At 41.3% G+C, this 72089-nt stretch overlaps 1 pseudogene and 1 gene segment (V, D, J or C); both read right to left on the bottom strand.

The window, feature by feature from the left end:
- Nucleotides 1-3946: 3946 nt before the first annotated feature.
- LOC115508094 lies at nt 3947-17520 on the bottom strand. The segment is given in 2 exon segments: nt 3947-4242; nt 17474-17520. Coding segments are annotated over 2 exon segments (342 nt in total).
- A 19605-nt stretch (nt 17521-37125) lies between these two features.
- On the bottom strand, nt 37126-53891 carry LOC115508096 (annotated as a pseudogene).
- Between the last annotated feature and the right edge of the window lie 18198 nt (nt 53892-72089).

Genomic DNA, 72089 nt, shown 5'->3' on the forward strand with positions numbered 1-72089 from the left:
CTAATGTATTGGCGGTGTTGCCCAAATTTTTCTTGTGGTCGACTTCAAGTTTCATAGTGTTGTGGTTTGAAAATACACATGGAATGATCTCAGTCTTTTTGTACTTGTAGAGGGCTGATTTGTGACATAGTATGTGATCTGTTCTGGAGAATGTTCCATACACACTCAAAAAGAATGTGTATTCTGGTGCTTTAGGATGGAATATTCTGAATATCTGTTAAGTCCATTCAGTCCATGTGTCTTTCAAAGCCATTGATTTTCAGCTCAGATTGTCTTTCCATTGTTGTAAGTGGAGTCTTAACGTTCTCTATTATTACTATTGTCTATTATCAATGAGTTTCTTTATGTTTCTTATTAATTGAGTTATATATTTCAGTGCTTACATTTTTGGGGTATAAATATTTAAAGATTTAGATCTTCTTGTTGAATAGACCCCCTTTATGATGATACACTGCCTTCCTGATCTCTTGTAACAAACTTTGGTTTGAAAACTAGTTAGTGTGATATGAGTATGGTACTACGACTTTCTTTTGACATCCATTAACATGATAAATTGTTCTCCCTCCCCTCACTTTCAATCTTCAGTTGTTTTAGGTTGAAAATGAGCCAATTGTGTGCAGTGTATATAAGGCTCTTATATTTATTTTTATCCATTCTGATATACTATGTCATTTGGAGCATTTTGTCCATTTACATTCACAGTAATTATTGATAGATATAAACTTAGTGCCATAGTGGTACCTCCTAAATCAGTGTTTCTGGAGATTTTCTCTGTTTATTTCTAGTCTTTGTTACTTTTAGTCTTCCTTTCCCACTCAAATGGTCCCGTTTAATTTCTCACGGGGCTGATTTAGAGTCCATGAACTCCTTTGGTTTTTGTTTTTCTGGGAAATTCTATCACTCCTTGTATCTGAATGACTGCCTTACTGGAGAAAGTATTCGTGGCTGCATAATTTTCAATTGAGCATGTTGAGGATATGATGCCACTCCCTACTTGCATGAAGGTTTCTGTAGAGACATCTGCCATAGTTTTTTTTTTTAATCTTCCCTTGTTAGTTAGCAACTTCTTTTGTGTTGCTGCTTTTAGCTTTTTTCTTTATCTGAATATTTTGCCATTCTTCCTATGATATGTCTCAGAGTTGGCCTGATTTTTATTTTATTTTATTTTATTTTATTTTATTTTATTTTATTTTATTTTATTTTATTTTATTTATTTTATTTTATTTTAATGGGTGTTCTCTCTGTGTCCTAAATGTGGACGTCTGTTTCCTTCCCCAGCTTGTAGAAATTTTCACTATAATTCACTCAGCTAAAACGTATCCCCCTTTTTCTTCTTCTTCTTTTGGGACTCCTTTCAAAAGAATGTTATTACAGTTTATGGAGTTGCTGATTTCTCTAAGTGTACGTTTGTGATGTCATATTTTAATTTTCCTCTTCTTTCCAGCTTCATTCCCCCCATAATTTTATCTTCTATGTCCCTTCCTCATTCATCTGCTTCTTTCAGCCTTGAGGTCATTATATCCAATCAGTTTCACATCTCGGTTACAGAATTTTAAATTTCATCCTGACTAGGTTTTAGGTCTTTTCTATTTGCAGAAAGGGTATCCCTCATGTCTTGTATACTTTCCTCAAGGAAAGCTAGTATCCTTATGATACTTTTAAAAACTCTGTTTCATTATGAGAGTTTTTTAGAATTTCTGTTTGAGGCATATTAGTTATGTGTGTTTTAATTATATCCCTTACAATGGTCGTTTATCATTTTTTCTTTTAGGATTAATTCCTCCATCATTTTGTTGTCTATGTCTCTGCCTTCTTAAATGTTTTAGAAAATCCTGTTATCTTTTCTGCTTCTAGGGTAGTATCTTTATTGAGGAGTGTTCACATACTGTCCAGGGCCTGACACTTCATGAAGAATTTGTTTTATGTCCCTGGCACTGTGCTGTCGTGTTTTGGCTGCTCTGTCCCTCAGGACAGTCCTCTGCAGAGTTTCTCCTTGACTTCAGTGGGGAGTGTTGGACCTTGTCCCCAGTGTTGTGAGTTTTAATTAGGTGAGTTTGGTCTGTTTGTTAAAAGAGGGTAATTCTTATCTCCCCTAGAGGTGATGCTATGCCTCACTATATGATTAGCTGACTTGGTGTGTGGGGGGGTATTAGGTGGCCTTTGTAGGGAGGGGCACAGTGGTGGTCTGGCGCCAGGCACTCTTTCCTGGTAAGCAAGCACTTGATGGGGGCAGGAGTAGGTGGGGCTTGGTGTTAGTGGCTCAGCTTCCACTAGGGATGCTGTGCTGCTGAGTGAAATCTGTCCATGCTGACTGGTGGGAGGAAATATTGGCATCAGCTCCCTCTCTACTCCTAGAATTGGAGTTCCCAGCCTCCCCTGTTCAGGAAGCCCTCAAACAGTGGGTCCCAGGCTTCCATCAGAGTTTCTTTCACCCTGTCTGCATCCAAGCCATTGTCCCATCTGGTGGCACAGGGCTCTTACGTTTTATCTCAGGAGCTCTAGCTGGGTTTTAATACACCAAATCATATGAACTCAATGTGACAGGGACCCCACTGATCTTCTAGGAGAGGGTCTCACTGTGCTGTGCCTGGAGCTGTTTTACCCCAGAAGAGCAGTTGCATGAACACTAGGGGCTTGGAGTTCATGGTGAAGAACAACAAGAAGACAGCGTCCAGTTAGCTGCTCTCAGAAGAGGTTCCTATGCTAATGATCAGGGAAGTTTAATGGTGCCTGTCAGCTCTCCTGTCCTATGAGGGGCAATGCCCCATCTCCCAAATGCACTCCAAGAAGGGAATTGTTTCTCCCCATGCGACCCAGGGCATACTCAGACCACAGTTCCTCTTATGAGCCTCTGCCCTCCCCCACAGGAACACTGCTACGCCCACCAGGCTCCACCCCAATGATGGCATTGACTTTTAAATCTTCAGACTTTGAGCTTCATGTTTACAGGCGGTTGACTTGTCATGATTAACTTTATGGGTTATCTTGACTGTGCCATGGGTGCCTAGATTCACAGCTGTTTCTATGGATGTCTGTGATGTGTTCCAGAAGAGATTGGGATTTCCATCCATGGTTTCTGTCTGCCTGGGCACCACCCATTTCATTATAGTTCTGAGTAGAATCCGATACAGAGGGAGGAAGAATTCCCTCATTTTTACTTCCTATGTGCTTGCTTGAACTGGAAATTGGTTTCCTCCAGCCCTTTTTCTGAGAGTTACATCACCAGTTCTCCACGTTCTGAGACTAGACAGTAGTTCAGAATCAGACAAGAATTACATCACTGGTTTTCCTGGGTCTTCAGCTTGTGATAGTAGATCATGGACTTCTCAACATATTTAGTCATGGAAACCAATGTGCTTTGGGTTCTGTTCCTCAGGAGAATCTTGACTAATACATGGAGATGGTTTGTCTCTCGTTTAGAAGAATTAAATTAAGCTGTAGCTCATTTAAACTCCTGAGTAGCAAAGTGCTATGAAAGATGTGTCGCGTTGTTTGACTGTGACAAGAGCTGGGTGAGGATAATGAGGAGCTGTGGGATCCTGTGATCCTGGCTGCACAGGGAGTGCATCTGGGAATCCTGTAATGGTTCAGCTGTTGTGCCTCAGGAAATCTGTAATTCACTCATGTTGAGGGACCGGAGTAAGCATTGCAAACACCTGTGTCTTTGTGCATGTTAGACTAGTTTCCCTATGACAACACAGTTGCTAATTCAGATAATTAATAGTTAAACAGAGAATCATATATCCAGGGAGGATCCCTGGGGAAACTGCTGTGTGGAGAGGAAGCCCAAGATGCTGAAAGGAAACCTGCCTGTAACCTCCATGTGCACCTGCTCCTGGGAACACAAATCAGAATTGTGCATAGTGTGCGGCCCCTGTTGGTGCTGATCCCCTCCTGCAGGGAGATTTGTGTCTGGGCTCCCAGTGGGGTCCCCTCTCTGTGTCCTCTAACAGTAATATGTGGCCATGTCCTCGACCCTCATGTTCATCTGCAGATACAGCGTGTTCTTGGCGTTGTGTCTGGAGATGGTGAATCGGCTCTTCACAGAGTCTGCGTAGTATGTGCTACCTCCATAAGTAATATATGCGACCCACTGCAGCCCCTTCCCTAGAGCCTGGCAGACCCAGATCATTCCATAGCTACTGAAGGTGAATCCAGAGGCTACACAGGTGAGTCTCAGGGACCCCCCAGGCTTCACCAGGTCTCCCCCAGACTCCACCAGCTGCATGTCACACTGGACACCTGCAGACACAAGACATCTTGGTCAGGAAACTGTCACACATCCACTGTTTCTCACTCATATCCACTCACATACTCAGTGTCTCTAGTTCACTTTGAATTGCCTTTTTTTTAAGTGCTAGTTCAAATTTTATTGGAAATTATTTATATTTTATATGATCTAATTCCCTTAAGGTTTTAGAATATAACTACATAACAGTAAGATATTAGTAAAGTTTTATAAAGATAACTTTAATTACTAAAAACTTTACAATGGCAAATCTCTTACAGACTTTCACCTTTCTCTTATTCATAATTTCCAAAAAAAGATGAGTTATATCACTTTATTTTTTTTTATATATATATGAAATTTATTGACAAATTGGTTTCCATTCAACACCCAGTGCTCATCCCAAAAGGTGCCCTCCTCAATACCCATCACCCACCCTCCCCTCCCTCCCACCCCCCATCAACCCTCAGTTGGTTCTCAGTTTTTAACAGTCTCTTATGCTTTGGCTCTCTCCCACTCTAACCTCTTTTTTTTTTTTTTCCTTCCCCTCCCCCATGGGTTCCTGTTAAGTTTCTCAGGATCCACATAAGAGTGAAAACATATGGTATCTGTCTTTCTCTGTATGGCTTATTTCACTTAGCATCACACTCTCCAGTTCCATCCACGTTGCTACAAAAGGCCATATTTCATTTTTTCTCATTGCCACGTAGTATTCCATTGTGTATATAAACCACAATTTCTTTATCCATTCATCAGTTGATGGACATTTAGGCTCTTTCCATAATTTGGCTATTGTTGAGAGTGCTGCTATGAACATTGAGGTACAAGTGCCCCTATGCATCAGTACTCCTGTATCCCTTGGATAAATTCCTAGCAGTGCTATTGCTGGGTCATAGGGTAGGTCTATTTTTAATTTTCTGAGGAACCTCCACACTGCTTTCCAGAGTGGCTGCACCAATTTGCATTCCCACCAACAGTGCAAGAGGGTTCCCGTTTCTCCACATCCTCTCCAGCATCTATAGTCTCCTGATTTGTTCATTTTGGCCACTCTGACTGGCGTGAGGTGATACCTGAGTGTGGTTTTGATTTGTATTTCCCTGATAAGGAGCGACGCTGAACATCTTTTCATGTGCCTGTTGGCCATCCGGATGTCTTCTTTAGAGAAGTGTCTATTCATGTTTTCTGCCCATTTCTTCACTGGGTTATTTGTTTTTCGGGTGTGGAGTTTGGTGAGCTCTTTATTCTCACACCATTTACAAAAATAAACTCAAAATGGATAAAGGACCTAAATGTGAGACAGGAAACCATCAGAACCTTAGAGGAGAAAGCAGGAAAAGACCTCTCTGACCTCAGCCATAGAAATCTCTTACTCGACACATCCCCAAAGGCAAGGGAACTAAAAGCAAAAGTGAATTACTGGGACCTTATGAAGATAAAAAGCTTCTGCACAGCAAAGGAAACAACCAACAAAACTAAAAGGCAACCAACGGAATGGGAAAAGATATTTGCAAATGACATATCGGACAAAGGGCTAGTATCTAAAATCTATAAAGAGCTCACCAAACTCCACACTTGAATTGCCTTTTAAAAGAGCAAGCAGGGGGGCGCCTTGGTGGCGCAGTCGGTTAAGCATCCGACTTCAGCCAGGTCACGATCTCGCGGTCCGTGAGTTCGAGCCCCGCGTCGGGCTCTGGGCTGATGGCTCAGAGCCTGGAGCCTGTTTCCGATTCTGTGTCTCCCTCTCTCTCTGCTCCTCCCCCGTTCATGCTCTGTCTCTCTCTGTCCCAAAAATAAATAAACGTTGAAAAAAAAAATTTAAAAGAGCAAGCAGGAACACCCAGCCAAGCACAGACTCCATGGTGAGGTGTCTGTGTCTGTCCTGATCACAGAATGGGAACACCTGGGACTCCTGGGGCTGGGGCTCCTCTCCCAGCTGCAAGGACGGGCTGGGCTGGTATTATCAGCACAGAGAGGGCCCTATTTGCATGTGCTCTGACATATATATCAAAGTCCACACTTAGATTTGATTCTTCAAATGTGAACGACAGGGTCAGGGAGGCACTTCTACATTAGTTTGTGTGGATGGTGGTGTGACAATATGAAGTCTTTTTTTTTTTCAGTTATGGAGTTTTACCTTTATTAATGGCGTTTTGGCATAATCTTTAAGAAATTTTTACCTCAACATCAAGATTCCCATTATTTTCTTTTTTAAAATATTTCATTTATTTATTTGTTTATTTATTTATTTTTATTTTTTAAAATTTACATCCAAATTAGTGTATAGAGTAACAATGATTTCAGGAGTAGATTCCTTAGTGCCACTTTTCAGTTTAGCTCATTCCACCTCCCACAACCCCTCCAGTAACCTTCTGTTTGTTCTCCATATTTATGTGTCTCTTATGCTCTGTCCCCTCCATGTTTTTATATTATTTTTGTTTCCCTTCCCTTATGTTCATCTGTTTTGTCTGTTAAAGTCCTCATATGAGTGAAGTCATATGAGTTTGTCTTTCTCTAATTTCACTTAGCATCATACCCTCCAGTTCCATCCTCGTAGTTGCAAATGGCAATATTTCACTCTTTTTGATTGCCATTGTGTATATATACCACATCTTCTTTATCCATTCATCCATCGGTGGACATTTGGCTCTTTCCATACTTTCACTATGGTTGATAGTGATGCTATAAACATGGGCGTGCATGTGTCCCTTTGAAACAGAACACATGTGTCCCGTGGATAAATGCCTAGTAGTGCCATTTCTACGTCGTAGGGTAGTTCTATTTTTAGTTTTTTGAGGAATCTCCATACAGTTTTGAGAGTGGCTGCACCAGCTTGCATTGTCCCCAAGAATGCAAAAGAGATCCTTTCTCTGCATCCTTGCCAGCATCTGTTGTTGCCTGATTTGTTAATGTTAGCCATCTGACAGGTGTCAGGTGATATCTCATTAGGGTTTTGTTTGCATTTCTGTGATGATGAGTGATGTAGAGCATTTTTTCCTGTGTCGGTTGGCAATCTGGATGTCTTTTTTGGACAAGTATCTATTCATGTGTTTTGCCCGTTTCTTCACTGGATTATTTGTATTTTGGGTGTTGAATTTGATAAATTCATAGATTTTGGTTACTAACCCTTTATCTGAGATGTCATTTGCAAATATCTTCTCACATTCTGTCAGTTACCTTTTAGTTTTGCTGATTGTTGCCTTCACTATGCAGAAGATTTTTATCTTGATGAGGTCCCAGTAGTTCATTTTTGCTTTTGTTTCCCTTGCCTCCAGGAACTTGTTGAGTAGGAAGCTGGTGCGGCCAAGATCAAAGATGTTTTTGCCTGCTTTCTCCTCGAGGATTTGATGGCTTCCTGACTTACATTGAGGTCTTTCACCCATTTTGTTTATTTTTGTGAATGGTGTAAGAAAGTGGTCCAGGTTCATCTTCTGCATGTCGCTGTCCAGTTTTCCCAGCACCACTTGCTGAAGACACTGTCTTTATTCCTTTGGATAGTCTTTCCTGCTTTGTCAAAGTTTCGTTAGCCATACATTTGTGGGTCCATTTCTGGGTTTTGTACTCTGTTCCATTGATATGAGTGTCTGTTCTTGTTTTTGTTTTTAATTTTTTTGACATTTATTTATTATTTTCAGAGACAGAGACAGAGCATGAGTGGGGGAGGTTCTGAGAGAGAGGGAGACACAGAATTCCAAGCAGGATCCAGGCTCTGAGATGTCAGCACACAGCCTGATGTGGGATTCTAACTCACGAACTGCCAGATCGTGACCTGAGTCAAAGTTGGACACATAACTGACTGATCCACTCAGACGCCCCTGAGTGTCTGTTATTGTGCCAGTACCATACTGTCTTGATGATTATAACTTTTAGTATAACTTGAAGTCTGGGATTGTGATGCCTCCTGCTTTGGTTTTGTTTTCAAGATCGCTTTGGCTATTCGGGGTCTTCTCTGTTCCATACAAATTTTAGGATTATATGTCTAGCTCTGTGAGGAATGCTGGTGTCACTTTGATTGGGATTGCATTGAATATGTTGATTGCTTTGGGTACTATCGGCATTTTAACAATATTTGTTCTTCCTATCCAGGAGCATGGAATCTTTTCCATATTTTGTCTTCTTCAATTTCTTTCATAAGCTTTCTGTAGTTTTCAGTGTATAGAGTTTTCATCTCTTGGCTAGATTTATTCCTAGTGTTTTATGGTTTTTGGTGCTACTATAAATGGGATTGATTCCTTGATTTCTCTTTCTGTCACTTCATTGTTGGTGTATAGGAATGCAACCGATTTCTCTGTGTTGATTTTATATCCTGCCACTTAGCTGAATTCATGAATCAATTCTAGCAGTTTTCTGGTGGAGTCTTTTGGGCTTTCCATAAAGAGTAACATGTCATCTGTGAAGAGTGAAAGTTTGACCCCTTCCTGGCAGATTTGGATGCCTTTTATCTTTGGGTTGTCTGATTGCAGAGGCTAAGACTTTCAATACTATTTTGAATAACAATGGCGAGCGTGGACATCCCTGTCTTCTTCCTGACCTTAGGGGGAAAGCTCTCAGTTTTTCCCATTGAGTATGATATTAGCATTGGGTCGTTCATATATAGCTTTTATGATCTTGAGGTATGTTCGAGGTATCCCTACTTTCTTGATGTTTTTTATCAAGAAAGGATGTTGTATTTTGTCAAGTGAATTTTCTGCATCTATTGACAGGATCATATGGTTCCTGTCCCTTCTTTTATCAATGTGATGAATTATATTAGTTGTTTTGCAGATATTGAGCCAGCCCTGCATCCCAGGTATAAATCCCACTAGGTCGTGGTGAATAATTTTTTTAATGTATTATTTTTTCTGGTTGGATAATATCTTGTTGAGGATTTTTTGTATACATGTTCATCGTGAAATTGGTCTGTAGTTCTCCTTTTTAGTGTGCTCTCTGTCTGCTTTTGGAATCAAGGTAATGCTGGATTCATAGAAAGAGTTTGGTTGGGGCGCCTCGGTGGTGCAGTCGGTTAAGCGTCCGACTTCAGCCAGGTCACGATCTCGCGGTCCGTGAGTTCGAGCCCCGCGTCAGGCTCTGGGCTGATGGCTCAGAGCCTGGAGGCTGTTTCTGATTCTGTGTCTCCCTCTCTCTCTGCCCCTCCCCCGTTCATGCTCTGTCTCTCTCTGTCCCCCAAAAAAATAAATAAACGTTGAAAAAAAAAAAGAAAGAGTTTGGAAGTTTACTTTCCATTTCTATTTTTTGGAACAGTTTCAAGAAAATAGGTGTTAACTCTTCCTTAAATGTTTGGTAGAATTCCCATGGAAAGCCATCTGGTCCTAGACTGTTGTCTTTTGGACGATTTTTGATTACTAATTCGATTTCCTTACTGGTTATGGGTCTGTTCAAATTTTCTATTTCTTCCTGTTTCAGTTTTGGTAGTGTATATGTTTCTAGGAATTTGTCCATTTCTTCCAGAATGCCAATTGTATTGGTATATAATTGCTCATAATATTCTCTTTTTCTTGTTTTTATTTCTGTTGTGTTGGTTGTGATGTCCCCTTTGTCATTCTTGATTTTATTTATCGCAGTCCTTTCCTTTCTCTTTTTGATCAAACGGGATAGTGGTTTATCAGTTTTGTTCATTCTTTCAAAGAACCAGCTTTTAGTTTCATTGATCTGTTCTACTGTGTGTTTTTTTTGTTTTGTTTTGTTTCAATAGCATTAATTTCTGCTCTAATTTTTATTATTTCCTGTCTTCTTCTGGTTTTGGGTTTTATTTGCTGTTCTTTTTCCAGCTCCTTAAGGCGTAAGGTTAGGTTGTGTGTCTGAGAACTTTCTTCCTTCTTAAGGAAGGGTTGCATTGCTATATACTTTCCTCTTATGACCGCCTTTGCTGCATCCTAGAGGTTTGCGTTGTGGTGTTATCATTTTCATTGACTTCCGTATACTTTTTAATTTCCTCTTTAACTGCTTGGTTAGTCCATTCATTCTTTAGTAGGATGTTCTTCAGTCTATAATTATTTGTTACCTTTCCAAAATTTTTCTTGTGGTTAATTTTGAGTTTCATAGCATTGTGGTCTAAAAATATACATGATATGATGTCGATCTTTTTGACTTACTTAGGGATGATTTGTGTCCCACTATATGGTCTTCTCTGGAGAATGTTCCATGTGCACTGGAGAAGAATGCATATTCTGTTGCTTTAGGATGAAATGTTCTGAATATATCTGTTAAGTCTATCTGGTCCACTGTGTCATTCAAAGCCATTGTTTTCTTGTTGATTTTTTCATTAGATGATCTGTCCATTGCTGTGAGAGGGGTGTTGAAGTCTCCTACTGTAATGGCATTCTTAGCAATGAGTTTCTTTATATTTGTGATTAATTGATTTATATATTTGGGTGCTCTCACATTTGGCACATAAATATTTACAATTGTTAGGACTTCTTGGTGAATAGACCCTTTGACTATGAATGATATAATGCCCTTCTGCATCTCTTGATACAGTCTTTATTTTAAAGTCTAGATTGTCTGATATAAGTATGGCTACTCCAGCTTTCATTTTTTTACCATTAGCATGATAGATGGTTCTCCATCCCCTTATTTTCAATCTGGAGGTGTCTTTAGGCCTAAAGTGAGTTTCTTGTGAAAAGCATATAGGTGGATCTTGTTTACTTCTCCATTCTGTTACCCTGTGTCTTTTGATTGGGGCATTGAGTCCATTGATGTTTAGAGTGAGTACTGAAAGATATGAATTTATTGTCATTATGATGCTTGTAGAGTTGGAGTTTCTGGTGGTATTCTTTGATCTTTCTAATCTTGGTTGCTTTTGGTATGTATTTATTTATATAGATATATTTTCATCTTTTCTCGCCTCAGAGAGTCACCCTTAAAATTTCTTTCAGGGCTAGTTTAGTGGTCACAAACTCATTTAATTTTTGTTTGTATGGAAATCTTTTTATGTCTCCTTCTATTTTGAATGACAGCCTTGCTGGATACAGAATTCTTGGCTGCATGTTTTTCTGATTTAGCACACTGAATATATCCCGCCACTCCTTTCTGGCCTGCCAAGTTTCTGTGGATAGGTCTGCTGCAAACTTGATCAGTCTTCCCTTGTAATTTAGGGACTTTGTTTCCCTGTTGGTTTTGTGATTCTCTCCTTTCCGGGGTACTTTGTCAATGTGACTGTGATATGCCTTATTGATTGTTGGTTTTTGTTCAAACTAATGGGGGCCCCCTGTGCTTCCTGGATTTAGATGTCTGTGTCTTTGCTCCGGTTAGGAAAGTTTTACGCTATGATTTGCTCACATAACCCTTCTACCCCTATTTTTCTTTTACACTTCTGGGACCTCTATGATTCTCATGTTGTTCCTTTTTAATGAGTCACTGATTTCTCGAATTCTTAAATCGTGCTCTTTTGCTTAATCTCACTCTTTTTTTCTGCTTCATTATTCTCCATAAGTTTGTGCTGTGTATCAATGATTCTCTGTTCTGCCTCATCCATCCGTGCCACAGCTGCATCCATCCGTGATTGCAGTTCAGTTGTAGCATTTTTAATTTCATTCTGGCTATTTTTTTTACTTCTTGTATCTATGCAAAAAGGGATTCTAATCTATTTTTGACTGCAGCTAGTATTCTTCTTATTGTGATTCTAAATTCTGGTTCAGACATCTTACTTGTACCTGTGTTGGTTAAATCCCTGGCTGTCGTTTCTTCGTGGTCTTTCTTTTGCGGTGAATTCCTTCGTTTTGTCATTTTGAAGGGAGAAAAGGAATTAATGAGTTCACAAAATTGAAATAAAAAGATAAAATTACAAAAAAAATTAAAATTTAAACACAAACACACACACACACAAATCAAATGGATGATGCTAGATCCTAGGTGTGTTTGGTCTGGGTGTTGAAAGTGGTTTGACAGATTAGAGAAAAGAAAGGGGGGGAGAAAAAAAGGAAATAATCTGATAATTTGAAAAAATGAATACACTGAAGTAGACTAAATTGAAATGATGGGAGTAAAATATAGTTTGAAAAAATATACACAAAATTAAATAATATAGTATAAAAGAGTAAAGAAAAATATTTTAATAAAAATTAAAAATAAATGTGATTTTTTCTTTTTCTGTATTCAAGAAAAAAGAAAGGGAATGAAAAACAGAAAAAAGATAAAAGGAAAAAAAAGGAAACCGTTTGAAAATTCAAATAGTGAATACACTGTAGTAGACTAAAAGAAAATGATGGAAGTAAAATAGCATTTGAAGAAATTTACGTTAAAGCAAACAATATAGTAAAAAAATTAAATAAAAATATTTTTAATATAAATTGAACGTAAAATGAAGTTTTTCTCTTTCTGCATTCATGAAAAACAACAGAAACGAAGAAGAGAAAAAAGAAAAAGAAAAAATAAAAAAGAAACTGTTTGGAAATTTGAAAAGGGGAATACACTGAAGTAGACTAAAATAAAATGCTGGAAGTAAAATAGAATTTGAAAAAAATGACACAAATGCAAAAAATATAGTAATAAAAATTAAAGAAAAATATGTTTAATAAAAATTGATAATAAAAATGATTTTTTTCTCTTTCTGCATTCAAGAAAAAGAAAAGAAGTGTAAAAGAGAAAAAGAGGAAGAAAATTGAGTAGATGAACCTGCTAACAGATTGAAGTAGGACTCAAATTACTTTGTTATCCACTAGATGTCAGTCTATGTAGCTCTTTATAGTCCATAAACTAATCTGGCAATGAGACTTGTGTTCCTGAAGACCCAAGTTGGCCCAGTTGGGCGGGGCTCAGTGTAATGGCTCTGCTCACCACTAGGAGGCTTCTAGCCTCCTGGGGTGGATTGTTGTGGTGCTTATAGGTGCATATGCGCATGCACGGGAGAGGTGAAAATGGCGCCACCCAGCTACCCAGTCTGTTTTCCTGGATCAGCAATCACGCACCTGTCCTCAGTCTTCATCTCTCATCCACTCCCCACTCCTTCACTCTCTGTGACCAGGCCCCAGGCCACACCTCTCTCCCAAGTTTTGTCTCAGATGTGGCTTTTTTCCCTGGCCCCTTATGTCCAAAGGACTGCGGCTTTGACCTGTTCTGCCCCTCTGTGGGTGGGTCTCACCGAGCAATGGCCAAATGAGCAATAGCCAAATGTCGGCTGCACCCAGGAACACTTGCTGGACCCTGTTTTGCCGCTGCCCTGAGACTGTGGCCAGGTGCCAGCCCACCCCAGAAAAAACTCACGAGAGAGTGTAGCAGCAGCATTCCAGGGATTACAGAAAATCACAACACACATCTGACACCAGGCTTCACCCTAAACGACCTTGTTCCAGCACCAGTAAATGCTGTTTTCTGGGGTCTTCTGGGACCATGTGGCTTCAACAGTCTCCACCAAATGTCCTTCTGGCAGTGTAACCGCCTCTCCCCATGTGGACTGAGAACATCTCGGACCCTACTCTGTTCCTGGGATTCTGCCTTCCCACCAGAGCACCTCCAGGTATCAAGCTACAGAGTTGCAGCCTTTGTGCTCCCTTGTTCATAGTCTTAATGGAATTTACACACTCTCCTTTCTCCTTTCTCCCTTTTTAGTTTAGTTCTGACACTGTTTCCAATTTTCCACTTTCTCTCCAGCTGCTTTTGGGGAGGGGTGCTTTTCCTGTATTCTCCCCCAGTCTCCGTCCTGTCTCCACCCTCAAAAGCACCTCCCTTCCCGCAGCTTCTCGCTCCCCAAGGTCACCTCTCTGCACCATGTACTTGTTGAATTCTGTGGTTCAGGTTGTGCAGATTGTTGTGTTAATCCTCAATCAGTTTTCTAGGTGTGTAGGATGGTTTAGTGTTGGTCTAGCTGTATTTCAGGGATGCGAGACACACCTAAATCTTCCATGTTGTTCCGCCATCTTGTCTCCTCCCCCATTGACTGCCTAATTTTCAATTGAGCATTTGAGGATATCATGCCACTCCATTCTTGTCTGCAGGTTTCTGTGGACACTTCTGCCATGATCTTTTTATCTTCCCATATTCGTTAGCAAACTCTTCGTTCTTCATTCTTATAGTTTTTTTTTTATCTGTGTATTTTGGAAAATTTACTATGTTATATCTCAGAGTTGGCCTGCTTTTTTTTTAATTTTAATGGGAGTTTTCTGTAACTCATAGATATGGACGTCTGTTTCCTTCACCATTTAGTGGAAATTTTCCACAATTATGCACTCAGATAAAACTTCTCCCCTTTTTTCTCCCTCTCTTCTTCTGGGACTCCTTTGAAAAGATTTTTATTACACTTTATGGAGTTTCTGAATTCCCTAAGTATACAATTGTGATACAATATTTATTTTTCCTCTTCTTTCCTGCTTAATTTCTCACATAATGTTATCTTTCATGTCACTTACTCATTCATTTGCTTCTTTCTGCCTTGAGTTCATTATATCCAATCAGTTTCACATCTCGATTACAACATTTTAAAAATTTCTGCCTGACTGTGTTTTAGGTCTTTTCCATCTGCAGTCAGGGTATCCTCATGTCTTCTAGGCTTTCCTCAAGCACATCTAGTATCCTTATGATAGTTTTTAAAAGTTCTGTTTCCTTATGATCAGTTTTAAATTCTATTTGAGGCATATTATTTATATGTGTTTTAATTATATCCCTGGCAATGTCCTTTTATCATTTTTCTTATGGAATGAATTCCTTCATCATGGTGTATGTCTATGTCTCCACTTTCTTAAGTGTTTTAGGAAAATCCTGTCATGTTTTCTGCTTCTAGAGCAGTGTCTTTATTGAGAAATGTTTACATACTGTGGAGGATCTGACATTCTGGAAGCATTTCTTTCATGTGCTGTGTGCACTGTGCTGTCATGGATTGGATGCTCTGTCCCCAGGTCAGTACTCTGCAGAGTTTTCCTTGCCTCCAGTGAAGAGTTTTTCAACTTTGTCCATAGCGTTGTGAGTTTTAAGTAGGTGAATTTGGTCTCCTTATTAAAAGAGGCTAATTCCTATCTCTCCTATAGATGAAGCTATGCCTCACTATATGGGCAGTAGACTTGGTGCCTGTAGGGGTATATGGTGGTCTTTGGAGGGAGGGGTGCAATTGTGGTCTGGGTTTCAGGCACTCTTTCCCTAGTAAGGAAGCACCTGAGGAAGGCAAAGTGGGTATACCTTGGTGTCAGTGGCTCTGTTTCTACTGGGGGGTGGGGTGGGTGGGTGCTGTGCTGCTCACTAAATTCTGGCCATGCGATTGGTGGGAGGAAATATTGGCGTCAGCTCCCCATCTAGTCCCTGGAATTGGAGTTCCCTGCCTCCCCTGTTCAAGAAGCCCTCACACAGAGAGGACAATCTGTACTCATGAGTCCCAGGCTTCCTTCAGAACCCTGCCTTCACCCTATCTGTGTCCAAGCCATTGGCCCACCTGGCAACTCAGGGCTTTTATGTTTTATCTCAGGACCTCCAGCTGGGTTTTAATACAACAAATCGTATGAACTTAATGTGACACGGACACCACTGATCCTCTGGGAGAGGGTCGCACTGCGCTGTGCCTGGAGCTGGTTATTTCAGAAGGGCAGTTGCATGAACACTAGAGGCTTGGAGTTCATGGTGAGGAAGAACAAGAAGACAGTGTTCAGTTAGCTGCTCTCAGCAGAGGCTCCTATGCTAATGACCAGGGCAGTGCAATGGTGCCTGTCAGCTCTCCTGCCCCACGAGGGGCAATGACCTGTCTCCCAAATGCACCCCAAGAAAGTAACTGTCTCACCCAATGTGATCCAGGGGATCCTCAAGCCGCAGCACTCCCTATGGGCCTCGGGGCTCCTTCTCCACAGGAGCACTGTTATTCCCAACAGGCTCCTGCCCAATGATGGCATCCACTTTTAAATATTCAGTCATTGAGCTCCATGTTTACAGAAGGTTGGCTTGTCATGATTAACTTTATGGGTTATCTTGACTGTGCCATGGGTGCCCAGATTCACCACTGTTTCTGTGGATGTCTGTGATGCGTTCCAGAAGAGAATGGGATTTCCATCCATGGTTTCTGTCTGCCCGGGCACCACCCATTTCATTATAGTTCTGAGTAGAATCTGATGCAGAGGGAGGAGGAATTCCCTTATTTTTATTTCCCATGTGCTTGCTTGAATTGGAACATTGGTCTCCTCTGGCCCTTTTTCTGAGAGTTACATCATCAGTTCTCCACGTTCTGAGACTAGACAGTAGTTCAGAATCAGACAAGAATTACATCACTGGTTTTCCTGGGTCTTCAGCTTGTGACAGTAGACCATGGGACTTCTCAACATATTTAGTCATGGAAACCAATGTGCTTTGGGTTCTGTTCCTCAGGAGAATCTTGACTAATACGTGGAGATGGTTTGTCTCTCATTTAGAGGAATTAAATAAGGCTGTAGCTCATTTAAACTCCTGAGTAGCAAAGTGCTATGAAAGATGTGTCACGTTGTTTGTGACAAGGGCTGGGTGAGGATAATGAGGAGCTATGGGATCCTGTGGTCCTGGCTGCACAGGGAGTGCATCTGGGAATCCTGTAATGGTTCAGCTGTTGTGCCTCTGGAAATCTGTAATTCACTCATATTGAGGGACTGGAGTAGAGCAGATGCAAACAACTGTGTCTTTGTGGATGTTAGTCTAGTGTCCCTGTGACAACACAGTTGCTAATTCAGATAATTAATAGTTAAACAGAGAATCATATATCCAGGGAGGATCCCTGGGGAAACTGCTGTGTGGAGAGGGAGAGCCAGACCCTGACAGAAAACCTTCCTGTAACCTCCATGTGTACCTGCTCCTGGGAACACAAACCAGAATTGTGTATAGTGTGCACCCCCTGGTGGTACTGATCCCCTCCTGCAGAGAGGGTTTTGTCTGGGCTCCCAGTAAGGTCCCCTCACCATGTCTCTTGCATAGTAATACGTGGCCGTGTCCTCGGCCCTCAGATTGTTCATCTGCAGATACAGCATGTTCTTGGCGTTGTCTCTGGAGATGGTGAATAGGCCCTTCACGGAGTCTGCGTAGCTTGTGCTACCTCCACTATTACTAATATATGTGACCCACTGAAGCCCCTTTCCTGGAGCCTGGCGGACCCAGTTCATGTCGTAGCCACTGAAGGTGAATCCAGAGGCTACGCAGGTGAGTCTGGGGGACCCCCCAGGTTTCACCAGGTCTCCCCCAGACTCCACCACCAACACGTCACAGTGGACACCTGCAGACACAAGACATCTTGGTCAGGAAACTGTCACACATCCACTGGTTTTCACTCATATCCACTCACATACTCAGTGTCTCCCATTCACCATGAATTACCTTTTAAAAGAGGAACCGGGAACACCCAGCCCAGCCCAAACTCCATGGTGAGGTTTCTGTGTTCTGTCCTGATGACAGAATGGGAACACCAGTTACCTCCGGGTCTGGGGCTCCTCTCCCAGCAGCAGGGTCTGGGATGGGCTGGTTTTATCAGCACAAAGAGGGCCCTATTTGCATGTCCTCTGACATATATATCAAGCTCCAGACTTAGATTTGATTCTTTAAAAGTGAACGACAGGGTTAGGGATTCACTTCTACATTAGTTTGTGTGGATGGTGCTGTGACAGTATGAATAATTCTAATCGGTGAGCACAGTTATATTTGCAAGCGTGTGTGCATTTTTCCAGGTCTTTCATCAACAAACGTAATTTTCACTCTACAAGTTTTTTACATATTTTTGAAGTTTACTCCAAAATACCTTATTCTGTATCATTTTCACTTGTATAAGTTTGTGGTTTGTTTTGTATATATTTACATGCGGGTGCGTACAATCACAGGTGCTTTTTTGTTGTTGGTGTTCATTTTGTATCCTGCAATTTCCCTCATTGTTAAATGTAGTTCTAATAATTTTTGTGGTATCTCTAGGGTTTTTTTATGTTTAAGATCATGTCATCTGCAAACAGGTAATTTTTCTTCCTTCCTACTGATTTAAATGTCTTTTATTATTTTTATTCCCTATTTTTTTCTGGTTACATCTTCCAGTTGTAGGAGAAGAAAGCTTTTCCCTTCTTTTATTCTGGGATTTACCTGGTGTAAGGATTCAATTGACATAAGTCATATCTACAGGAGAGAATAAATTTCATTTTGTAAGTGCATGGCCTTCCTAATGATATGACATCGAGAGGTAGGACAAAGCAGGTGGCACTTGTGACTTTCAGACAACAAAACATTGGGTTTGGCAAGAGTTAAGTTTGGGGCATTATGTTAGTCACTAAGTAACTAGGTTTGTTTGCACAGCCTTCTTGTCCCTGTGTCCTTATACTGGTGCTAACGGTGGTTCTTCCCTCCTGGTACACGTAAGGGAGCTTTATATCCTCCTGTCAAGGGACACTGGAGAATCTGAGTGTCCTTGGACTATTTCTCAAGTGACTTTCATCCAAATAAGCAATGTAACAAGATGACATAGTTTGAGGTGGCATATGTATTCTTCCCATTATCATGTGGAATACTTATGTTAGGGGTGACCATCATTGCCTGGATCCTGATTTGACAGGAAAGCCTTCAGTATTTTACCGGTCAATATGCTGTCCGGTGTGGGCTTTTCATAGTGGCCATGATCATGTGGAGGTAATTTCCTTCAATTCCTTTTTTTTTTTTTTTTCCAACGTTTTTATTTATTTTTGGGACAGAGAGAGACAGAGCATGAACGGGGGAGGGGCAGAGAGAGAGGGAGACACAGAATCGGAAACAGGCTCCAGGCTCCGAGCCATCAGCCCAGAGCCCGACGCGGGGCTCGAACTCACGGACCGCGAGATCGTGACCTGGCTGAAGTCGGACGCTCAACCGACTGCGCCACCCAGGCGCCCCTCCTTCAATTCCTTTTTAATTGGTTTATTTTTAAATGATGAACATGTGTTGAATTTTGTCTAATGTTGTTTTGAATCAAAAAAGGATAGCTTTTTTTTTTTTTAGGATAGCTTTGATTGAATTGTTCCCTCTGTTAATGGAGGACATCACATTTATGCAGTTCTGTATGTTGAAGGATCCTTGCATCCCTGGAGTGAATCACACTGGATTATGTTGTATGATCCTCTCAATGTTCTGTTGAATTCAGTATGCTCAGATTTTGTGAAGGAATTTTGCATGTATGTTCATTTGAGATAGTGACCTGTAGTTTCCCTTCTTCTGGTGTCTTTCTTTGGCTTTGGTGTGAGAGCAATGCTGTCCTCACAAAATGCATTTGGGAGTGCTGTTTTTTATCAGTGTTTTGTAATAGTTTGAGAAATATTGGCATTAATTCTTCTTTAAATACTTAGTAGAAGTTTTAATAAAGCCATGGACTCCTATGCAGATTATTTAGAGGGTGAGGTTTTAGATAGAGAAATCTTATTAATTTTTCTTTTGTTCATTTTGTATTGTTCATGAAACAGTTTTGGTGGACTACATTATGGCATAAAATGTGTAATTTGCTCTTGGTGATCTAATTGTTGGCCTATAAATATCTAAGTTTTTCTTTAATGATATTTTTAATATCTTCAGTTATGTCTCCTCTTTCAATTCTTATTGCATTTGTTTGAGTCTTCCCTATTTTCCCAGGCTACCTATTTGTTTCAAATTTTACTTACTTTTCCAAATACAAATTTTTATATAATTGATTTGTTTTCTGTATTTGTGATAGTCTCTATTTTCTGTCTGCGTTATCATTTTATGTTATTTTTATGTTTATCTTTTTATGTCAATAACAATGCCAATGAGTTTTTTTTAAGGAATATGAAAAATATAGTAATTCATATGAAGACACACAACACATGGAAGCAACAAAACAATCATGATGTCAAGAGAACCTGGAGACATCACACTTATCTCTTTCTAAATATATTGCAGAGGTACATTCACTACAACGGTGTGCTGCTGGCATCAAATGAGACATTTAGACCAGTGGAACACATTATGGAGCCCAGAAGTAGAATTGTGCAGATACAGTCAGCAAATCCTCCACGAGATTTCCAACAATGTGCAGTGGGGAAATGATAGTGTCTCTTAAACATAGTGTTGACTAGGGGCACCTCTGTGGCTCGGGAAGTTAAGCATCCAACTTCCACTCAGGTCATGATCTCATGGTTTGTGGGTTCGAGCCTCACATCAGGCTCCTGCTGACGGCTCAGGGCCTGGATTCTGTTTCTGCCTCTATCTCTGTGCCTCCCTACTCATGATCTGTCTCTCTCCCTCAAAAACAAAGTAAAAATTAAAAAAAATAGTATTGATATATACATGCAAAATAACATTTGGCTATAATCTTGCTTCATACATATACGTCGACACAAAAAAATCTCAAAATGGATGAAGGATTAAGAAGAACACTTGAACCTAAATGCCTTCAAAGAAAACACAAAAGATAAATGTCATGACATTCACTTGAGAATGATTGATTCGATATAAAAGCAAAATCACAGAGAACAAAGCATACAAGGGGGACTACATCATACTAGAAAAGGGGCAAGTAAATATTTGTAGAGCTAGAAGGCAATCTATGGGAGGGTAGTCATTACAATAAAAAAATATTAAAAAGGAGTTAATATCCAAAATGCAGGAGGGATGATAAAGGTGTTGTCATTTCCCTGCCATCAGACCACACCTCAAGCTTCCCCCTTTCCCTAATGGAGACCCATCTCCATTCAAAGTGCTCCTCAAAGGATGAGTCTTAAAGATGTGCCCACTAGTGTCTGGCTACATATGCACACAAGTATGGATTGTGTCTAGTGCTTAACTTGTGCTCAAGGAGCCTGGGAAAGGGACTGGCACCTCCCATAAGTAGCCAGATGCCTTGTCTTGCTGCAGAGGGAGGACCTGACCCTGTGATAGACTCTGTTACCACAGGATGTTCTTGCTTTACCTCCTCACCATGTAACACCCCAATCTTGTGAGTAAAGAAAGAACAGAATTTGATTCAGATGGCAATCAAAGCTACTGATTTGTACAATGTAGGAGCCATAAAGTCTTTTGTCATAAATTCCCCCCTCCCCAACTTTGTCCCTAACCAAGCTTCCATTCATGCCTCAATTCCTGGTGATGAAGATGCATTACTGGAATGAACATCTGCTCAACTTTCTTGACAATTCATTGCACCCTGACTTATACTTTCTCTTTGTGTGTATGCTTGGGGAAGCCAATGAACTTGGGCTCAATATTTCTCCAAGTTCTTGAAGCTAACTTACATTCTGTACCTGCACCCAAGGCTGCACTCTTGTTCAGTATGTCAATTTCTGTCATTCCATTACCAAAGAGGCAGGGAGCCCTTGCAGACGCCCCCACCCTCCTAAAGCACCAGCCGGACAGGGCCATACACCGTCCTGACTTCTTAATGTCCATGGTTGCAAACAGATACTGCCAACGAGGACTATGTCACAGTGCTTCAAATCTCCCCACAAAGTGTCTTGTCAGTTTTTCGCATCCCTCTCACCAGTACAAAAATGCAGTTGCATAAACTTCTAAGGAAACCTGGCTATTGCTTCCTAAAGACCCCTAACTTCACTGCCCTTGCTCTGTCTATATGAGCCGCTCACCCCTACCTGATGCTGCCACAGATTCCTTTTCATGGCTCTCAGAGGCATTAACCTACTTTAAAGCATTAATATTAGCTCTGTGCACACCCCGAACTCTCAGCTGTCTGAATATCAATAACATGTTTCACCTCTCATTCCATGGAAATGCAGTGGCTGCAGGTATCCTGCGACAACCTGTGCCTCTCGGATATGTCCTATAACTTTCTTCTCATGAAAATTAGACCTTGGTCCATCAGGCATCACTGCATGCTTGCACCCCCACGGCTGCTGTCTGGATACATTAGGATCCCCATTCACCTCTGTGTTCCTCTCTGACAAGTTTGTAATTTCCAGGCCCACCACCTACCTACCAGCAGGCCACTGACCAACCAGCCCATCATCTTGTGTCATGTTAACACTTTAAATTGGGCTATCCCACTCCCCTCCCTAAAAGGGAGACCCGGTGCACCTGGGTGGCTCGGTCGGTGGGCCTCCTACTTCAGGTCAGGTCATGATTTCACGGTTTGTGTGTTTGAGCCCCTGCATTGGGCTCTGTGCTGTCAGCCCAGAGCCTGGAGCCTGCTTCAGATTCTGTGTCCCCCCTCTCTCTGCTCCTCCCCCATTCACACTTTGTCTTTCTCTCAAAAATAAATAAAACTTAAAAAAATTTAAAAGGGGAAACCCTACTTCATTCCACACAATTGCCCTCAGCTACAGGAATGATTTCTGGGACATCTGGTGATCAACCCTGAGTTCTATTAAAAAATTTTTTCTTTAACATTTATTTCTTATTGAGAGACAGAGAGACACAGAGCATGAGCAGGGAAGGGGTAGAGAGAGGGGGAGACATAGAATCTGAAGTAGGCTCCAGGCTCTGAGCTGTCAGTACGGAGTCCAATCCGGGGCTTGAACTCACAAACTGCGAGATCATGACCTGAGCTGAAGTCCATAGCTTAACCAACTGAGCCACCCAGGTGCTCCGCCCTGACTTCTATTTTGTGATGGCTTCTGTATGTGGGGAAACATAGGAACCACTCAGGCCAGTGTCCCTACTAGAAGTACTCCAGGTGTCCTCTCTGCCTGCTGTAAAATCAGTCTAAGCCACCGGGCTCCCAGGTTTTCCCAAGCTTGCACATCTACAAAGGGAAAGATCACCATTATTCACAGCCATTCCAGACATACCCTGTAGTCTTCAGGGCTGTTGGCACCCTCTGGAAATCCCACAGGTCCTAACTGCCATGAGTACCAGAGGACATTTTTCTAGCAGACATGTAATTGCTGCCCTATTACACACAACTGATCTTTCTGCTAAAATTGCTAACAGTCACTCTCCAGCCCAAACTGTGAGGAGACTGACACTATCTGTCCAGCGACTGATAGAGCTCACAAGGCTGTCAAATACACAGCCAAGAACAGAGGCCCTTGTCCTTTTGCCCCACTTTAGAAGCCTACCTTTATTTCTGACTTGAACTATTGTTTAGCATGTAAGTTCCTCACTATGTGAAAAAGACAAGCGGACAGATAATGATTAGATGGGGTGTACATCGGGGTTAAGTGGGCCTCCTGAGGCCCCTTTCTTCTGACCTTTGTTCTTGCACTAACCCCATCAGATGGGATAATTAAGAAAGAGAGACAGCGGGTTCTTCCCAGGCATCCACTAAACCTCTGACTAAATTATTTCCCAGAGCACTACTTGTAAACCTCTCCAAGTTCTGTATAATATCCACAGGCCCCAGGGAGTCCCACCAAGCCCTCCCTGCCCACTGGGGCTCTCCAGATGGATTTGACAAATTAGCTTCCTCTTTGGTTAATGTCTGTATGTTTGGTGGATGGACTGATGCTGTCTGACTAGACATGCCAATGCCACAACTGTGGTAAAGAATGTAATGCCTGAAATGGTTCCTGGGTTTGCCATTCCATTATGGATTTAGCCAGACGAAGGAACTCACTTCAGCACATACACAAACTACATACTTGCCAAGGCTTGGGGGTGATAATTAGAATTTCATACCCCACATCATCCTCTATCACCACAGAAGAGGACGATGAGGATATGTGGATTAGGGGAACAGATATGGAACATGAAAAACTAGACACAAAAATCCTTCAGAAAAAATCTGCCTGGAAACTGGCCTGGAACATCCAGAATCATTGTCCTTGGCCCTTAATGAGATTCGGAATGCTCCAAATAGCAAGCAGGGACTGGTCCCCTTTGCAATAGTATTTTAGAAAGGAATCCTTAACACTTTCATTACTGATTGAGTGAACTTTATGATAACTTATATGACCAAGTTGATGCCATGCATAGACATGCCCAAGAACTAACTGGTACACTTGGGTCATATCACCCACAGACAATAAGAACATGGCCTCTGCCACTGACAAGCATTACCACCCCTTCTATGGAATATGGGAGGTGCGTCAAGTCTTCAGAGAGCACCCAGTGCCACCTCGCTGAGAAGGACCTTATGACGAACTGCTAACCGACTACACTGCCATCAGAATTAGGGAAAGATGACTCTGGATTCACGCAAGCTGCACAAAATAGTTCCAGATCGCCATTGTCAAGAATGTCGATGGCCATACCCATGACGACCATAGGTAAGGATTCCCAGAGCCAATTCCCAGGCTCCAGAAGCACATGGCATCACATAGTAGGTCACAGATCAAGAAACTGCATTTCCACCTAGTTTCATTTTCTGGCTCTCTCCTGTCAGGAAAAAAACTTTTAAAAATGGAACCTGCCCTTTCCCCACTATTAAAAGACTGACTACAGGTCCTGCTCTCCCTCTGAACTTCTACGACTGTCTTCAGACTCCATCTGCTCCATTCACCTGTGTGGTTATCTCAGCAGGTCAGACACGGACCCCTACCAGTTTTCCAAGTCCCGTCTACAGTAAATAATCAGTCTGATTGTCAATTTTTTTGACATCAGGATAGCAAGTAACCCCCTGAAGTAGTGTTATTTCCTGCCAATGCAAGCAGGTGAATGCACCATGTGGTTGGACAAATGGAACAGTGCGGTATCCACAACCAGCACGACAATGTCACTCTGCCTTTCCTTCCACTGCATTGATTGGGACCACAACTTTTATGGAAGCTTCAGGATGGTCCCTTTCTCAGGTGAAGTATTGGGAGAGAATATAACCCTTTGTATGAAGACAGTCATGGTGCTAGGTTCTCTCTCTCAGTGACATAGCAAGGCAACCTGGTGCCGATGGTCACTAGGTGATCCAGTGTAACCCCCATGGCACAAACATTTTCCACATAACAAAATGTTTCATTGGAACTCAGACCACCTGTGCATCAACTGGCATAGCTCAGCCACTCCCAGGTAAGGCTGCCTAACAGCACAAGTCATATGAAAGTAGACCGAAAATCTGGAGTGGCTCAGTCAGGTGACAAAACCCACCTTATAGCTGCCGAAGGACTGCAGGCCTCCCATGACTCACAAACTTTCAGGAGTGCATGATAATTGACCAGTGAGAGTGTACCTCAAGTGCCCAGACCAGGGGAAACTCATGACAGGCTCCACATGAGCTGGTTAGGCTAACATCTTGGCACTTTTTGGGCTGTTAGGAAGTCTAAAGGCAGCAAGATAGAGATGTACAGGTTGAGAGCAGACTGGCTGGGACTCCTTGGTCATCGATGCTGAATGGGACATACTGGCTAGCTCAGTCATGACAAAGTCTCCCCTATGGCACTTTAGATACCCTCAATTACCTAGAAAGTCTTGAAAATGTGAGCCATCTTATGGACAGCTGGTCCTTTACATTTCAGTAGTCAACTGTAAAGCGCCACCTGTTAGGAGGAGGCTTTTTTTTTCAATATGTGAAATTTATTGTCAAATTGGTTTCCATACAACACCCAGTGCTCATCCCAAAAGGTGCCCTTCTCAATACCCATCACCCACCCTCCCCTCGCTCTCACCCCCCATCAACCCTCAGTTTGTTCTCAGTTTTTAACAGTCTCTTATGCTTTGGCTCTCTCCCACTCTAACCTCTTTTTTTCTTCCTTCCCCTCCCTCATGGGTTTCTGTTAAGTTTCTCAGGATCCACATAAGATTGAAACCATATGGTATCTGTCTTTCTCTGTATGGCTTATTTCACTTAGCATCACACTCTCCAGTTCCATCCACGTTGCTACAAAGGGCCATATTTCGTTCTTATTCATTGCCATGTAGTACTCCATTGTGTATATAAACCACAATTTCTTTATCCATTCATCAGTTGATGGACATTTAGGCTCTTTCCATCATTTGGCTATTGTTGAGAGTGCTGCTATAAACATTGGGGTACAAGTGCCTCTATGCATCAGTACTCCTGTATCCCTTGGGTAAATTCCTAGCAGTGCTATTGCTGGGTCATAGGGTAGGTCTATTTTTAATTTTCTGAGGAACCTTCACACTGCTTTCCAGAGTGGCTGCACCAATTTGCATCCCCACCAACAGTGCAAGAGGGTTCCCGTTTCTCCACATCCTCTCCAGCATCTATAGTCTCCTGATTTGTTCATTTTGGCCACTCTGACTGGCGTGAGGTGACATCTGAGTGTGGTTTTGATTTGTATTTCCCTGATAAGGAGCGAAGTTGAGCATCTTTTCATGTGCCTGTTGGCCATCCGGATGTCTTCTTTAGAGAAGTGTCTACTCATGTTTGCTGCCCATTTCTTCACTGGCTTATTTGTTTTTCGGGCGTGGAGTTTGGTGAGCTCTTTATAGATTTTGGATACTAGCCCTTTGTCCAATATGCCATTTGCAAATATCTTTTCCCATTCCATTGGTTGCCTTTTAGTTTTGTTGGTTGTTTCCTTTGCTGTGCAGAAGCTTTTTATCTTCATAAGGTCCCAGTAATTCACTTTTGCTTGTAATTCCCTTGCCTTTGGGGATGTGTCGAGTAAGAGATTGCTATGGCTGAGTTCAGAGAGGTCTTTTCCTGCTTTCTCCTCTAGGGTTTTGATGGTTTCCTGTCTCACATTCAGGTCCTTTATCCATTTTGAGTTTATTTTTGTGAACGGTGTGAGAAAGTGGTCTAGTTTCAACCTTCTGCATGTCAATCTTGCTGTCCAGTTCTCCCAGCACCATTTGTTAAAGAGACTGTCTTTTTTCCATTGGATGTTCTTTCGTGCTTTGTCAAAGATTAGTTGGCCATACGTTTGTGGGTCTAGTTCTGGGGTTTCTATTCTATTCCATTGGTCTATGTGTCTGTTTTTGTGCCAATACCATGCTGTCTTGATGACAGCTTTGTAGTAGAGGCTAAAGTCTGGGATTGTGATGCCTCCTGCTTTGGTCTTTTTCTTCAAAATTACTTTGGCTATTCGGGGCATTTCGTGGTTTCATATGAATTTTAGGATTGCTTGTTCTAGTTTCGAGAAGAATGCTGGTGCAATTTGGATTGGGATTGCATTGAATGTGTAGATAGCTTTGGGTAGTATTGACATTTTGGCAATATTTATTCTTCCAATCCATGAGCACGGAATGTCTTTCCATTTATTTATATCTTCTTCAATTACCTTCATAAGCTTTCTATAGTTTTCAGCATACAGATCTTTTAAACCTTTGGTTAGATTTATTCCTAGGTGTTTTATGCTTCTTGGTGCAATTGTGAATGGGATCAGTTTATTTGTCTTTCTGTTGCTTAATCGTTAGTGTATAAGGATGCAACTGATTTCTGTACATTGATTTTGTATCCTGCAACTTTGCTCAATTCGTATATCAGTTCTAGCAGACTTTTGGTGGAATCTATCGGATTTTCCATGTATAATATCATGTCATCTGCCAAAAGCGAAAGCTTGACTTCATCTTTGCCAATTTTGATGCCTTTGATTTCCTTTTGTTGTCTGATTGCTGATGCTAGAACTTCCAGCACTATGTTAAACAACAGCAGTGAGAAGTGGGAATCCCTGTTGTGTTCCTGATCTCAGGGAAAAAGCTCTCAGTTTTTCCACATTGAGGATGATGTTAGCTGTGGGCTTTTCATAAATGGCTTTCATGATGTTTAAGTATGTTCCTTCTATCCCGACTTTCTCAAGAGTTTTTATTAAGAAGGAGTGCTGGATTTTGTCAAAGGCCTTTTCTGCATTGATTGACAGGATCATATGGTTCTTATCTTTTCTTTTATTAATGTGATGTATCACGTTGATTGATTTGTGAATGTTGACCCAGCCCCGCATCCCAGGAATGAATCCCACTTGATCATGGTGAATAATTCTTTTTATATGCTGTTGAATTTGATTTGCTAGTATCTTATTGAGAATTTTTGCATCCATATTCATCAGGAATATTGGCCTGTAGTTCTCTTTTTTTACTGGGTCTCTGTCTGGTTTAGGAATCAAAGTAATACTGGCTTCATAGAATGAGTCTGGTAGTTTTCCTTCCCTTTCTATTTCTTGGAATAGCTTGAGAAGGATAGGTATTATCTCTGCTGTAAACGTCTGGTAGAACTCCCCTGGGAAGCCATCTGGTCCTGGACTCTTATTGTTGGGAGATTTTTGATAACCAATTCAATTTCTTTGCTGGTTATGGGCCTGTTCAATCTTTCTATTTCCTCCTGATTGAGTTTTGGAAGAGTGTGGGTGTTCAGGTATTTGTCCATTTCTTCCAGGTTGTCCAATTTGTTGGCATACAATTTTTCATAGTATTCCCTGATAATTGTTTGTATCTCTGAGGGATTGGTTGTCATAATTCCATTTTCATTCATGATTTTATCTACTTGGGTCATCTCCCTTTTCTTTTTGAGAAGCCTGGCTAGAAGTTTGTCAATTTTGTTTATTTTTTTCAAAAAAAAAAAAAAAAACAAAACAACTCTTGGTTTCGTTGATCTGCTCTACAGTGTTTTTAGATTCTATATTGTTTATTTCTGCTCTGATCTTTATTATTTCTCTTCTTCTGCTGGGTTTAGGCTGCCTTTGCTGTTCTGCTTCTATTTCCTTTCGGTGTGCTGTTAGATTTTGTATTTGGGATTTTTCTTGTTTCTTGAGATAGGCCTTGATTGCAATGTATTTTCCTCTCAGAACTGCCTTCGCTGCATCCCAAAGCGTTTGGATTGTTGTATTTTCATTTTGGTTTGTTTCTATATATTTTTTAATTTCTTCTCTAACTGCCTATTTGACCCACTCATTTCTTAGTAGGGTGTTCTTTAACCTCCATGCTTTTGGAGGTTTTCCAGTCTTTTTCCTGTGGTTGATTTCAAGCTTCATAGCATTGTGGTCTGAAACTATGCATGGTATAATTTCAATTCTTGTAAACTTATGAAGGGCTGTTTGTGACCCAGTACATGATCTATCTTGGAGAATGTTCCAAGTGTACTCAAGAAGAAAGTGTATTCTGTTGCTTTGGGTTGCAGAGTTCTAAATATATCTGTCAAGTCCATCTGATCCAGTGTATCATTCAGGGCCCTTGTTTCTTAATTGACCGTGTGTCTAGATGATCTATCCATTTCTGTAAGTGGAGTGTTAAAGTGCCCTGCAATTACCACATTCTTATCATTAAGATTGCTTATGTTTATGAGTAATTGTTTTATATATTTGGGGGCTCCAGTATTCGGTGCATAGACATTTATAATTGTTAGCTCTTCCTGATGGATAGACCCTGTAATTATTATATAATGCCCTTCTTCGTCTCTTGTAACAACCTTTAATTTAAAGTCTAGTTTGTCTGATATTAGTATGGCTACTCCAGCTTTCTTTTGGCTTCCAGTAGCATGATAAAGAGTTCACCATCCCCTCACTCTCAATCTAAAGGTGCCCTCAGATCTAAAATGAGTCTCTTGTAGGGGCGCCTGGGTGGCGCAGTCGGTTAAGCGTCCGACTTCAGCCAGGTCACGATCTCGCGGTCCGTGAGTTTGAGACCCGCGTCGGGCTCTGGGCTGATGGCTCAGAGCCTGGAGCCTGTTTCCGATTCTGTGTCTCCCTCTCTCTCTGCCCCTCGCCCGTTCATGCTCTGTCTCTCTCTGTCCCAAAAATAAACGTTGAAAAAAAAATTAAAAAAAAAAAAATAAAAAAATAAAATGAGTCTCTTGTAGACAGCAAATAGATGGGTCTTGTTTATCTGTCCATTCTGATACCCTATGTCTTTTGGTTGGCACATTGAATCCATTTACATTCAGTGTTATTATAGAAAGATATGGGTTTAGAGTCATTGTGATGTCTGTATGATTTATGCTTGTAGTGATGTCTTTGGTACTTTGTCTCACAAGATCCCCCTTAAGATTTCTTGTAGGGCTGGTTTAGTGGTGACAAATTCCTTCAGTTTTTGTTTTTTTTTTTGTTTTTTTGGGAAGACCTTTATCTCTCCTTCTATTCTAAATGACAGACTTGCTGGATAAAGGATTCCTGGCTGCATATTTTTCCTGTTCAACACATTGAAGATCTCGTGCCAATCCTTTCTTCCCTGCCAAGTTTCAAAAGAGAGATCAGTCACGAGTCTTATAGGTCTCCCTTTATATGTGAGGGCACGTTTATCCCTTGCTGCTTTCAGAATTTTCTCTTTATCCTTGTATTGTGCCAGTTTCACTATGATATGTCGTGCAGAGGATCGATTCAAGTTACATCTGAAGGGAGTTCTCTGTGCCTCTTGGATTTCAATGCCCTTTTCCTTCCCCAGTTCAGGGACGTTCTCAGCTATTATTTCTTCAAGTACCCCTTCAGCACCTTTCCCTCTCTCTTCCTCCTCTGGGATACCAATTATGCGTATATTATTTCTTTTTAGTGTATCACTTAGTTCTCTAATTTTCCCCTCATACTCCTGGATTTTTTTATCTCTCTTTTTCTCAGCTTCCTCTTTTTCCATAACTTTATCTTCTAGTTCACCTATTCTCTCCTCTGCCTCTTCAATCCGAGCCGTCGTCATTTCCATTTTGTTTTGCATTTCGTTTAACGCGTTTTTCAGCTCCTTCTGACTGTTCCTTAGTCCCTTGATCTCTGTAGCAATAGATTCTCTGCTGTCCTCTATACTGTTTTCAAGCCCAGCGATTAAGTTATGACTATTATTCTAAATTCACTTTCTATTATATTATTTAAATACTTTCTTGATCAGTTCATTAGCTGTTGTTATTTCCTGGATATTCTTTTGAGGGGAATTCTTCCGTTTGGTCATTTTGGATAGTCCCTGGAGTGGTGCAGGCCTGCAAGGCACTTCCCCTGTGCTGTGGTGTATAACTGGAGTTGGTGGGTGGAGCCGCAGTCAGACCTGATGTCTGCCCCCAGCCCACCTCTGGGGCCACAGTCAGACTGGTGTGTGTCTTCTCTTCCCCTCTCCTAGGGGCGGGATTCACTGTGGGGTGGCGTGGCCCATTTGGGCTACTTGCACACTGCCAGGCTTGTGGTGCTGGGGATCTGGCGTATTAGCTGGGGTGGGTAGGCAAGGTGCAAAGGGGCAGGAGGGGCAGGCTTAGCTTGCTTCTCCTTAGGTGATCCACTTCAGGAGGGGCCCTGTGGCAGAGGGAGGGAGTCAGACCCGCTGCTGGAGGTTTGGCTCCGCAGAAGCACAGCGTTGGGTGTTTGCGCGGAGCAAGCAATCTCCCTGGCAGGAACTGGTTCCCTTTGGGATTTTGGCTGGGGGATGGGAGAGGGAGATGGCGCTGGCTAGCGCCTTTGTTCCCCACCAAACTCAGCTCTGTCATCCGGGGGCTCAGCAGCTCTCTCTCCCTTTGTCCTCCAGCCTTCCCGCTTTCCGAGCAGAGCTGTTAACTTATGACCTCCCAGACGCTAAGTCGCGCTTGCTGTGGGAACACAGTCCGTCAGGCCCCTCCGCTTTTGCCAGCCAGACTCGGGGGCTCTTCTTGGCCCGCAGGCTGCCCCTCCACCCTGGCTCCCTCGCGCCAGTTCGTGGAGCGTGCACAACCTCTCTGCCCTTCCTACCCTCTTCCATGGGACTCTCATCTGCACTTGGGTCCAGAGACTCCATTCCTGTAGTCTTCTGGTGGTATTCTGGCTTATTTAGGCAGGTGTAGGTTGAATCTAAGTGATCAGCAGGACGCGCGGTGAGCCCAGCGTCCTCCTACGCCGCCATCTCACTTCTCCGAGGAGGAGGCTTTAATGCCTGTCAAGTGGTCAGACTGAAAGGAGAAATGGTGTGCTTAATGTCCCCCCTCCTTCAGTAAATCTTGAATTATGGGGTGCAATTACTCAGTCCTCTATTGCACGCAATATTGATGTATATATACTGTCCTACAGACTCCTGATATTTAGCTCCCCCCAGGAAAGCCAGGCCCATTGGCCTTGATGGCATGTGAGGGCATCCACACCATTAACAAGACAATGCAGGGTCAAAGGGGCCACTATTGCTAAAAGAGATTCAGTAAAGATTCTTCCAATAGTGACATCAAATGGATGTTGAGACCCTTCTACTATCTCTCCCTTTACACCTTGTAAGCTAAAGGGCACCACACTTATATTTGGAGGGGTTCCTGGGAAGCACTGTACCTTGGCTTCAGGGTCAATGAGAGAAATAAAGTGTTGTCTATGTCTATGTCCTACAGGGTAATTACAGAAGTATACAGGCAGTTGTCCCAGGAGGAAGGACATACTCCACAAACCTCCTGGTCCCTAGGCAGGGCCTTGGCATCTCCCCACCCACTGGGATCCCAGCTCCCCACTACCAGGGCTGTCATGACCAGAGAAGTGATGGCACCCACCCAAAGGGTAGGATCAGCATTCTCTCAAAGATTCCAAAGAGTCTGATCAGTTTCTGACTTGTGTTCAGGCTGTCCTGAGATTAAGTGACTAGGGATCCCTCTTCTCAGAGCTGTGCATAAAGAGAAGTGTGGGCATCATCTCTAGAGCGAGAGAGCTGAGTTGAAGTGCCACCCCTTGAATGGGGCAGATAAGAGGCCCCCAAGATCCATATGCTGCTGGACCCTCCTGTGGGCTCCTATATGGAGGTGGTGATTCCATCAACCTTTGCAGCAAAGAAGTCTTGGGCTTCTTGAAAATTCTCCTTTTCACATCTGACCATGGCATGCATGCTAATTCCTGCTACACTAAAGCTGGTATTTCCATGAATTGTATTGGCACAAGGCTTAAAATCAGAGTGGTCCTTCATGATTCTATTGTCCTTAGACTATGTTGCCAAGTGCCTCTCCTCCAGGTTGGAAATGGACAAGGGCTCATGGGCACATGACATAAGGCAAACAAAACAACAACAACACAAAACCCACAGAAAACAAAACCCACACCCATTGGATTGAATTGTCCCCATTGTATCTTAGAGTTGTATTGTGTCACCTGGGCTTGACCTCTCCCAGTGGGCCTGTGCTATCATGCCATAAAACTCCAAGTCCGGAGAATAAGAGCTTCTTTCTTTCACTTCTGTGGGCTCTTGGGCCCTGGAGAGCCTCTTCATCAAAGCCTCCCCTTTTTAATTGGTCTGTGTCTCCTGATCGGTGCCTTGGTGTGATTGTGATAGCCTTTTGATACAGTGAAAAGACTGGAAGCTCCGTAGGTTGTCTCTAAGTAAACAGGCTGTTGTTACCTTGAGCTTTTCAGTGATTTTAGAATCTAGGGGACTTGGGCCAACCCAGACAGCTGTAGTATGTCAAGTGCTTAAAGCAACAGCTTGGAGCCAATTGTGAAGACCCACTAGAGCCAATCAATGTCCTTGTCTCCCTCCCTTTGGATAAATTATTCCAGGAAACCTTGCATTTTCATGATGGTGTAGTGCCTGTCACCATTTCTCTCTTTCACACTGGTCCGTGGATATGTTGGTGTAGTGGTCTTGACAGGGAAGACCTAGGAAAGAAGTTAGCTCTTCCCAGACACGTGTGCTGAGGCCTCCCACACTGGGGTGTCCCCTCAACGCCTGTCAAATAGGGAGTCATTGTCAACATCTGTGAGGAATACAGCTAGTAGGGGGAGGTTGCCTTGACCATGTCCTCCGCCCAGGGAGACATGATGCTCCTGGTCGAGTTGCCCCTGTCACCAGGTAGGCATGGCTAAGCAAGCGCAACACCAGGGTACTGGCCACAGCACAGTGGACCCAGCACCTGGAGGCTTCTTCGACACTAATCTAGGGATATGGTCCTCGGTGTCCAGCAATATCTCAGTTGGAGATGAGTAGGAAATACACACCTCTGGAACCCCAGGATCGTGCCTGATTTTTGGTCTCTGCAGGAGTCTGACCTTTTATGGCACTGATAACTTAGGGTGGGGGTTTCTGGCAACACCTGGCATCATCTGAAAGAAAGCTACAGATGAACAGCAAGCTCCAGCTCCTTCCTAGAGCAGCTGAGATGTGGGGGTGAGGAACGAGTGAGCCATTCTCAGTGCTAACACATTGTTGGAGGGCACCACCTAGGCCCCCAATCCCATCCTTGGGGAAAAATGTGTAGGGGACCCCAGCTGTTGTATAGAATTAAGAACATGTAGACTGTATCCTGCTGAAGGAAGAGGCAAGAGCCATTTGCTCAGGGTGTTGACAGGCAGCTACCTAAGAATCCAAGCTCCTGCTTTGAGTACCTGAGATACATGGGGCCCTCCTGACTCAAGGTGGGGTTTCAGTGCACCCCCAACAAAGGAAATGGAGGCACAGGATTTATGATTTACAGGGCCCAGAACAAGGGGGCACAAGTACCCAGGGAATGGCAGGCCTCCTTCCCACATTCCCTGTGATCAGGACATAGAAAACAGGGTAGCAAGCACCCAATTACATAGGAGTGGATGGAGTTGAAGTCCCTAGCTTTTCACAGGCTCACCTCTGTGTGGTTATTCTAGAGGGCGCTCAGAAAACCAAAGGGGGAATCCTAGGCAGATTCTTATCTAAGATTAAGCTCACTGAAAAGTAGGCAAAAGAAAGGGAGCAGAGATTCACATTCATCGGTCCCCCTCTGAATACCAGAGTCATCCATAGGCACTTGTGCCTACCTTTTGGATTCATTTCATTGCGTCCTCCTTTCAGCCTCATGGTCTCAGTCTCCCACATTTGGAAATTTTGTCTCCAGGGAGGCACAGCTTGCGCTAAGTGGAACCTAATGCCAGTCCCCATTCCCTCACAGTCACAGACACCCCAGTGTGGGATAGACAGTGTGGGTGGGTCATATCCCACCATTACCCTGGACCCATGCCAAATCGGGGAAAGAGAGATTACCTGGAGAATGAGAAAATGTTCAGTGCGCAAGAGCACAGTTTTGGAGAAAACTTATGAATTTGTCCCTAAGAGAGCTTCTGTCAACTTCTCTTAATTCTGGAAGCATATACCTCAGTTCAAGACCCAGATGCTGGCTCAGGTCCTCTGCACATAATCTCGCGCTACGTTTGGGCTCTTGGAAGCTTACACATATACATAGAGGCCACAACCACGCAGTTTTTAAGTTTTATTTCAGTGTTCTGTTCAGTGACACATGAGAGATGTGTGTCAGAATCGTGATGTGCCTGTGGACCCCTGTGTCTCCTGCAGACTCCCGAAATGTGGATGTCAGCTCTGAAGCCTCATTACTGTATTTTCACACATGTGCCAGTTGGATTGTCTATAGTTGTTCAGCAGTCAGGAGGCTAATTATGGATTGTCTTCAGCAACAATCAGTCCCTCAACTTTCTCGGTGTTGATAATCTGACATTTGTGGTGACACCACAAGGAATGCAGCTATTATGGCTTAAATGGGACCAAAAACCACTCTGAGATATACCAGGGATTCATGACTTTGCCTGACTGGCCGCATTCTTCTTGGAGGGGTCCACTGTCTGTGCGCCCACCAGTGCCTCGTCCAGTGCATCGTGGAGGATCCCAGCCTACGTGGCAATGGCAGTTCCTATTATTGTCGCACATCCCTCTGTGACTGCATTTCTCCGGGATACAGTCATAGTTCAGCTGAGCCACACTGCGACTGCAGTAGGTATCCTGACAGATGTTTCCAGGAGCACAGGACATACCAGTTTTCACATGACCAATATCGGTTGTGCTATGACATGAATCCAGCCGCAAACACCAGAACCCTGAGATCTCAGACGGATGGAATCCAACATGCTCTTGTAGCTGTGGGAGATGTGTGACATTACTACACTGCAGCCTTCCACACGGCACATCTGTATGGGAACAGGTTCAGCGTTGAATTCTCCGGGGTCTTCTGCAGTGTCCATGTCGGCTTCCTTTGTGATTTATGGTATAGCAGACATCTTCACCTTTCCCACAATTTCTGCCAAAGATTTCTTGGCAGTGAATAGTGCAGTCAGTGCAGTTTCCATGATAGCAGCAGCTCTCTTCAGTGCACGGAGTTCCATCTTGCATATAGAAATCATCAGGACATTCCAAGGATACCCCACGACAATATTCTGGAAGATCACATATATTTTGGATTGTTCTGCAGAGTGTCCCAGCATCAGAATAGGTGCAGTGTGTACAGCATCTGCCTGTATTACATTTGTCCCCAGGAGTTAAAATACCATCACTCATACAGCACAGATTGCTGTAACACTGCTCTAAGGAGCTGCAGTCACAGTGCTTGCCTGGGTCAGCTAAGTAGTTTCAGAAATTATTGTGGCTCAGGCTTTTATTTCAATGCACCATTTAGATGTTGAAGAGGCACTTGCCTAATCTGCCACTCATTTTGTGCTGCATATGAATGAAGGAACACTTACTGAAAGCTTCAGGTGTACAAGGGAATTGGGTCCTAATGCAGTTGGACCTTTTCTGGCAAGCATATTCATCAGTGTCAACCCACAAACCAATATTTTTTGCAACCTGATGTGATGCTATGACAGACAAGAGTAAATAATGTTTGCCTAAACAACCCATCATGATGGGGCTTTGTGGACGGCATATACTGCATATAACCGGACTGAAATTAACTTCATGGGATCCATCTCTAATCGCAATTAAGGATGAATGTGGTTTAAGAATTCGAAAACACTTGGACTCATACTATCGAAAAAAAAAAAACATCTGTCAGGATACCTACTCTGATACAACACATATTTGCCCATATTAGCTGGATATCTCTCATTATAAAATATCATGAAACCAATATAGTAACTTACACGAATCCCATGAAACAATGAGTCAGTTAAGCGAACTAGCCTTATTAGGAATTGGGCACATTTTGACCCGTGGTTAAACAGACTGTATATTGTTTTGGAACTGAGAGCAAAATCTCTGATGGGATGACTATAATTTACTATAGATCCTGAGGACTGCACTGGCATTTGCTTGAGGAACAGGGGGTCCCTATCCTCCTTATCCCAGGTTATAAGTAGGTCCTATTGCATTGGTGTCTGCCATTATCTGAGAAACAATGTGTTCAAATGTTGGGAATTGCTGAGGTGTCTGATTTCATAGGCAAGGTCATCCAACTTCATGATACCTTCAAGGCTCTGATAGCACGTGTCCATGGTGACCATGGAAAGAGGAATCTCCTCCAGGTAGCCGAGGTAGTAATAGTCTGGAGGCATGGAGGGGTAGTCCATCTGCAAGGCTCCCTGAGCATCCTGAGTCATCATCAGCAGATGTATGGACCAAAAGGGTTTCTAGCACCGCATGTGGATAACGTGTCTCTTGTCCCCAAAACACAGGCTACAGGACAGCCAGCCAGGCATCTGAATGCCCTTGTCGTTGTGCAGCTCCTTCTTTGTAATTACCACCTGAAGGAGATGTAGCGCCATGAGGAATGACCTTGAGAACCCTGGACAGGAGCCAGCACTGCCCAGAGTGCAAACTGCAAGAGGGACGCCCTCAGGGTGAACTGGCCCTCTGCCAGCCTCATGCCCCTTCTCAGGGACACCTGCCAGTGAGAATGGATAAATGGAGGATCCTCAGCAAAGAGAGGTCTAGGTAATCTGACAGAACAGAGGGCTCTGCCAGGTGGACAGCACCCTGCACCTGGGAGCCACCTGTGGGGTAAGGTAACAGTCCCAGGGTGTGGCATTGGGTGACCCTGCACATCAGTTCAGCTGGGGTCGATGTGGGAGAGGCAGGTGGGCCAGTTCAAGTGTGTCACATGGACATGGGTAGGGACTTGGACCCAGAGATATGGCTCTATTCAACACATTCCATCTTTCCTCCAGCTAGTGAATATGAGATATGCAATTATAACACCCTGAACTTCTCTACCAATTTCATGTCCTTTGGTACTACTAGGTCACTTTCTATGGATGACTACTTTTCCTCATTATGGAGACCAATGCTTCCTACTTCCTTGGGATGTGGAGGTGGAGATTGCCAATTTTACCTTTATAGGTGATGAAAAAAATAGCTTTGTCATTTTTCATGTCTCATTCTGGTTAGATATTAGTTTTCAAGCTATTTGTTTATTTTGGTTTTTGCTTTGAAGCTTCCTCTGAGTTTATTGAGGAGAACATTTGCCAGTATTCCGTGTGATGCTTGGTGAACTACAAGGATGTATTTTAGTATTTTTTTATGCCAGCTGGGGAGAACAGAAAGTACTGCTGAGCATGTGTGAGCCCCAGGGGTTTTCTGCTGTAATCCCTCATGGGGGTTCTTTCCTGGCCTCTGGCAGTCTCCTCCCATGCATGTGTGGTTCCCTTCTCAGCTGGAGATGCTGGGGAGTTGTGGTAACTTTGGCAGCTTGCACCATGGAGTCTGCACATGATCAAAAGACGTTGTCAACAATGGAACTCCCTTGTTTGATTAAGTACCCTCTACTACTTTAAAAAACCCTGGGTCAGGCAGAAACCCTCAAAGTTGGCTTTTGGACAAGAGTCTGCATTCTCACCAGTGGCTGGCCTTCTGAATAAAGCTCAAATTCGTTTCCCACCAAAACTAAAACTTAGAACGGTGACCTTTCCAGCAACAGGCAGCTGAATTTGGGTTTTGATAACAATAAAACAGAGAGTGGAGTGGCAGTTGCCACGGGCTGGCAGCAAGAGGCAATGAGGGTTAGATATCAAGGGGTGTGATTTTCTGTTATGCAAGACGACTAAGTTCTAGAGGTCTTCTCCACAACAATACACGTGTAGTTAACAATACTGTACTGTACGGTTAAATTTTAGATCCATGAGGGTGGATCTCAGTTTCAGTGAGATCTTACCACAATAAACGAATTTTGCTTCTCACACAAAGTATGCATGGGCAGACACTCTGTACTGATATGTCAAAATAATTTTTAAAAATTTGCATACTTTGGATCCTAACCATGGGGATCTGCCATATACAAATATCTTTTTCCATTCCGTAGGTTGCCTTTTAGTTTTGTTTATTGTTTCCTTCACTGTTCAGAAGCTTGGTATTTTGAGGTAGTCCCAAGAGTTCACATATGTATGTATTTAATTTTCTTGTAATATTTTTAATTGAAATTCAAGTGTGTTAACATACAGTGTAGTATTGATTTCAGGTGTAGAATTTAGTGATTCATCACGTACATATAACACCCAGTTCTCATCTCAACAAGTGCCCTTCTTAATGCCCATCTCCCTTTTAGCCCACCTTCTCCACCTCCCCTCTGTTTGTTCTCTGTATTTAAGAGTCTCTTCCAGTTTCCTCCCTCTCTATTTTTCTTTTCTTTTCTTTTCTTTTTCCTTCCCCTATGTTGTGTTTCTTATATTCCACATATGAGTGAAATCATAGGATATTTGTTTTTTTCTTGGTGACTTATTTCACGTAGGTTAGTATTTTGTTGTTCCACCCACATTGTTGTAAATGGCAAGATTTCATTATTTTTGATGGCTAATATTCCATTGTATATATTTACCACATCTTCTATATGCGTTTGTCTCTTGATCGATATTTGGGCTCTTCCACAATTTCCTTATTGTTGATAGGGCTGCTATAATCATTGGGGTGCCTGTGCCCCTTCGAATCAGCATTTTGGTATCCTTTGGATAAATTCCTAGTAAAGCAATTGCTCAATCACAGGATAGTTCTATTTTTAATTTTTTTGAGGAATCTCCACACTATTTTCCAGAATGGCTGCACAAGTTTGCATTCCTACCATGTTAATTTTAGCCATCCTGAGAGGTGTGAGGTGTTATCTCATTGTGCTTTTGATTTATGTTTCCCTGATGAGAAGTGACAATGAGCCTCATTACACGTGTCTTATCGCCATCTGGAAGTCTTCTTTGAAAAATGTCTATTCATGTCTTCTGACCATTTCTTCACCAGATTTTTTGTTTTTTTGAGGGTCGAGTTTGATAAGTTCTTTATACATTTTGGATACTGAGCCTTTATCTTATATGCCATTTGCAAATATCTTCTCCTATTTTGTCAGTTGCCTTTTAGTTTTGTTGATTGTTTCCTTGCTGTGCATAAGCTTTTTATCTTGATGAGGTCCCAATAGTTCATTTTTGCTTTTGTTTCCCTTGCATCTGGGACATGTCTGGTAAGAAGTTGCTCCAACCATGGTCAAAGAGGTTGGTGCCTGTGTTTTCCTCTAGGATTTTGATGGTTTCCTGTCTCACATTTAGGTCATTCATCCATTTTGAATTTGTTTTTGTGTATATTGTAAGAAAGTGGTCCAGTTCCATTAGAGTTTCAGGTTGCTGTCCAGTTTTCCAACACCATTTGTTGAAGGGACTGTCATTTTTCCATTTGATACTGTTTCCTGCTTTGTTGAAGATTAGTTGACCATATTGTTATGTGTCCATTTCTGGGTTTTATACTCTGTTCCATTAATCTATATGTCTATTTTTGTTCCAGGACCATACTGTCTCTATGACTACAGCATTGTAATATAGCTTGAAATCCACAATTGTGATGCCTCCAGTTTTTTTTTTTCTTTTTCAGGATCGCATTGGGTGTTCGGGGTCTTTTGTGGTTCCATGATAATTTTAGAATTATTTGTTTTAGCTCTGTGAAGAATTCTTGTATTATTTGACAGGGATATTTACAGTGAATTATTTGCATCGAATGTCTAGATTGCTTTGGGTAGTATCAACATTTTAACAATGTTTTTTTTTTTTTTGTTTTAATCCATGTGCATGGAATATTTTTCCATTTATTTGTATCTTCTTCAAATTCTTCCATAAATGTCCCAGATTTTTCAGATTAAAGCTCTTTTAACTCTTTATAGAGGGTTGTTTCTAGGTATCTTATGGTTTCTGGTGTAATTGTAAATGGGATCGTTCATTGATTTCTCTTTCTCCTGCTTCATTACTGATATATCAAAATGCACAAATTTCTGTATGTTGATTTTGTATGCTGCAGGTTTAATGGTTTATAGTATCAGTTCTAGCCAGTTTTTTTGGTGGATTTTATCAGGATTTCTATATATAGTATCAAATTCAACTCCAAAACTGAATAATCCTATTAAAAAATGAGCAGAAGGCTGAATAGACTTTCCAAAATGTGACATACAGATGGTCAATAAACACATGAAAAGATGCTCAACATCAATTATAATCAGGGAAATATAAATCAAAACTACAAGGAAGTATCAACTAACTCCTGTCAGAATGGCTAAACTCAACTACACAAGAAACAACAGGTGTTGGTGAGGATACAGACAAAGGGGAACACTTTTGCACTGCTCATGGGAATGGAAATTGGTGCAGCTTGTCTGAAAAACAGTATGGGTGTTCCTCAAAATGCTAAAAATACAACTACCTTATGATTGATCAATTGAACTACTAGGTATTTACCCAAAGGATACAAAAATACTAATTTAAAGGGAATTGTACCTCTATGTTTATAGCAGCCCTATCAAAAACAGCCCAGCTCTGGAAACAGTCCAAGTAAGCATTGGCTGATAAATGGATAAAGTATATGTGGTATATCTATCCCCCAAACACACACACACTCACACTCATACAATGGAATGTTTCTCAGCCCTGAAAGGAATGACATTTGCTCTTTGTAATGATATGGATGGAGCTACAGAGTATTATGCTAACTGAAACAAGTGAGCAAAATACAAATATATGATTTCATTCATATGTAGAATTTAAGAAACTTCAAATGGGAAATGGGACAAATAAGAGAGAAGAGCCACACCAAGATATAAACTTTTTACAATATTTTAAAATTTATTTTGAGATAGAATGGGGGAGGGGAAGAGGAAGAGGGAAAGAGAATCTCAAGCAGTCTCTTTGCTGTCAGTGCAGAAACCAAAGTGGGGCTTGATCTCAGGAACCATGAAATCAAGACATGAACCCAAATCAAGAGTCTTAGGCTTAACCCATGGAACATATAAACACAACAAAACAGATTCTTACCTATACAAAACAAACTTATGGTTACCAGAGGGAAGGTGGGTGGAGGGTTGGAGGAAGTAGGTGATTAAGTTGCAGGGGCGCACTCATATGAGCACTGGGTGTTGTATGGAAATGTTGAATCACTATATTTTACACCTGAAGGTAATATTACATTGCATGTTTACTAAGTAGAATTTGAATAAACCTCAAATGATGTATTTACAGTGTCTGCAAATGGCCTTGTTGGCATACAGCCCATGAAGAAACATTTATTCCAGAAAATATACTGACAGAAGGAACAGCTAGAATTTTGAGCTAAGGTATGTGCCTTTCCTTCCCCACCCCAGCTCAACAAATGGAAATTTCAGTGCAAGGAGCTGGGACTATAGGCATGTGCCACTGAGCCTTGCTGCAACCTCCCCTCCAGACTGTTGTAGCCAATACACAGGGTTCCCGGTGCCCAGCTCCTGTTAAGACGACTCTTTCCCAGAGGGACAGAATGTCAGTGACACCAAGCTGTTTGCTGTTGACGCCAAGCCCCAGTAGGTGCCACTGAGATGTGGGACTCACTCATTGTATGCAGCCCCCTCCCAGGATGGAAGTTTGCCCTAGGCACAGTCCATTAGGGGTGCTGGGAGCCTGGTCTCCCCAGACCTGACTTATATGGCAGGAGTCTCATGCCACCAGGACAAGCAAGCCTAAAAGAAATGCAGCTTCCAGCCACCCCTAAACTGAGCCCTAATTTTGTCCCCACCTGCAGCTGCAGAGTTTTGCCCAGGGCAGGGGGGAGCTGGAGCATCCACTAAACCAAGGTGCAGATCTGTTCTGGAACAACTGACTTCATTTCCAGCTGAGTGTGGGAAGGTCTGGGCCTCATTTTTTGGGAGAGTCAGGTGCAGGAGACAGATGGTTTCAGTGGAGGATTCCTAATCTACTCATCCTCACCTGCAGAGGACAGCTAGAGCCAGGGACAGTGGAGGGAACAGCTGCTGTCAGAACACATATCAGATTTTGGTCTTAGCAACTCTCCATTCAGAGGATCCCAAGGTGGTGGGGTTCAGTCTGTGGAGACTCCATACATCAGAGCATTGTTGAATGTAGGACAGCATTCAACATGCAGCAGAGGAACTTATCATGTGGGGGTGAGGCAGAAAGTGTTAAAGTCCAACCAAACACTGTCACCTAGGCTGTCACACCTAGGCTGGCTGTGTGAATGTCTCAGGCCACACCACCTCTGTAGTCTTTGAGACTACTTCCCTTCCCTCACATCATGTCTTTGAGGTTCTCCTAGTTTCAGTTCTGCATCAATAGTGTCACATTTCTGTGGAAAAGCATCCCATTGATGGATGTTTTGTACTTGGTTTATTCCTTTATATTTAGAAAGACTTGACTTATTCTTAGCTTCTAACACTAAGAAAGATGCTATACATATTTACACACCTTTTATTTTGTGAGCATGGGGTTTCTTTCTGGAGCAAATACTCTGGAGTGGTATTTCCAGGTTACATGTTAAGTCATGCATGTATAATTTCATAAGCAACAGCCAACAGTTTTCCATAGCTGGTGTTCGTGTTTCATTCCTACCTGCAGTGTTTGAGGCCCCACATGTGCTGGATGCTCACCTGGATGTTGCTCCCAGTGTTCCCTTCATACCTGAGCCATCGGGATGTGTGTATAGGGCACCTATTGCGTTCTTGATATGAATTTCCCTGACAGTCGATGGTGTGAAGAGTCTTCTCCAGTCCGTACCTAACGTGTCTATAACCACAAGGATAGGATGTATACTACACCAGTCTGTGCTTGTTTTATTGAGTTTTGTTTCCTTTCTTCCTATTGACTGTTGAGGGTTCTTAGCATATTCAGGATGCAGGTCCCTTGGTGGATAGGCAATTTGTGAATATTGTCTCTTCCTCTGTACCTTGTCTTACTGCTACTGATTGTCACGTGTGCAGAAAAAAAATATTTGATTTTCACAAAACCCATTTATACTATTTCTTTTTATGGGCCTTTGGTTCTTAAGTATAATTTTGGTTTTCATAATGATTGAATGCTTGTGACTGATAACTTTTTTAAAAATTTTTATTCTTGAGAGAGAGAGAGAGAGAGAGAGAGCAAGTGGGTGAGAGGCAGAGAGAGGGAGACACAATCTGAAGCAGGCTCAAGGCTCCAAGCTGTAAGCACAGAAACTGAAACGGGGCTCAAACCCACAAACCATGAGATCGCGATCTGAGCTGAAGTCAAATGCTTAACTGAGCCATGCAGGCACCCCACTAATTTCTTGATTTACAATGTATCCAAAATCTTTTTTTTTTTCTGGTTTCTCTCAATGCTGACTTGCTCCCTAATTGGTCTCTGGTGACTGTTGTTTGTTTTAAGTTTATAGAGTGTAGTAACTCATTTTAATGACATGGTTTTTCAAAATATATGGAAATTCTGTTGTCATGTTAAAATTGAACTCTAGTTTCACAAGAGATGCTGTGTGTGTCTTTTTGGCCAGATTGTTCATTAGATTTGATATATGTGCTCCGGGGTCAAAAAACACATTAACCTTTACAGGTTTGGGGGTTTCTATATGTGTCAGGAGCCATTGAACTCTGTGAACACAACCAAGTTCGTGACACAATATTTTTCCTTCACAATTCTATTTGAAATGCTGACAATTCATTCTGTGCATTGTCACTGTGAGACACTTCATGAATAGAATACACTGAAACTGTTTCATCATTTCCTGAAATTATTTTTTGTTTTGCATGTTTGGGAGTATAAGATTTCTTCTTCCTTCCAAGGGGAGCTCATATCTGCATTTGTGGATTTGTTCCAGGCTTCTCCTCTCCTAATACTTTTCCAACATGCTGTACAGTGTTTTACTAAATGAATATTTAGGTTTATTAGTACTCTGCCACTTTGGGTGATAGGAGCCCGTGAGGCAGGCTGCACAATATGGGTTTTTATTTGTCCCCATGTAAGTGATCTGTCATATGAACATTTATAGAACACATAGCCCCTCACTTTCATGCACCAGAAACAGGGGACATGCTTCTTTTCAAAGAGAAGGGAAAGGAATATGAGGGAGTGGAGCCAGCAAGGTTGCGGGAGGAAACCTGGAGCCTGGCAGGAATGGTCATCTCTCCACACTTTCCAGTTCTGCAGATGAGGGTCCCTGCTGAGACCCAACCTGGGTTCTTGTGCAGGTGTCTGGACAAGCTGCCCATGGGGTGTCGGAACAGTGGAGTCAGGAAGGGCAGCTGTGGTTGAATTCCAGCCCACCTGGAACCACTTGAAAAGTCATGAGTATGTTAATTAATGTCCACTACCAGTTTGGGTTAAAATGAATAAATGCAAGTAGTTACACTCACTACCTTAGATTCCATGTTCATGAAAATTTGTGACAATGTTTCTCCCTTCCTTTTTTTCCACTTTTCTAACTTTTTAAGTTTGTGTTTAAATTTTTATTAGATTACATACTATGTAATATTAATTTCAGTAGTAGAATTTACTGATTCATCACCTACATTCACATCCAGTATGCATCAGAACACGTGTCCTATTTAATCCCCATCACCCATTATCCCATCCCCCACACACCTGTCCTCCAACAACCCCAAGTTTGTTCTCTAACCTTAGAGTCTTTTGTTTTCCTTGCTCTTTTTTCCCCTTCCCCTATGTTCATCTGTTGTGTTTCTTAAATGCCCCATATGAGGAAATAATATCATGCTTGTCTTTCTTTGACTGCCTTATGTCACTTAGCATGATATCCTCTAACTGCATCAACATCTTTGCAAATGGCAAGATTTCATTCTTTTTTCTAATATTCCATTCTATACATATAGCTCATTCATCACTCGGTGGACTTTTGGTCTCTCTCCTCACTTTGGCTCTCATTGTTAATGCTGCTATAAACATTGGGGTGCACTTTTGTATCCTTTGGGTGAATTTTTGTATCCTTTGGGTGAATACCTAGTAGAACAATTGCTGGAGTGCAAGGTAGTTTCAGTTTTAAGTATTTAAACTGTTTTCTGGAATGACCACACCCCTTTGCATTCCCACCAAAAATATAAGAGTCCCCTTTTCTCCTCATCCTCATCAATATCTGTTGTTTCCTGAGTTGTTAATTTTAGCCATTCTGAGAGTTGTGAGGTCCTATCTCATTATAGTTTTGATTTGTATTTCCCTGATGTTGAGTGATGATGAGTATTTTTCATTAGCCATCTGGATGCTTTCTTTGGAAAAGTGTCTAGTCATGTCTTCTGCCCATTTCTTCACTGGGTTATTTGTATTTTGGGTGGTGAGTTTGATATGTTCTCTATAGATTTTGGATAGAAAGGCTTTATGAGATATGTCGTTTGCAAATACCTTTTTCAATTCTGTAGGTTGCCTTTTAGTGTAGTTGATTGTTTCTTTAGTTGTGCATAAGCTTTTTATTTTGATGAGGCCCCAGTTGTTAACGTTTGCTATTGTTTCCTTTGCCTTCTGAGACACGTCTAGTAAGAAGTTGCGATGTCTGATGTCAAAGAAGTTGCTGCCTGAGTTCTCCTCTAGGATTTTGATAGTCTCCTGTCTCACATTTAGGTCTTTCACCCATTTTGAATTTATTGTTGTGTATCGTGTAAGAAAGTAGCTCGGTTTCATTCTTCTGCATGTTCTGGTCCAGTTTTCCCAACACCCTTCGTTGAGAAGACTGTCTTTTTTTTCCATTACATAGTCTTTCCTACTTCATCCAAGATGAGGTGACCGTACACGTGTGAGTGCATATCTGGGCTTACTATTCTGTTCTATTGATCTGTGTGTCTCTATTGTGCTTGTAGCATACTGTCTTGATCACTACTGCTTTGTAATATAGCATGAAGTCTGCAATCATAAAGTCTCCTGTTTCTTTGTGTAGCATAGACATGTCAACAATACTTGCTTCTTTGATCCTTAACATTGATTTGTTTCCATTTCTTTGTGTCATCCTCCGTTTCTTTCATCATGTTTGTATTTTTCAGAGTACAGATCTTTTAACCCTTTAGTTATCCTATTTTTTTGGTGCAATTTTAAAGGGAATGGAGTTTTTGGATTTGTCTTTCTGTTTCTTCATTATTGCTGTATACAAATGCAATAGACTTTTGCATGTTGATTTTGTATCTTGTTACTTTGCTGAATTTGTGTATCAGTGCTTGCAATATTTTGGTGGATTCTTGGGTTTTCTATATAGAGCGTCATGTCATTGTGAAGAGTGAACGTTTGACTTCTTTCTTGCCAATTTGAATGCCTTTATTTCTTTTTGTTGTCTGTTTGTGAGGATAAGACTTCCAGTGATATGTTAAGTAGAATGATGGGAGTGGGCATCCCTCTTGATTTCCTGACAGTAGAGGAAAAGGTTTTTTTCCCCACTGGGGATATTAGCTGTGCGGTTTTCATATATGGTCTTTATGATGTTGAAGTATGTTTCCTCTATGCCTTGTTGAGGGTTTTTATTACAAAAGGTTTCTGTACTTTGCCAAATGCTTTTTTTTAATTTTTTTTTAGTGTTTATTTATTTTTGAGACAGGGAGAGACAGCATGAATGGGGGAGGGTCAGAGAGAGAGGGAGACACAGAATCCGAAACAGGCTCCAGGCTCTGAGCTGTCAGCAAAGAGCCCGACGCAGGGCTCGAACTCACGGACCGCGAGATAATGACCTGAGCCGAAGTCGGACGCTTAACCGACTGACCCACCCAGGCGCCCCTCAAATGCTTTTTTTTTTTCATCTAATGGGAGGATCATATAGTTTTTATTCTTTATCTTATTGATGTGTTGTATGACATTGAGTCATTTGTGAATATTGAACCACCCTTACAGCCAAGGAATGAATCCCACCTGATCGTGGTAAATGATAATTTTAACATATTTTTGGATTCAAGTTGCAATTATTTTCTTGATAATTGTTGCATCTATGCTCATTGGGGCTAGTGGCTTTTAAGTCTCCTTTTTAGTGGGGTTTGATTTGATTTGGAACTATGGTCATACTGTTCTTATCGAATGAGTTTGGAAGTTTTATTTCCATTTCTATTATTTGGAACAGTTTGAGAAGTCTAGAATCTTCTATGCTACTTAAATAGATTATGTACACTCTTCTTTAAATATCAGCTAGAATTCACCTGTGAAGCCATCAGGCCCTGGTCTTTTGTGTTTCAGTAGAGTTTTGATTATGGATCAGTTGCTTTGTTCATTATCAGTCAGTTCAGGTTTTCTGTTTCTTCCTATTTCAGTTACTGTAGTTTACATTACTGTAGGAATTTATCCAGTTCTTCCAGATTGACCAGTTTGTTAACATATAAATTTCCAAAATATTTTCTTCTAATTGCATTTCTGTGCTATTAGTTGTGATCTCCCCTCTTAAATTTGTGGTTGTATTGACTTAGTCCTTTCTCTTTTGTTTTTGGTAAATCTGGCCTTGGGATTATCATTTTTATTTATGATTCCAAAAACCAACTTATATTTTCATTGATCTGTCTAATGTTTTGTTTCTTCCTTTATCATTTGCGTGCTTTACTGTTTTTTATTTACCTTCTCCTGCTGGCTTTAGGGCTCACTTGCTGCTCATTTTCTAGCTTCTTTAGTTGTGAAGTGGTTGTGTGTTTGGGATTTTTCTTCTTTCTTGAGTTTGGCCTGCATTGCTATATATTTCCCTCTTCCAACCACTTTTGCTGCATCCAGATGGGGCACTGACATGTTTTCATTTTAAGTTGCATCTATGTATTTTTTATTGCTTCTTTAATTTCCTGAAAAGCTCATTCATTTTTTACCATAATGTTCTTTAACCTTATGTATTAGTGGCGTTGCCAAAGTTTTTCTTGTGGTTGACTTCACGTTTCTTAGTGTTTGGTATGAAAATGTGCATGTATGATCTCAGTCTTTTTGAACTTGTAGTGAGCTGATTTATGACATAGTATGTGATCTGTTGTGAAGAATGTTGCATGTGCAGCCAAAAAGAATGAGCATTCTGTTTCTTTAGGATGGAATGTTCTGAATATATCTGTTAAGTCCATTTGGTCCAGTGTGCCTTTTTGAGCCATTGTTTCCTTATTAATTTTGGCTTAGGTGATGTGTCCATTTCGGTCAGTGGTGTGTTAAAGTTCTTTATTATTATTCTTGTATTATTATCAACAAGTTTTTTATGTTTCTTATTTATTTATGTATATCAGTGCTTGCACTTTTGATGTAGAAATATTTAAAGCTTTATATCTTCTTGTTGGATAGACACCTTCATGATGATGTACTGAGTTCCTCATCTCTTGTAACAGACTTTGGTTTAAAATCTAGTTAGTGTGATATGAGTATGATACTACACCTTTCTTTTCACATCCATTAGCCTGATAAATTGTTCTCCCTCCCCTCACTTTCCATCTACAGTTGCTTTGGGTTGAAAATGAGTCTATTGTATGTAGTTTATAGAAGGTCTTGCATTTTTTAAATCCATTCTGATATCCTATGTCTTTTGATTGGACCATTTTTTCCCTTTTACATTCACAGTGATTATTGATAGATACAAACTTAGTGCCATTGTGTTGCCTCTGAAGTCACTGTTTCTGGAGATTTTCTCTGCTTATTTCTAGTCTTTGTTTCTTTTAGTTTTCCTTTCCCACTCAAAGAATCCCCTTTAATATTTATTGCAGGGATGGTTTAGAGGCCATGAACTCCTTTGGTTTTTGCTTTTCTGGGAAATTCTATCTCTTCTTGTATCTGAATGACAGCCTTTCTGGAGAAAGTATTCTTGGCTGCATAATTTTCAACTGAGCATGTTGTGGATATCATGTCACTCCCTTCTTGCCTGAAGGTTTCTGTGGATACATCTGCCATAATCTTTCTCTTATCTTCCTTGTTTAGTTAGTGACCTCTTTTGTCTTGGTGCTTATAGGGTTTTCCTTTTTCTGTGTATTTTGCCAATTTTACTATGATATGTCTCAGTGTTGGCCTGATTTTTTTTTAATTAATGGCGTTCTACGTGCCTCCTAGATGTGTATGTCTGTTTCCTTCCCCAGTTTTGGGAATTTCCCATGGTAATTCACTCAGATAACTCTTCTTCCCTTGTTTTATCCCTCTCCTTCTTCTGAGACTCCTTTGAAAAGCATTTTATTAAACATTATGGAGTTGCTGAGATTCCTATATATATGTTTGTGATGCAATATTTCAATTTTCCTCTTCCTTTCTGCTTCATTTCCCTGATAATTTTATCTTCTGTGTCACTTACTGATTCATCTGCTTCTTTCCGCCTTGAGGTCATCATAAACAATCAGTTTCACATCTAGGTTACAACATTTAAAATTTCAGCATGACTAGGTTTTAGGTCTTTTCTATCTGCAGTAAGGGTATATTCATGTCTCCTATGCTTTTTCAAGCACAGCTAGTATCCTTATGATAGTTTTCAAAAATTCTACTACCTTGTGAGAGATTTTAGAAGTTCTGTTTGAGGCATATTAATTATATGTGTTTTAATAATATCCCTGGCAATGACCTTTTATCATTTTTTTGAGGGGGGGGATGAATTCCTCGATCATGGTGTATGTCTATGTCTCCACTTTCTTATATCTTTTAGAAAATCCTGTTAAGTTTTCTCTTCTAGAGTAGTGTCTTTATTGAGAGGTGTACAATTACTGTTGAGGGCTTGACACTTTAGGAAGCATTTGTTGTATGTTCTGTGTGCACTGTGCTGTCTTATATTGGCTGTTCTGTCCCTCAGCTAAGTCCTCTGCAGAGTTTCTCCTTGTCTCCAGTGATGAGTGTTTAGACCTTGTCTACAATGTTGTGAATTTTAACTAGGTGAGTTTTTTTCAGCCTGTGAAGAGAGGCTAATTCTTATTTCCCCTAAAAGTGAAGCTATGCCTCACTATATGGTCAGTAGATTTGGTGCCTGTGGGGGTATATGTGGTCTTTTGAGGGAGGGGCATGGTGCTGGTCTGGTTTCCAGGCACTCTTTCCCTAGTAAGGAAGCACCTGAGGAAGGCAATGGGGTATAGCTTGGTGTCAGTGGCTCAGCTTCTACTGGAAGGTGATGTGCTGCTCACTGAATTCTGTCCATGCTGACTGGGGAGAGGAAATATTGGCATCAGCTCCCTCTCTAGTCCCTGGAGTTTGAGTTCCCAGCCTCCCCTGTTCAGGAAGCCCTCCCACAGAGAGAACAATCTGTACTTGTGGGTCCTAGGCTTCCATCAGAACACTGCATTCGCCTGCCTGTGTCCAAACCATTTGCCCACCTGGCGGCACAGGGCTCTTATGTTTTATCTCAGGAGCTCTAGCTGGGTTTGAAAACTCCAAATTGTATGAACTCAAGGTGACAGGGACCCTACTGATCCCCTGGGAGATGGTCTTGCTGTGTTTTGGCTGGATCTGGTTATCCCAGAAAGGCAGTTGCATGAACACTAGGGTCTTGGAGTTCATGGTGAAGGACAACAAGAAGGCAGCATTCAGTTAGCTGCTCTCAGCACAGGCTCCTATGCTAATGACCATGGCAGTGCAATGGTACCCGTCAGCTCTCCTGCCCCATGAGAGGCAATGCACTCTTTACCAAATGCACCCCGAGAAGGGAGCTGTCTCTCCCCAAGTCTCCCAGGGGATTCTCAGACCAAAAGGCCCCCTATGGGACTCTGCCCTCCTTCTCCACAGAAGCTCAGCTATGCCCACCAGGCTCCATGCCAGTTATGGCATGGACTTCTAAATCTTCAGTCTTTGAGCTCCGCGTTTACAGAAATTTGACTTCTCATGATTACCTTTGTGTGTCATCTTGACTGCATCATGGGTGCCCAGATTCCCCACTGTTTCTGTGGATGTCTGTGATGTGTTCCAGAAGAGACTGGCATTTCTTTTTTTTTTTTTCTCCTTGTTTTTATTTTATTTTATTTTATTTTAATTTTTTTTTATATATGAAATTTATTGACAAATTGGTTTCCATTCAACACCCAGTGCTCATCCCAAAAGGTGCCCTACTCAATACCCATCACCCACCCTCCCCTCCCTCCCACCCCCCATCAACCCTCAGTTGGTTCTCAGTTTTTAACAGTCTCTTATGCTTTGGCTCTCTCCCACTCTAACCTCTTTTTTTTTTTTTTTCCTTCCCCTCCCCCATGGGTTCCTGTTAAGTTTCTCAGGATCCACATAAGAGTGAAACCATATGGTATCTGTCTTTCTCTGTATGGCTTATACCTCACGCCAGTCAGAGTGGCCAAAATGAACAAATCAGGAGACTATAGATGCTGGAGAGGATGTGGAGAAACGGGAACCCTCTTGCACTGTTGGTGGGAATGCAAATTGGTGCAGCCGCTCTGGAAAGCAGTGTGGAGGTTCCTCAGAAAATTAAAAATAGACCTACCCTATGACCCAGCAATAGTACTGCTAGGAATTTACCCAAGGGATACAGGAGTACTGATGCATAGGGGCACTTGTACCCCAATGTTCATAGCAGCACTCTCAACAATAGCCAAATTCTGGAAAGAGCCTAAATGTCCATCAACTGATGAATGGATAAAGAAATTGTGGTTTATATACACAATGGAATACTACGTGGCAATGAGAAAAAATGAAATATGGCCTTTTGTAGCAACGTGGATGGAACTGGAGAGACTGGCATTTCTATCCATAGTTTCTATCTGCCTGGACATCACCCATGTCATTAAGGTTTTTTTTTTTTTAATTTTTTTTAACGTTTATTTATTTTTGAGACAGAGAGAGACAGAGCATGAATGGGGGAGGGGCAGAGAGAGAGGAAGACACAGAATCGGAAGCAGGCTCCAGGCTCCGAGCCATCAGCCCAGAGCCCGACGCGGGGCTCGAACTCACGGACCGCGAGATCGTGACCTGAGCTGAAGTCGGACGCTTAACCGACTGAGCCACCCAGGCGCCCCAAGGTTCTGAATAAAATGAAGAGGGAGGAAGAATTCCCTCATTTTTACTTCCCATGTGTGTGTTTGAATTGGAACATTGGTCTTCTCTGGCCCTTGTTCTAAGAGTTAAATCATCAGCTCTCCACGTTCTGATACTAGACACTAGTTCAGAATCAGACGAGAATTACATCACACATTTTCCTGGGTCTCCAGCATGTGAGAGAGGAATGTGGGGCTTATCAATGTATTTAGTCATATAAACCAATGTGCTTTGGTTTCTGTTCTTCGGGAGAATCCTGACTAATACATGCAGATGCATTATTTCTTCTTTAGAGGAAATGAATAAAACTGTAGCTCATTTAAAGTCCTGAGTAGGAAGTGCCAGTAGGTAAGTGTCACGTTGTTTGATTGGGACAAGGGCTGGGTGAAGATAATGGGGAGCTGTGGGATCCTGTGGTCCTGGCTGCACAGGGAGCGCATCTGGGAATCCTGTAATGGTTCAGCTGTTGTGCCTCAGGAAATCTGTAATTCAGTCATATTGAGGGACTGGAGTAGAGCAAGTGCAAACAACTGTGTCTTTGTGGATGTTAGTCTAGTTTCCCTATGACAACACAGTTGCTAATTCAGATAATTAATAGTTAAACAGAGAATCATATATCCAGGGAGGCTCCCTGGGGAAACTGCTGTGTGGAGAGGAAGCCCCAGACCCTGACAGGAAACCTGCCTGTAACCTCCATCTGCACCTGCTCCTGGGAACACAAAGGAGAATTGTGCATATTGTGCGCCCCCTGGTGGTGCTGATCCCCTCCTGCAGGGAGGTTTGTGTCTGGGCTCCCAGTGAAGTCCCCTCACCATGTCTCTAGCACAGTAATACGTGGCCGTGTCCTCGGTCTTCAGGTTGTTCATCTGCAGATAAAGCGTGTTCTTAGAGTTGTCTCTGGAGATGGTGAATTGGCCCTTCACGGAGTCTGCATAGTTTGTGCTACTTCCATCAGTATAAATATATGCGACCCACTGCAGCCCCTTCCCTGGAGCCTGGCGAACCCAGCTCATTCCATAGCTACTGAAGGTGAATCCAGAGGCTACACAGGTGAGTCTCAGGGACCCCCCCAGGCTTCACCAGGTCTCCCCCAGACTCCGCCAGCTGCACGTCACACTGGACACCTGCAGACACAAGACATCGTGGTCAGGAAACTGTCACACATCCACTGTTTCTCCCTCATATCCGTTCACATACTCAGTGTCTCTCATTCACCATGAATTACCTTTCAAAAGAGCAATGAGGAAAATACAGTCAAGCACAAACTCCATGATAAGGTGTCTTTGTTCTGTGCTGATCACAGAATGGGAACACCTGGGAGTCCTGGGTTTGGGGCTCCTCTCCCAGCTGTAGGGTCTGGGATGGGCTGGTTTTATCAGCACAGAGAGGGCCCTATTTGCACGTGCTCTGACATATATATCAAAGTCCAGACTTAGATTTGAATCTTTAAAAGTGAACGACAGCGTTAGGGACACACTTCTATATTAGTTTATGTGGATGGTGCTGTAACAATATGAAGCATTCTAATATGTGAGCATAGTTATATTTGCAGGCACTTGTGCAATTTTACAGGTCTTTCATCAACAAAGGTCATTTTCACTCTACAAGTAGTTTAAATACTTTTGAAATTTAATCCCAAATACGTTATTCTGTGCCATTTTCGGTTGTATAATGTTTTTATTTGGTTTAAATGTATTTTCATGCTGGTTTGTGGAATCACAGGTGGCTTACTTTTTACTTATTTATTTTTGTTCATTTTGCATCCTGCACTTTTCCTCATTTTTAAAAATTGGTTCTAATATTTTTGTGGTATATCTAGTGGTTTGTTTAAGATCATGTCATCTGCAAACTGGTCATTTTTCTTCCTTCTCACTGTTTTAAATGTCTTTTATTTCTTTTTATTGCCAAAGTTTGTGTGTACTTCTTCCAGTTGTAGGAGAAGAATGCTTTTCCCTTCTTTTCTTCTGGGCTTTAACCAGGTCTAAGGATTCATTGACATAACACTGATCTAAAGGGGAGAATAAATTTCATTTTGCAAGTGTTTGGGCTTCCTAATAATATGACACACAGAGAATGAACAAAGCAGGTGGCACTTGTGACTTTCATACAACAAAACACTGAATTTGGCAAGAGTTAAGGCAAAGGTGTGGTTTGGGAGTATTTAATTTGTCAACAAGTAACTAAGTTTGTTTGCACAACCTTCTTGTCCCTGAGTTCCTTATTCTGGTGCTAAGGATGGTTCTCCCCTCCTGGCACAGGGAAGGGAGTTTCCCAAAGGAGATTTATATCCTGCTGTCAAGGGACAAAGAATGGTCATCAGTGTACTTGGACTGGCTGTTTCTCATGTGACTTTCATCCAAATCAGCAATGTGACACGATTATATGGTTTGAGGCAGCATGTTTATTCTTCACATTATCATGTGGAATACTTATGTTGGGGGTGATCATCATTGCCTCGCTCTTGATGTGACAGGAATGGTTTTAGTTTTTTACTCTTCAATATGCTTTCAGATGTGGGCTTTCATAGTGGCCATGATCATGTGGAGGTAATTTTCTCTTTTTTTCTTCATTAACATATTTGTTTTTTTAATTTTTTAAAAATTTATATGCAAATTAGCATATAGTGCAACAATGATTTCAAGAGTAGATTCGTTAGTGCCCCTTACCCATTTAACCCATTCCTCCTCCCACAACCCCTCCAGTAACCCTCAATTTGTTCTCCATATTTACGAGTCTCTTCTGTTTTGTCCCCCTCCCTGGTTTTATATTATTTTTGTTTTCCTTCTCTTATGTTCATCTGTTTTGTCTCTTAAAGGCCTTATATGAATAAAGTGATATGATTTTTGTCTTTCTCTGACTGACTAATTTCACTTAGCATAATACCCTCCCGTTCCATCCAGATAGTTGCAAATGGCAAGATTTCATTCTTTTTGATTGCTGAGTCATACTCCATTGTATATATATACCACATCTTCTTTCTCCATGATGGATTATTTGGTTTTCTGACTGTTGAGTTTGATAAGTTCTTTATAGATTTTGAATACTAACCCTGTATCTGATATGTCATTTTCAAATATCTTGCCCCATTTGTCAGTTGCCTTTTAGTTGTTTTTTTTAATTGTTTTGTTGCTGTGTAGAACCTGTTTATCTTGATGAGGTCCCAAGTTCATTTTTGCTATTGTTTCCCGTGCCTATGGGGACATGTCTAGTAAGAAGTTGCTCTGGCCAAGGTCAAAGAAGTTGGTGCTTGTGTTCTCCTCTAGGATTTTGATGGTTTCCCTTCTCACATTCAGGTCTTTCATCCATTTTGAATTTATTTTTGTGTATATTGTACAAAGTGGTCCAGTTTCATTACAGTTCCATGTTGCTGTCCAGTATTCTCAACACCATTTGTTGAAGGGACTGTCATTTTTCCATTTGATACTTTTTCCGGCTTTGTCAAAGATTAGTTGACCATATAGTTATGGGTCAATTTCTGGGTTTTCCAATCTGTTATGTTAATCTCTGTGTCTATTTTTATGCAGGTAGTATACTGTCTTGCTGACTATAGCATGGTAATATAGCTTGAAATCCAGAATTATGATGCCTCCAGTTTTTTTCTTTTTCATGATTGCTTTGTGGATTCAGGGTCTTTTGTTATTCCGTGATAATTTTATTTTTTAAATGTTTTTATTTACTTTTGAGACAAAAAGAGAGAGCATGAACAGCGGAGGGGCAAAGAGAGAGGGAGACACAGAATCTGAAGCTGGCCCCAAGCTCTGAGCTGTCAGCACAGAGCCCAATGTGGGACTCAAACTCACGGACTGTGAGATTATGACCTGAGCTGAAGCCAGATGCTTAACCAAATGAACCACCCAGGTGCCCCTACCATGAAGATTTTAGAATTATTGGTTCTAGCTCTGTGAGGAATACTGGCATTATTAGGGATATTTGCATTTAATTACTTGCATTGAATGTCTAGATTGCTTTGGGTAGTATCAACATTTTAACAATGTTTTTCCTTTTAATCCAATAATTCAATATTTCAATAATTCAAATAATTTCAATATTTTTCCGTTTCTTTGTGTCTTCTTCAATTTCTTCCATAAATGTCCCAGATTTTTCAGAGTAATGATCTTTTAACTCTTTAGTCAGGTTTATTTCTAGGTATCTTGTGGGTTTTGGTGTAATTGTACATGGGATTGATTCCTTGATTTCTCTTTCTCCTGCTTCATTTTTGTTGTATCAGAATGTAACAAATTTCTGTATGTTGATTTTGTATGCTGCAAATTTACTGGTTTATTCTATCAGTTCTAGTGGGTTTTCTTGGTGGAGTTTTTCAGGTTTTCTATATATAGTATAAAATTCAACTCCAGAACTGAATAATCCTATTAAAAAACTGGCAGAAAACATGAATAGGCATTTTTCCAAATGCAACATGCAGATGGTCAATAAACACATGAAAAGATGCTCAACATCACTCCTCATCAGGGAAATATAAATCAAAACTACAATGAAATATCAGCTCACACTGAACAGAATGGCTAAACTCAACAGCACAATAAACAACAGGTGGCGAGGATGCAGAGAAAGAAGATCCCTTTTGCACTGCTGGTGGGATGCAAACTGGTGCAGCCACTCTGGAAAACAGTATGGAGGTTCCTCAAAAAGCTAAAGGTATATCTACTTTATGATTGAGGAATTTCACTACTAGGTATTTACTCAAGGGACACATAAACACTAATTTAAGGGAATTGTACCTCTATGTTTATAGCAGGTCTATCAAAAACAGCCCAGCTATGAAGAGAGCCCATGTGTGCTGTTTGATTGATGAATGGGTAAAAAATATGTGATATATCTACACACACACACACACACACACACACACACACACACACTGGAATATTTCTCAGGCCCACAAGGCATGACATTTTGTCATTTGTAATGACATAGTTGGAGCTAGAGAGAATTATGATACCTGAAATAAGTCAGAGAACTTCTCTAAAGAAGACATCCAGATGGCCAACAGGCACATGAAAAGATGCTCAACATTGCTCCTCATCAGGGAAATACAAATCAAAACCACACTGAGATAGCACCTCATACAGGTCAGAGTGGCTAAAATGAACAAATCAGGAGACTCTAGATGCTGGAGAGGATGTCGAGAAATGGGAACCCTCTTGCACTGTTGGTGGCAATGCAAACTGGGGCAGCCACTCTGGAAAACAGTGTCAGGTTCCCCAGAAACTTAAAAATAGATCTACCCTATGACCCAGCAATAGCACTGCTAGGAATTTACCCAAGGGATACAGGAGTACTGATGCATAGGGGCACTTGTACCCCAATGTTTATAGCAGCACTCTCAACAATAGCCAAATTATGGAAAGAGGCTAAGTTTCCATCAACTGATGAATGGATAAAAAAGTTGTGGTTTATGTACACAATGGAATACTACTTGGCAATGAGAAAGAATGAAATATGGCTTTTTGTAGCAACGTGGATGGAACTGGAGAGTGTTATGCTAAGTGAAATAAGTCATACAGAGAAAGACAGATACCATTTGTTTTCACTCTTATGTGGATCCTGAGAAGCTTAACAGAAGGCTATGTGGGAGGGTAAGGGGAAAAAAAGTTATGGAGAGGGAAGGAGGCAAACCATGAGAGATGCTAAAAAACTGAGAATAAACTGAGGGTTGATGGGGGGAGGGAAGGGAGGGAAATTGGGAGATGGACATTGAGGAGGGTACCTGTTGGGATGAGCACTGGGTGTTGTATGGAAACCAATTTGACGATAAATTTCATCTTAAACAAAAAAAAAGGATCACATAGGTGGTTACCAGAGGTAGGGGAGGGGATCGGATGAAGGTGGTCAAAGGGAAAAACTCCAAGTTAGAAGATAAATAAGTCCTAGGAATGTAATGGACAACATGGTGACTACTGAACACTGCTTTGTGGTATGTGTGAAAGTTAATGAATTGAGTTAATCCTAAGTTTTTCCATCACAAGTGAAAGAAACATTATTTTCTCTAACTTTTCTGCTTAATCTATGGATGGTGGATATTAGCTAAACTCACTATGGTAATCATTTCACAATATATGTAAGTCACATCATCATACTGAACACCTGAAACTTACACAGTGCTGTGTGTTGAGTAAATCTCAATAAAACAGGTGGAGGGAAAGCTTAGTTTAATTCACTTCTTCTAAGGAGTTTTTCCAAAGTGCTATTGCTCACTAGATTTAATTTCTTACTCATCCACATTCCTCTGGACCCCATTGTACGTTACTGAGTCCCTTGTTTGTTGAATTAAGTAAAATAAAGTCAGCACAATCTTTGGAAAAAATGAAATATGTTAGAGAAAGAAAAATATGTGATTTCATTCATATGTAGAATTTAAGAAACAACAAATGAACAAAGGGAAAAATAAGAGAGAAGAGTCAAACCAAGAAATAGATGATATTTTCAATGTTTATTATTTATTTTGAGAGAGAATGGGAGGAGGGGTAGAGAAAGAGAGAAGGAGAATCCCAAGCAGTTTCTGTGGTGTCAGTACAGGAACCAATGTGTGGTTTAATCTCAGTAACAGTGAGATCAATACATGAGCCCAAATCAAGAGTCGTGGCCTTAACCCATGGAACAAGTAAGCACACCAATCAGACTCTTAACTATAGAGAATAAACTGATGGTTACCGGAGGGAAGGTGAATGGAGGGTTGGGGGAAGTAGGTGATGGGGATGAAGGGGTGCACTCATAATGAGCACTGGGTGTTGTATGGGAATGTTGAATCACCATATGTTACACATGAATCTAATGTTGCATTTCATGTTAACTAACTTGAATTTGAATTAAAAAAAAATCAATGTATTTAAAGTGTCTACAAATGGCCTTGTTGGCATACAGCCCATGAAGAAGCATTTATTCCAAAAAAATATACTGACAGAGGGAACAGCTAGGGTTTTGAGTCAAGGTATGTTCTTTTCCTTCCCCACCCCAGCTCAACAAATGGAAACTCCAGTGAAAGGAGCTGGGACTATAGGCGTGTGCCACTGAGCCTGGCTGCAACCTCCACTCCAGACTGTTGTAGCCAATACACAGCGTTCCCGGTGCCCAGCTCCTGTTAAGAGGACTCTTTCCCAGAGGGACAGAATGTCAGTGATCCCAAGCTGTTTTCTGTAGAGGCCAAGCCCCTGCAGGTGCCACCGAGATGTGGGACTCACTCATTGTATGCATCCCCACTCCCAGGATGGAAGCTTAGCCCTGGGCACAGTCCACTAGGGATGCTGGGAGCCTGGTCGCCCCAGACCTGACTTATATGGTAGGAGTCTCATGCCACCAGGACAAGCAAGCCTCAAAGAAATTCATCTGCCAACCACCCTTATACTGATCCCTCAGTTTGTCCCCACCTACAGCTGCAGAGTTTACCCAGGGAAAGGGGTAGCTGGAGCAATCCACTAAACCAAGGGGCAAATCTGTTCCGGTAAAACTGACTTCATTTGTAGTTGAGTGTGAGGAAGGTCTGGGCCTCGTGTTGTGGGAGAGTCAGGTGCAGGAGACAGATGGATTCAGTGGAGGATTCCTAATCTACTCTTCCTCACCTGCAGGAGAGAGGCAGAGCCAGAGACAGTGGAGGGAACAGCTGCTGTCAGAACACATATCAGATTCTGGTCTCAGCAACTCTCCATTCAGAGGAGTCCGAGGTGGTGAGGTTCAGTCTGTGGAGACTCCATACATCAGAGCATTGTTGAACATAGGACAACATTCAACATGCAGCAGAGGAACTTATCATGTGGGGGTGGGGCAGAAAGAGATAAAGTCCAACCAAACACTGTCACCTAGGCTGTCACACCTAGGCTGGCTGTGTGAATGTCTCAGGCCACACCACCTCTGTAGTCTTTGAGACTATTTCCCTTCCCTCACATCATGTCTTTGAGGTTCTCCTAGTTTCAGTTCTGCATCAATAGTGTCACATTTCTGTGGAAAAGCATCCCATTGATGGATGTTTTATACTTGGTTTATTCCTTTATATTTAGAAAGACTTTTGACTTATTCTTAGCTTCTAACACTAAGAAAGATGCTATACATATTTACACACCTTTTATTTTGTGAGCATGGGATTTCATTCTGGAGCAAATACTCTGGAGTGGTATTTCCAGGTTACATGTTAAGTCATCCATGTATAATGTCATAAGCAACAGCCAATGGATTTCTAGTGCTGGTGTTCGTTTTTCATTCCTACCTGCAGTATTTGAGGCCCCACGTGTGCTGGATGCTCACCTGGATGGTGTTGCCAGTGTTCCCTTCATACCTGAGCCATCGGGATGTGTGTATAGGGCACCTATTGCGTTCTTGATATGAATTTCCCTGACAGTCGATGGTGTGAAGTCTTCTCCAGTCCGTACCTAATGTGTCTATAACCTCTAGGATGGGATGTTTACTACGCAAGGCTGTGATTGTTTTATGGAGTGTTGTTTCCTTTCTTCCTATTGACGGTTGAGGGTTCTTAGCATATTCAGGATGCAGATCCTTGGTGGCTCTGCAATTTGTGAATATGGTCTCTAACTCTGGAACTTATCTTAGTGCTATTGTCTCATTTGCAGAAAAAAAGTATCTGATTTTCACAAAGTGTAATTATACCATTTCTTCTTATGGGTCTTGTGTTCTGAGCTTTAATTTTGGTTTTCTTGATGATTGATTGTGACTAATATCTATTTTGTAATGTTTATACTGGAGAGAGAGAGAGAGAGAGAGAAGGTGAATGGTGGAAAGGCAGGGAGAGATGTAGACACAGAATTTGAAGCAGGCTCCAGGCTCTGAGCTGTCAGCAGAGAGCCTGACAGGATGCTCAAACTCATGAACCGTGACATCACGACTTGAGCTGAGTAGATACTTACAGCGACTGAATCACCCAGGCACCCGACTTACTTCTTGATTTACAATGTAAATAAAAGTCTTGTTTTTTTTTTTTTTCTGGTTTCTCTCAATGTTGACTTGTTCCCTAATTGGTCTCTGGTGACTTAGTGTTTTGTTGTTTGTTGTTAAGTTTATGGACTCCAGTAACTCATTTTCATGGCATGGTTTTTTGATAAATATATGGACAATTCTGTTGTCATGCTGTAATTGAACTTCAAATTTCATAAGAGATTCTGTGTGTGTGTGTCTTTGGACAGATTGCTCATCATATTGATAGATGTGCTCCTGGGGTCAAAAAACGCGTTTTCCTTTTCAGGTGTTGGGCTTTCTCTATGTCTCAGGAGCCATTGACCTCTGTGCACACAACTGAGTTTTTGACACAGGATTTTCCCTTCACAATTCTATGTAAAACCCTGATAATTCATATTGTGCATTGTCATTGTCAGACACTTCATGAATAGAACACACTGCAACTGTTTTATCATTTCCTGAAACTATTTCCTAAAATTATTTTACTCTTGCATGTTTGGGAGTATGATTTTTCTTCCTCCTTCAAAGGGGAGCTCATATCTGCATTTGTGGAATTCTTCCAGCCTTCCCATCCCCTAATGCTTTTCCAACATGCTGTACAGTGTTTCACTAAATGCATATTTAGATATTTGTACTCTGCCACATTGGGTGATAGGAGCCTGTGAGACAGGCTGAACCATATTGGTGGGTTTTTTTCCTTGGTTCCCATGTAAGTGATCTGTCATATTGAATGTTTATAGAAAAGATAGCCCCTCACTTTCATGCACCACTAACAGGGGACATGGTCCTTTGTTAAAGAGAAGGGAAAGGAAGACAAGGGAGCTGAGACACAAGGTTGGGGAAAGAAACCCATAGGCTGGCAGGAAGGGTCATCTCTCTAGAGTTTCCAGTGCTGCAGATGTGGGTCCCTGCTGAGGCCCAACTTGGGTTCTTGTGCAGGTGTCTGGACAAGCAGCCCATGAGATATGGGCACAGAGAAGTTGGGAAGGGCAGCTGTGGTTTGAATCCCAGCCCATCTGGCACTGCTGTGAAAATTCATGCATATGTTAATTAATGTCCACTACCAGTTTGGGATAAAATGGATAAATTCAGGAAGTTGGACTCACTACCTTAGATTCCATGTTCATGACAATTTGTGACAACATTTCTCCATTCTTTTTTTTTTACTTCTTTAATTTTTAAATTTGTGTTTAAATTTTGGTTAGCATATTGTGTGATATTAATTTCATTAGCAGAATTTATTGGTCCATCACTTACATTAACACCCAGTACCCATCACAACGCGTGGCCTCCTTAATCCCCTGCACCCATTATCCCATCCCCCACACACCTGGCCTTTAGCAACCCTTAGTTTGTTCTCTAACCTTACAGTCTTTTATGTCTTTCTTGTTCTTTTTATCCTTCCCCTGTGTTCATTTGTTGTGTTTCTTAAATTCCCCATATGAGGAAATAATATAGTGTTTGTCTTTCTTTGACTGACTTACTTCACTTTGCATTATACCCTCTAGCTGCATCAACATCTTTGCAAATGGCAAGATTTCATTCTTATTTATGACTGAGTAATATTCTAGTCTATACATATAACACATTCATCACTCGGTAGACTTTTGGTCTCTTTCCTCATTTTGGCTCTCATTGGTAATGCTGCTGTAAACATTGGGGTGCATGTGCCTCCTCAATCAGAATTTTTGTATCCTTTCGGTGAATACCTCATAGAGCAATTGCTGGAGTGTAAGGTAGTTTCATTTTTAAGTTTTTGAACTGTTTTCTGGAATGGTCACACTATGCATTTCCACCAAAAGTATACAAGTGTTTTATTTTTTCCTCAGCCTCATCAATATGTCTTGTTTCCTAGTTGTTAGTTTTAGACTTTCTGACAGTTTGAGGTTGTTTCTCATCATAGTTTTGATTTGTATTTCCCTGATAATGAGTGATGTTGAGCATCTTTTTGTGTGTCGGTTAGCCATCTGGATGCTTTGTTTGGAAAAGTGTCTCCTCATGTCTTCTGCCCGTTTCTTCACTGGATTGGTTGTATTTTGCGTGTTGAGTTTGATACGTTCTTTATAGATTTTGGATAGTAAGCCTTTATGAGATTTGTCATTTGCAAATACCTTTTTCAATTCTGTAGGTTGCCTTTTAGTATAGTTGATTGTTTCTTTAGCGCAGAAGCCTTTTATTTTGATGAAGCCCCAGTTGGTAATGTTTGCTACTGTTTCCTTTGCCTTCTGAGATGCGTCTAGTAAGAAGTGGCGATGTCCAGTGTCAAAGAAGTTGCTGCCTGGGTTCTTCTCTAGGATTTTGATGGTCTGTTGTCTCACATTTAGGTCTTTCACCCATTTTGAATTTATTTTTGTGTATGGGGTAAGAAAGTCACTCAGTTTCACTCTTCTGCGTCTTCTGGTCCAGTGTGCCCAACACCATTTGTTGACAAAATTGTCTTTATTCCATTACATACTTTTTCCTGTTTCAGCCAAGATGAGGTGACTCATTTGTGAGTCCATATCTGGGTTAACCTTTCTGTTCTATTGATCTGTGTGTCTCTTTTGTGCTTGTAGCATACTGTCTTGATGACTACAGCTTTTTAATATAGCATGAAATCTGCAATCACGAAATCTCCTGTTTCTTTGTGTAGCATAGACATGTCAACAATACTTGCTCCTGCAGTCCTTAACATTGTCTGTGTTTCCATTCCTTTCTGTCATCCTCAGTTTCTTTCATCATGTTTTATAATTTTCAGAGTATAGATCTTTTAACTCTTTAGGTATCCTATTATTTTTCATACAATATTAAACAGGATGGATTTTTTTTATTTGCTTTCGGTTTCTTCATTATTGCTGTACAGAAATGCAATAGAATTCTGCATGTTGATTTTGTATCTAGTAACTTTGCTGAATTGGTGTATAAGTTCTTGCAAAGTTTTGGTGGAGTCTTGGGTTTTCTATGTAGAGTGTCATGTCATCTGTGAAGAGTGGAAGTTTGACTTCTTCCTTTCCAATTTGAATGCCCTTGTTCCTTTTTGTTGTCTGTTTGTGTGGATAAAGCATCCAGGAATATGTTAAGTAGAATTATGAGAGTGAGCATTCCTCTTGTGTTCCTGACAATAAAGGAAATTTGTTTTCCCAGTGAGGATATTAGCTGTGGGGTTTTCATATATGGACTTTATGGTGTCAAGGTATGTTTCCTCTATCCCCTGTTGAGGGTTTTTATCAAGAAAGATGTTTTACTTTGTCAAATGTTATTATTAGTTTTTGCCTCAATTGAGAGGGTCATATAGTTGTTATCCTTTCTATTATTACTGTGATGTATTACAGTGATTTATTTGTGGATATTGAACCACCCTTACAGCCAAGGAGTAAATCCCACCCGGTCATGGTAAATGATTGTTGGATTCTATTGGAAAGTATTTTCCTGAGAAAAGTTGCATCCATGCTCATTAGGGCTAGTGACCTGTCTCATTTTTAATGGGGTTTAATTTGGTTTGGAACCATGGTCATACTGGCCTTATAGGATGAGTTTGGAAGTTTCTTACCATTTCTATTATTTGGAACAGTTTTAGAAGACTAGAATATTCTATTCTACTTAAATAGAATATTTACCCTCTTCTTTAAATATCTGGTAGCATTCACCTGTGAAGCCATGTGGCCCTTGACTTTTGTGTGTCAGTAGGTTTTTGATTACTGATTCAATGTATTTGCTCCTTTCAGTCTGTTCAGGTTTTCTGTATCTTCACATTTCAGTTTAGTTAGTTTATATCATTCTAGGAATTTATCCATGTCTTTCAGATTGACCAATTTGTTGGCATACAAATTCCAATTTTTTTTTGTAATTGTATTTCTCTGGTGTTAGTTGTGATCTCTTCTCTCAAATTTGTGATTATATTTATTTAGTCCTGGAGGAAGATGGCAGTGTAGGAGGATGCTGTGCTCACCGCGTCCTGCTGATCACTTAGATTCCAAAGACATTTGCCTAATTTACCCAGAACGACTGTCAGAAGACTAGTAGAATGGATTCCCTTGAGCCAAGCATAGATGAGAGGCCCATGGAAGAGGGTAGGACGGGCGGAGAGGCAGTGCACGCTACACGTACTGGCTGGAGGGAGCCAGGGCGTTGGAGGGGGAGCCAGCCCACCCAGCGAAGCAGAGCCCCTGAATCTGGTTTGCAAAAGCAGAGGGGCTGGATGGAGTGTGTTCTGACAGCCAGCAGGACTTAACATATGGAATGTTATAGGTCAACAGCTCTGCTCAGAGAGTGGGAGAACTAAAGGACAATGGGAGGGAGAGTTGTTGAGCCCTGGAGGACAGAGCTCAGCTTGGCAGGGAACAAAGGTGCTGGGAAGCACTGTGTCCCTTGCCCATCCCCCAGCCAAAATTCCAAAGAAAACCAGTTCCCGGCATGAACTTGCTTGCACCGTGCAAACACCCAATGCTATGTTCTGCAGATCCATCCCTCCAACGGGTCTGCCTCCCTCCCGGTGCCACAGGGCCCCTCCCAAAGTGGACAACCGAAAGCAAAGCGAGCTCAACCTGCCCTCCCGCCCCTGTGCACCTTGCAGATCCACCCTAGCTTATACGTCAGATCCCATCTAAGATGCACCACAAGCCTGGCAGTGTGCAAGTAGACCAGAGGGAGGCCTTACCACTCCACAGTGAGTCCTGCCCCTGGGAGAGGGAAGATAAGGTAAATCAGTCTGACTGTGGCCCCGCCCACCAATGCAAGTTACTCAAGACAGCACATGGGAAGAGCCCTACAGTTCCGCGCCACTCCAGGGACTATCCAAAATGATGAAACAGAAGAATTCTCCTCAAAAGAAACTCCAGGAAGTAGTGACAGCTAACCAACTGATCAAAAATGATTTAAGCAATATAGCAGAAAATGAATTTAAAATAATAATGGTAAAATTAATCGCTGGGCTTGAAAAAAGTATAGAGGACAGCAGAGAATCTATTACTACAGAGATCAAGGGACTAAGAAACAGGAGTAGCTAAAAAATGCTATAAATGAGCTGCAAAACAAAATGGAGGTGACCACAGCTCAGATTGAAAGGGCAAAAGAGAGAATAGGTGAATTAGAAGATAAAATTATGGAAAAAGAAGAAGCTGAGAAAAAGAGATAAAAACAAATCCAGGAATATGAGGGGATACTTAGAAGACTAAGAGACATAATTAAACAAAACAATATACGCATAATTGGGATTCCAGAGGAGGAAGAGAAAGGGAAAGGTGCTGAAGGTGTACTTGAAGGAATCATAGCTGAGAACTTCCCTGAACTGAGGAAGGTGAAAGACATTATAATCCAAGAGGCACAGAGAACTCCCTTCAGACGTAACTTGAAACGATCTTCTGCACAACATATCATAGTGAAACTGGCAAAATATAAGGATAAAGAGAAAATTCTGAAAGCAACTAGGGATAAACATGCTCTAACATATAAAGGGAGACTGATAAGACTCATGGCGGATCTGTCTACTGAAAGTTGGCAGGCCAGAAAGGAATGACAGGAAATCTTCAATGTAATGAACAGAAGAAAAATGCATCCGAAATCCTTAATCCAGCAAGTCTGTCATTTAGGATAGAAGGAGAGAAAAAGGTCTTCCCAAATAAACAAAAACTGAAGGAATTTATCACCACTAAACCAGCCCTACAAGAGATCTTAGGGGGGATCCTGTGAGACAAAGTACCAGAGACATCACTACAAGCATGAAACCTACAGATATCACAATGACTCTAAAACCATATCTTTCTATAATAACACTGAATGTAAATGGAATAAATGTTCCAACCATAAGACATAGGGTATCAGAATGGATAAAAAAAACAATACCCATCTATTTGCTGTCTACAAGAGACTCATTTTATACCTGATGATACCTTCAGTTTGAAAATGAGGGGATCGAGAACTATCATGCCACTGGAAGTCAAAAGAAAGCTGGAGTAGCCATACTTATATCAGACAAACTAGACTTTAAATTAAAGGCTGTAACAAGAGATGAAGAAGGGCATTATATAATAATTACAGGGTCTATCCATCAGGAAGAGCTAACAATTATAAATGTCTATGTGCCAAATATGGGAGCCCCCAACAATATAAAACAATTACTCGCAAACATTAGCAAACTTATTGATCAGAATGTGGTAATTGCAGGGGACTTTAACACCCCACTTACAACTGTGGACAGATCATCTAGACACAGGATCAATAACGAAACAAGGGCCCTGAATGATACACTGGATCAGATGGACTTGACATATATATTTAGAACTCTGCATCCCAAAGCAACAGAATATACTTTCTTCTCGAGTGCACATGGAACATTCTCCAAGATAGATCACATACTAGGTCACAAAACAGCCCTTTATAAGTATACAAGAATTGAGATCATACCATGCATATTTTCAGACCACAATGCAATGAAACTTGAAATCAACCACAAGAAAAAGTCTGGAAAGTCTCCAAAAGCATGGAGGTTAAAGAACACCCTACTAAAGAATGAATGGGTCAACCAGGCAATTAGAGAAGAAATTTAAAAATACATGGAAACAAGTGAAAATGAAAATACAATAATCCAAACTCTTTGGTATGGAGTGAAGGCAGTTCTGAGAGGAAAATACATTGCAATCCAGGCCTATCTCCCAAAACAAGAAAAATCCCAAATACAAAATCTAACAGCACACCGAAAGGAAATAGAAGCAGAACAGCAAAGACACCCCAAACCCAGCAGAAGAAGAGAAATAATAAATATCAGAACAGAAATAAACAATATAGAATCTAAAACAAACAAACAAACTGTAGAGCATATCAATGAAACCAAGAGTTGTTTTTTGAAAAAATAAACAAAATTGATAAACCTCTAGCCAGGTTTCTCAAAAAGATAGGGAGATGACCCAAATAGATAAAATCATGAATGAAAATGGAATTATTATAACCAATCCCTCAGAAATACAAGCAATTATCAAGGAATACTATGAAAAATTATATGCCAACAAACTGGACAACCTGGAAGAAATAGACAAATTCCTAAACACCCACACACTTCCAAAACTCAAACAGAAAGAATGAGAAAGCTTGAACAGACCCATAACCATTGAAGAAATTAAATCATTTATCAAAAATCTCCCAACTAATAAGAGTCCAGGACCCGATGGCTTCCTAGGGGTCTTCTACCAGACATTTAAACCAGAGATAATACCTATCCTTCTCAAGCTATTCCAAAAATAGAAAGGGAAGGAAAACTTCCAGACTCGTTCTATGAAGTCAGCATTACTTTGATTCCTAAACCAGACAGAGACCCAGTAAAAAAAGAGAACTACAGGCCAATATCCCTGATGAATATGGATGCAAAAATTCTCAATAAGATACTAGCAAATTGAATTCAACAGCATATAAAAAGAATTATACACCATGATCAAGTGGGATTCATTCCTGGGATGCAGGGCTGTTTCAACGTTCGCAAATAAATCAATATGATACATCACATTAATAAAAGATAAGAACCATATGATCCTGTCAATCGATGCAGAAAAAGAATTTTACAAAATTCAGCATCGTTTCTTAATAAAATGCGTCGAGAAAGTCGGGATAGAAGGAACATACTTAAGCATCATAAAAGCCATTTATGAAAAGCCCACAGGTAATATCATCCTCAATGGGGAAAAATTGAGAGCTTTCTCCCTGAGATCACGAACACGACAGGGATGTCCACTCTCGCCACTGTTGTTTAACCTAGTGTTGGAAGTTCTAGCATCAGCAATCAGACAACAAAAGGAAATCAAAGGCATCAAAATTGGCAAAGATGAAGTTAAGCTTTCACTTTTTGAAGATGACATGATATTATACATGGAAAACCCAATGGACTCCACCAAAAGTCTGCTAGAACTGATACACGAATTCAGTAAAGTTGCAGGATACAAAATCAATGTACAGAAATCAGTTGCATTCTTATACACTAACAACGAAGCAACAGAAAGACAAATAAAGAAACTGATCCCATTCACAATTGCACCAGGAAGCATAAAATACCTAGGAATAAACCTAACCAAAGATGTAAAAGATATGTATGCTGAAAACTATAGAAAGCTTATGAAGGTAATAGAAGAAGATATAAAGAAATGGAAAGACATTCCGTGCTCATGGATTGGAAGAATAAATATTGTTAAAATGTCAATACTACCCAAAGCTATGTACACATTCAATGCAATCCCAATCCAAATTGCATAAGCATTCTTCTCGAAGCTAGAATAAGCAATCCTAAAATTCATATTGAAGCAAAAAAGGCCCCGAATAGCCAAAGCAATTTTGAAGAAGACCAAAGCAGGAGGCATCACAATCCCAGACTTTAGCCTCTATTACAATGCTGTAATCATCAAGACAGCATGGTATTGGCACAAAAACAGACACACAGACCAATGGAATAGAATACAAACCCCAGAACTAGAACCACAAAAGTATCGCCAACTAATCTTTGACAAAGCAGGAAAGAATATCCAATGGAAATAAGACAGTCTCTTTAACAAATGGTGCTGGGAGAACTGGACAGCAACATGCAGAAGAATGAAACTAAACCACTTTCTTACACCATTCACAAAAATAAGCTCAAAGTGGATAAAGGACCTGAATATGAGACAGGAAACCATCAAAACCCTAGAAGAGAAATCAGGAAAATACCTCTCTGACCTCAGCCGCAGCAATTTCTTACTTGACACGTCCCCAAAGGCAAGGGAATTAAAAGCAAAAATGAACTATTGGGACCTCATGAAGATAAAAGCTTCTGCACTGCAAAGGAAACAATCAACAAAACTAAAAGGCAACCAACGGAATGGGAAAAGATATTTGCAAATGACATATCGGACAAAGGGCTAGTATCCAAAATCTATAAAGAGTCCACCAAACTCCACACCCAAAGAATGAATAATCCAGTGAAGAAATGGGCAGAAAACATGAGTAGACACTTCTCTAAAGAAGACATCCAGATGGCCAACAGGCACATGAAAAGATGCTCAACGTCACTCCTCATCAGGGAAATACAAATCAAAACCACATTCAGATATCACCTCATGCTAGTCAGAGTGGCCAAAATGAACAAATCAGGAGACTATAGATGCTGGAGAGGATGTGGAGAAATGGGAACCCTCTTGCACTGTTGGTGGGGATGCAAATTGGTGCAGCCACTCTGGAAAGCAGTGTGGATGTTCCTCAAGAAATTAAAAATAGACCTACCCTATGACCCAGCAATAGCACTGCTAGGAATTTACCCAAGGGATACAGGAGTACTGATGCATAGGGGCACTTGTACCCCAATGTTTATAGCAGCAATCTCAACAATAGCCAAATGATGGAAAGAGCCGAAATGTCCATCAACTGATGAATGGATAAAGAAATTGTGGTTTATATACACAATGGAGTACTACGTGGCAATGAGAAAGAATGAAATATGGCCCTTTGTAGCAACGTGGATGGAACTGAAGAGTGTGATGCTAAGAGAAATAAGCCATACAGAAAAAGACAGATACCATTTGTTTTCACTCTTATGTGGATCTTGAGAAACTTAACAGAAACCCATGGGAGAGAGGAAGGAAAAAAAGAGGTTAGAGTGGTAGAAAGCCAAAGCATATGAGACACTTAAAAACTGAGAACAAACTGAGGGTTGATGGCGGGTGGTAGGGAGGGTATGGTAGGTGATGGGTATTGAGGAGGGCATCTTTTGGGATGAGAACTGGGTGTTGTATGGAAACCAATTTGACAATAAATTTCATATATTAAAAAAAAGAAAAAATCTGTCATAATTGTTTTAAAAAAAGAAATTGTGGTTTATATACACAATGGAATACTACGTGTCAGTGAGAAAGAATGAAATATGGCCTTTTGTAGCAATGTGGATGGAAGTGGAAAGTGTTATGCTAAGTGAAATAAGTCATACAGATAAGGACATATTCCATATGTTTTCAACCCTATGTGGATCCTGAGAAACGTAACAGAAGACAATGGGGGAGGGGAAGGTAAAAAAAAATGGTTAGAGAGGGAGGGAGTCAAAACATAAGAGACTCCTAAAAACTGAGAACAAACTGAGGGTTGATGGTGAGGGTGGGAGGGAGAGGTGGGTGGGTGATGGGTATTGAGGAGGGCACCTTTTGGGATGAGCACTGGGTGTTGTATGGAAACCAATTTGACAATAAATTTCATATTAAAAAATATTTACTTAGTCCTTTCTCTTTTGTTTTTGCTAAGTATGGCCTTGGTTTATCATTTTTAGTTATGCTTCCAAAAACCGGTTTATAATTTCATTGATCTGTTTTACTGTTTTTGTTTGTTTCTTTATCATTTATTTCTAGTCTAGTGTTTTTTTTTTAATTTTTTTTTCAACGTTTATTTTTATTTTTGGGACAGAGAGAGACAGAGCATGAACGGGGGAGGGGCAGAGAGAGAGGGAGACACAGAATCGGAAACAGGCTCCAGGCTCCGAGCCATCAGCCCAGAGCCCGACGCGGGGCTCGAACTCACGGACCGCAAGATCGTGACCTGGCTGAAGTCGGACGCTTAACCGACTGCGCCACCCA

The sequence above is a fragment of the Lynx canadensis genome, chromosome B3 (assembly GCF_007474595.2).
Source record: "Lynx canadensis isolate LIC74 chromosome B3, mLynCan4.pri.v2, whole genome shotgun sequence".
Classification (NCBI taxonomy): domain Eukaryota; kingdom Metazoa; phylum Chordata; class Mammalia; order Carnivora; family Felidae; genus Lynx; species Lynx canadensis.